This window comes from Capsicum annuum, chromosome 1 (genome assembly GCF_002878395.1).
Source record: "Capsicum annuum cultivar UCD-10X-F1 chromosome 1, UCD10Xv1.1, whole genome shotgun sequence".
Taxonomy (NCBI): Eukaryota; Viridiplantae; Streptophyta; class Magnoliopsida; order Solanales; family Solanaceae; genus Capsicum; species Capsicum annuum.
Genome location: NC_061111.1, coordinates 201,227,089 through 201,299,177, shown reverse-complemented (window position 1 = coordinate 201,299,177; position 72,089 = coordinate 201,227,089). Strand labels below are relative to the sequence as shown.

General features: G+C 34.3%; 3 protein-coding genes across 7 annotated transcripts in view; 1 reads left to right on the top strand and 2 right to left on the bottom strand.

Annotated features, from left to right (window-relative positions):
- LOC107844247 (membrane-bound O-acyltransferase gup1) overlaps positions 1 to 13,631 on the bottom strand; it is an 18,060-nt gene extending 4,429 nt beyond the window's left edge. The window contains exons 1-9 of one of the 2 annotated variants that reach the window (XM_047400248.1): positions 13,474 to 13,631; positions 13,329 to 13,383; positions 11,028 to 11,362; positions 10,874 to 10,929; positions 9,878 to 10,056; positions 9,751 to 9,799; positions 6,941 to 7,041; positions 6,766 to 6,830; positions 3,717 to 3,787 (exon numbers count right to left, since the gene is read on the bottom strand). In XM_047400248.1, the coding sequence (XP_047256204.1) occupies positions 3,717 to 3,787; positions 6,766 to 6,830; positions 6,941 to 7,041; positions 9,751 to 9,799; positions 9,878 to 10,056; positions 10,874 to 10,929; positions 11,028 to 11,118 (612 nt within the window). In that variant the 5' untranslated portion in view covers positions 11,119 to 11,362; positions 13,329 to 13,383; positions 13,474 to 13,631. Of the gene's footprint in view, positions 1 to 3,716; positions 3,788 to 6,765; positions 6,831 to 6,940; positions 7,042 to 9,750; positions 9,800 to 9,877; positions 10,057 to 10,873; positions 10,930 to 11,027; positions 11,366 to 13,328; positions 13,384 to 13,473 lie in introns of those variants that run through there. The other variant, XM_016688708.2, reaches the window with a different exon arrangement.
- Positions 13,632 to 36,834: 23,203 nt separating this feature from the next.
- LOC107844226 (UMP-CMP kinase 3) lies at positions 36,835 to 41,908 on the top strand. 4 transcript variants are annotated; one of them, XM_016688694.2, is made up of 10 exons: positions 36,835 to 37,016; positions 37,998 to 38,059; positions 38,710 to 38,761; positions 39,547 to 39,664; positions 39,968 to 40,124; positions 40,228 to 40,308; positions 40,458 to 40,565; positions 40,665 to 40,736; positions 41,528 to 41,578; positions 41,682 to 41,908. In XM_016688694.2, exons 2-9 carry the CDS (start codon positions 38,030 to 38,032, stop codon positions 41,537 to 41,539), a joined length of 630 nt encoding a protein of 209 aa, XP_016544180.1. In that variant the 5' UTR covers positions 36,835 to 37,016; positions 37,998 to 38,029; the 3' UTR covers positions 41,540 to 41,578; positions 41,682 to 41,908. The 4 variants fall into 4 exon arrangements, with proteins under 4 accessions (XP_016544180.1, XP_047256193.1, XP_016544185.1 ...); XM_047400237.1 differs by lacking the exon at positions 36,835 to 37,016 and adding an exon at positions 37,039 to 37,180; XM_016688699.2 differs by lacking the exon at positions 36,835 to 37,016 and adding an exon at positions 37,083 to 37,280.
- A 416-nt stretch (positions 41,909 to 42,324) lies between these two features.
- LOC107844240 (50S ribosomal protein L18) lies at positions 42,325 to 45,813 on the bottom strand. Its single transcript, XM_016688703.2, has 2 exons — positions 45,380 to 45,813; positions 42,325 to 42,912 (listed from the first exon to the last, which is right to left on the bottom strand). Exons 1-2 carry the CDS (start codon positions 45,542 to 45,544, stop codon positions 42,517 to 42,519), a joined length of 561 nt encoding a protein of 186 aa, XP_016544189.1. The 5' UTR covers positions 45,545 to 45,813; the 3' UTR covers positions 42,325 to 42,516.
- Between the last annotated feature and the right edge of the window lie 26,276 nt (positions 45,814 to 72,089).

The window sequence follows — 72,089 nt, the reverse complement described above, 5'->3', positions numbered from 1 at the left end:
GAGAAGGATCACATGATGGTTCCATAAAGCACATTTCACCAAAGAAAATGACTTCCTTTCCTGTATAGTGTCCAAGAAAAGTACCAAAAAGAAGTCTAGATTCCCAAATGCATCTAGAAAGATCAATTGAAAGATGTTCCGAGAACAAATTACAACCAGCTACGCTAACAAGGTACTATACTACATTTTGTACATTTGAAGTAGTCAGAGATTGAATTCCATCTAAATGATTAACAAGATCCAACTATATGTCTACCATTTCAAGGTATTAAAGGATTTGTCAATGGTCTAAATCTCACATGATAATGGCAAGAACAGCTTTTCGTTTATGAGAATCAACAGATGTTGGCCCATGGAAGAATGACTTTGATAAGAGAAGTATCAACAACAACAACATACCCAGTATATTCCCACCAGGTGGGGTCTGGGGAGGGTAAGTGTACGCAGTCCATACCAATACATCCGAAGAAGTAGAGAGGTTGTTTCCGATAGACCCCCAGCTCAAGACAAAGGACCGTAGACAAACGTCGCAAGCATACCACATGATAAAAATAACAGAGATACAACAACCACAAAAATAAAGTACATTAACCAACAAAGGACATCCCCTCCCCCCAATCCTAGCATTACCAACCAAGCTACACCAAACTCTCCTAACTACAGCCTATGACTAGACCACACACCTTAGCCCTCTATCCTAATATTCTTCCTCCAAACCTTCCTATTGAGGGTCATGTCTTCAGTGAGCCGTAACTACTCCATGTCACGTCTAATCACTTCTCTCCATTATTTTTTTGGTCTACCCATACCCCGCTTGAAACCATCTAAGGCCAACCTCTTACACCTACGAACTGGCATCCATGCCCCTTCTCATCACATGACCAAACCATCTCAACCACACTTCCCGTATCTTATCATCCACCGACGCCACCGCCACCTTCTCCAGAATAATCTCATTCCTAGCCCTGTCAGCCCTCGTGAATCCACACATCCAACGCAACATCCTCATTTTCGCCACCTTCAACTTCTGGATGTGAGAATTCTTAACAGGCCAACACTCCGCTCCATACAACATAGCCGTACGGACTGCAATTTTGTAGAATTTGCCTTTAAGCTTGGGAGGCACCTTCTTATCGCATAAAATTCCCGAGGCGAGCCGCCATTTCAACCAACCTGCCCCAATACAGTGAGAGACATCCTCACCAATCTCTTCATTCCCTTGAATCATAGACCCAAGGTACTTAAAACTATCCCTCTTACAAACTACCTGAGACTCCACTTCACTACCACCTCGTCCTCTTGCCTCGAGTCACTGAACTTGCACTCCAGGTACTTCGTGTTGGTCCTACTCAACCTGAAACCTTTAGCTTCCAGGATTTGTCTCCAAACCTCCAACTTATCATTAACACGTAGACGTGACTCATCAATCAAAACTACATCATCCGCAAAAAGCATACACCAAGGCACCTCACCTTGAATACTCCGTGTCAACACATCCATCACTAAAGCGAATAAAAACGGACTAAGAGTCGATCCCTGGTGCAACCCTATCAAGACCGGAAAATGCTCGGAATCCCCTCCCATAGTCCTTTCCCGAGTCTTTGCCCCCTCGTACATGTCCCTAATCGAATGAATGTACGCCACTGGGACCCCCATCGCCTCCACGCATCTCCAAAGAACCTCCCTAGGGACTTTGTCATACGCCTTTTCCAAGTCAATAAACACCATGTGCAGATCTCTCTTCCTCTCTCTATACTGCTCAACCAGTTTCCGTACTAGGTGAATTGCCTCAGTTGTCGAGCAGCCAGATATAAATCCAAATTGATTCTCCGAAATAGACACTATCTTCCTCAACCTCCGCTCCACCACCCTCTCCCAAATCTTCATCGTGTGACTCAACAACTTAATACCACGGTAGTTGTTGCAACTCTGAATGTCACCCTTGTTCTTATATAAAGAAATCATGGTGCTCCATCTCCATGCCTCGAGCATCTTAGCGGACTTGAAAATGTTGTTGAACAAATCAGTCAGCCACCTTAACCCTGCCCCACTAGCAAACTTCCAAAAATCCACCAGAATCTCCTCGGGCCCCGTCGCCCTGCCTCTTCACATCTTGCGAATAGCCTCACAAACCTCCTCCACCTTAAAACGCCGACAATAGCCGAAATCGCGACATTCTTCGGTGTGCTCCAACTCCCCTAACATAATGCCTCTGTCCCCCTCATCATTCAAGAGCCTATGAAAATACGACTGCCACCTTTTCTTAATAAGAACGTCTTCCACCAAAACTTTGTCATCCTCTCCCTTAATGCACTTAACTTGGTCAAAATCCCGACCCTTACGCTCCCTAGCTTTGACAAGCTTATACAACCTCTTTTCCCCGCCTTTCTCCTCTAATCCCACATACAATCTCTCAAACGTTGCTGACTTAGCAGCTGTGACTGCTAACTTAGCCTCATTCCTAGCTAACTTGTACTCCTCCCTAGTCACCCGCCTCTCCTCTTCATCCTTACTCTCAACCAACTTAACGTAAGTCGCCTTCTTCGACTCCACCTTCTTCTTAACTTCTTCATTCCATCACCAATCCCCCCGATGCTGGCCAGACCAACCCCTCGAGACACCCAAAACCACTTTAGCAGTCTCCTTGATGCAACCCGCAGTCGTATCCCACATACTATCCTACACTCCCAAACCCCCATCCCCTCCAACTTCGCCCCTATCTCTAAAGTACTAACCGAGGTCAGGCCACCCCACCTAACTCTAGGGCGACCCTCCCTACCCCTTCTCTTTTTTCCCTTCTTAATAACCAAGTCTATCACCAGAAGCCTATGTTGGATCGTAAGAGTCTCACTCGAAAAGACCTTACAATCTTTACACAAAGCTCTATCCCCCTTCCTAAGCAGCAAAAAGTCAATCTGAGTCTTGGCTAACCTACTACGGAAAGTAACCAGATGCTCCTCAAAAGTAAGATAGAGAGGCTGTTTCTGATAGACCCCCGACTCAAAATAAAGCAATCTAAGATAAGATAAGGAATAGTAATAAAACAAGATACAATAGACATGAACAAATTCAATAAAACCAAAAAGCAAGATATTCCAACTACCGCACCAAAGCTTACAACAGCCTAAACTCCTACTAACCTTCTCTCCTAATTCGCCTCCTCCACACCTTCCTATCCAGGGTCATGTCCTCGGTAAGCTGAAGCTGCTCCATGTCGTGTCTAATCACCACCCTCTAATACTTCTTCGGTCTACCTCTACAACGCTTGAAATCGTCCCTAGTCAACCTTTCACACCTCCGTACTAGGGCATCCATGTTTCTCCTAATCACATGCCCAAACCATCTCAGCTCGCTTCCCTCATCTTGGCTTCCACCGAAGCCACTCCCACCCTATGGCGAATAACCTCATTTCTAATCCTATCTTTTCTAGTACACCCACACATCCACCCAAGCATTCTCATCTCCGCCACATTCATCTTCTGGATGTGGGCCTTTTTAACCGACCAACACTCAGCCCCATACAGCAAAGCCGGTCTAACCACCACTCTGTAGAACTTGCCTTTAAGCTTGGGAGGTACCTTATTGAAAACAAGATAAGAGAAGTATCTTGGAATAAAAATGGTTGGTTTCAAGCACTAGTGAATTTAGCCAACACGGAGAAGATCTATATTGTTATTAAAAATCTGCCTCTAAAATAATTCACTAAGCAAACTTACCTCTTTGTCAAACCGATTTGAGTAATATGCCCAATGGTAGTCATATCCGAAGCTAATCATTCGCAGGATAACTGAAAAAGATAGATTTTGGTTAAAGAGCATAGGACATACACTTGCTTTTTCTCATGGTTGCAGTTGTAAACAACAGGCAAAAAGTACTATGTTTAGTAGAAGAAAACAAAAACTTGTTTCCTCTAAAATCAGATTTCAGTACAAACATACTATCAATTTTGTCTTCAACAGAGAGAGCATTCAAAGCACATTGGTTTCTAAAATAAAGCACACATAAGGTCCATCACTTGGTAATTAACTAGCCAAAAATCTTAAAATTCTGTCGAAGCAACAAATTTCCACTTTGGCAGGGCATGAGATGTAGAGCCACTAGCTCTAATGTGGGTCCGGGGCCCTATGGAAGGAGATGAATTGGAGAGGTTTAAGATGGTGCAAATTTTGTTCATATGAGGTATAGTTTCTAGTTTCTTTAACCACCCACAAGGTCCCACTTTGTATTGAAGATTAGGTGTACTTTGTAGAGAACCATATTTTACTGTAGGTTCTCTATCTTTTGGTACATAACTTGTATGTGATAATTTTTCATGTTATAAGTACTTTATCATTATATTTTTGTGACATAAAGTTGCAACCAAGAGAATTGTGTAGCACAGAAACTTCTAAAGGGTGTGTTTGGTATAAAGTAAAACATTTTCCAGAAAATGTTTTCTAATTTTCTCATGTTTGATTGGCTTAAAGGTTTTGGAAAATGTTTTCCAAATCGGCTTATTTTCCTCAATTCTAAGGAAAATGACTTCCCTTCAAAAAGTAAGGAAAACATTTTCCAAAACTCTCTTTCAACCTTATTCTTTAAGTTGAAATATTCATACAACTCTCAAAATCATCCATCCCTACTTCAACCCTCAATCCCCCACCGCCACCCCCACCCTGCCCCCTACCACCCTTATTAAAAAAATATTTTAAATTTTTTTTTTACCTCACCCCTACCCAAACCCCTTCCAAAAAAAAAAGAAAGATTTTTTAAAAAAATTGAAACTTTTTTCTTACCCCCCCCACCCCCCACCCACCCCCCCCCCTCCCCCCCCCCCCCCCCCCCAAATCAAAAAAATTGAATTTTTTAAAATTAATTTTTTGAAAAATTTTAATTTTTCCTTACCCCACCCTCACTCCCCTACCCCGACCCTTTAATACTCCCCATTAAAAAAAATATTTTAAATTTTTTTTTACCCCATTCTTTCTACCCTACCCTACCTCCACCCACTACTAGCCCCCCAACCCTCCAAAAACATTAATTTATTTTTAAAAAAATTAAAATTATTTTCTTACCTCACCCTTATTACCTATTTTGACAACCCCAACCCCCTCTCCAAAAAAAATTAATATTTTTAATATATTTTTTAAAATAAATTCAAATTTTTTTCTTATCCCACCCTTTTTATCCTATTTGTTATCATTATTTTTGTTAAATATATACAAATACTTTTAGAAAATATACACTTATCCAATTTGCATAACGATCACACGAATATAAGTAAGAAATAACTTATTTTTCTAGAAAATATTTTTCCTCCATATCGAACGCACCCTAAAAAATGTATTTTTTGAGATCAAAAATTATTTTTCTAAAATGTATTTTTACGCTTTAGCTAAACACTAGAATGTATGTTTTGAAAAATATTTTTTCATTCACCAATCAAACATTATAAAATATTTTCCATCCACCAACCAAACATAGAAAAACAAGTAAGAAATCAACTTGTTTTCCAAGAAAACATTTTCCATGGAAAAATTTTCCTTCATACCAAACACACCCAGTGTTGTTTATCCATGTAAAAGATGATGATGATTGATAATATGTTCAACAGACCTAACTAAGTTGTACTTTTTCATTATTTTACTGTCAAATTTGTCTCTTAGCATGATATGCATTAGTGACCTAGTATTTCCTTTTTTGGGCTATAGTTAGTAACCTAAATTGATCAGGCCCGTTATTAAGACGATCTGATTTTTTTGGCTATGTTGCTCGGACTCTCCGAAAATGGAACCGCACCCATGTTTGATCCTCCAAAATGCAATACTTTTGGAGAATCCAACATGCACCTGTTAATATTTTTGAAAAGTTTGAACATAGTTTTTTGGTGTACCCATGGTTCTTATGTGTATAGATGAATTGGCTTTTTTTTTGTAGAGAACCATAATATGGTGTCCATTACTCTACTTTATAGTATAAGACTTGCATACGAGGTTCTCCCCGTCACTAATAAAACTCTTTACTCCATCAAAATTAAGAAGATCCCGACTCTTTATAATGTTTAAACACGAGTGGGCCCAAATATTGATATATACTCACCTTTCACTGAATTTGTACTTCGATTTTTTTTCCAATGATCAAGAGATCCCCATGGTCCTATGGGGCATGGTTCATAACTTGGTGGATAATGGGCTCGCCCTCTACTCTTCTCCACTTAAATACTAAGTTTTTGTTTATGACAGGGTTCGAACCCATGACTTATGCACCCACGCATCAGACATTGCGCTCTTACCACTAGATCAATGCCTTGAGGGGCATGATTTTTACTCCTACTAAAACAAGATAGGGCTCCCTTAGCGGATTCATTCACAAAAGCTACTCCTTGTATATTTCTCTTAGTGCATGCCAATCAACACAAAGATTCCCCAAAATTCCATGAAAGAAAGATCTCTTTTATGAAAATGGATCTTATTTCTGTTATGCTATACAGCCTGTTTCATGTCTCATTACAACCTTGGTATACTATTCTCTATCTTGAGCCGAGGGTCTATCGGAAACAGCCTCTCTACTTCCTCGGAGGTAGTGGTATGGACTGCATACATTTTACCATCCCCAGACCTCACTTTGTGGGAATATACTGGGTCTGTTGTTGTTGTTGTTGTTGGACAGAATTTTTAGTCAACCCGTTGATAGTTTCTACTGGAAAAAGGAATGAAACTAGTGAGACTGAAATAAGAGTCAAGGACTCAACCAAATTGAATCCCCATTAAAAGACAGATTCTTTACCAAAATTGAAGCAGATGTGCCACCTAAAAGTGCCTCGGTAATTGTCCAAATATGCCCAACTTCGCCTACAACACAAACATAGAATCACAAAAACACTTGCTTGAGTAACAAACTCTATTAGAATTATAAAATTTCGTCACAATAGAATGCAACCTACAATGGAAATACAACTTACCCAAAAAGGGAAAATGGATACCCTTCATAAACACGGTTACATATGAGCAATGTAATATTAAAGATCCAAAGCAGAAAAACAAATTTTGTTCTCCCGCAAATCTGCAGATACAGAAGCATGTATATTAGAACAGAATCACAAAATTCTTTGGTCATGGAGGACCATTTAGATGCAATGTCAATAATGATGGCATGGACAATATAGAAAATACATCTGCAAGAATGACTTGTTACCCATTAAAGAGGGAAAGAGATAGGAGCACAGTATGAACTCTGGATACAGCACTCCAGATAACATAAACATGTTTGTCACTGTGAAAGCCTTAAGTTAGCTTTATATATTCAATATAAAAGTAGTGGCATAACCATTTTACAAGATAAGCTATGATAATTGGCTACCTCTTGTAAGAAGCTAAACCCAATCCAACCAAACAAAGGTACCAAATTCCTTATTTTAGATTAGTTTTCATAGTTTTATCTACAACAACAACAACATACCCAGTGTAATCCCACAAAGTGGGTCTGGAGAGGGTAAAGTGTTTGCAGTCCATCCCACTACCTCAGATGAAGTAGAGAGGTTGTTTCCGATAACCCCCGGCTAAGGACAAACACCAATATAACAAACAAAAAAACATAAAAATACACAACAAAATGATACCAAAAACAAGACACCCATAGATTAATATTATAAACTATCTATCCAAAATCACCAACAACACCAAAACGCCACAAACAAGAAACTACAAGACACATGCATAATACTATGACCACAGGCACAACTACACAAAGCACTCCTCCCTTTTAGTAAGGAGGCACTCCTACCCACTAACCCTCTGTCCAAATCTGCGTCCTCCACACTTTCCTATCAAGGGTCATATCTTCCGTAAGCTACAACAGCTTCATGTCATGCCTAATCACCTCCCTCCAATATTTCTTCGGCCTACCTCTACCCCGCATGAAGCCATCCATAGCCAACCTCTCACAGCTCCGTACTGGGGCATCCGGGTACCTCCTCATCACATGCCTGAACCATCTCAACCTCATTTCTCGCATCTTGTCTTCCACCGAAGTCACTTTCATCTTCTCTCGAATAATCTCATTTCTACCCATATCTCTCCTAATAAATCCAAACATCCATCACAACATCCTCATCTCCGCCACCTTCAACTTTTGGATGTGGGAGTTCTTAACCGAATAACACTCTTCTCGATACAACATAGCCGGCCGTACTGTCACCCAGGAGACTTACCTTTAATCTTAGGAGGCACTTTTTTTATCACACGAGACTCCTGAAGCGAGCCTCCAGTTCACCTCATCCACACTGCACCAATACGGTGTGAGAAATCCTCGTCAATCTCTCCATTTTTCTGAATCATAGACCCAAGATACTTGAAACTATCTCTCTTTCGAAGGGCTTGAGAATCCAGATTCACTACTACATCTGCCTCATGCGTCAGATTATGAACTTACATTCCAAGTACTCTGTCTTGGTTTTGCACAACCTAAACCCTTTAGACTTAAGAGTTTGTCTCCAAACCTCCAACTTATCATTAACTCCTCCCCGAGTCTCGTCCATTAGCACTACATCATCAACAAATAACATACACCAACGCACCTCCCCTTGAATGCGCCGCGTCAAAACATCCATTGCCAAGGCAAATAGAAACGGATTAAGAGTCAACCCCCGGTACAAGACTGTCAAAACAAGAAAGTGCTCTGAATCTCCTCTTACCGTCCTCACACGCATCTTATCTACCTTGCTAAAATGAAAACTCACCTTCCTAAAAATGCTTAGTTTCCCTGAAACTGAAGTTAGATAATCTATTGCATTTCTGAAGTCACATAAGGCCCACTGATAAGCTTTTGAGAGCTAAGGTATCGCCAAATTATTTTACAACAAACAAATGCAATCAACAATTTCTTTCATTTACCATTTAAGTATTCATCTGAATAACTGGCCAAACCAATGCATATTCATGGCTGGAGTAAGTTATGGTTTATACACATATATTCAGTGTAAATACAATGCCAAGTTCTATACATCATTCAAGATCATCATTTTACTTGACTCCTTTGTATATACATAAATTATACTGTCCCTACAAATATCTCCATCAAATTTATCAGTATATTGTTAAGCTGATCCGCTGTTGAGATCAGCTAACCTTGACTTAGTTAAGCTCTCAATTAAAAATACTGACATGGCATAACATTTTGGATTATTGAATACAACAGAACTTCAATGTTCATTTCGATAATTAAATCAAGTGACTGGAGCAATTGACAACAACAGCATGGACACCAGAAAAGTAAAAAAATACATAGAACCTTCATTATCCCTTAGCCGCCTGGATAGTCCTCTTGTAGTGCCAATTTTCTGAACTAAGAAATTGACCAAACAAGACATCCTCTGGCGCAGTCTAGCCCTCTTCATTTCTTTATCTTTCCTCCAGTTTTTTTTCATTTTTATCCCCTTAATTTATGAGGTGGCAAAGTAATTGGAGCAATTGGGTTTGGACAAACTACCTAGCATATATATATATTTCTACCAACGAAGGAAAACCACAGTTAAATTCCAAATATATTAGAGCAACTGTGTTTGAAACCAAACATGTCATTAATGATTTGTTCATTCTGGAAGACCTAGGTACAATAAAGCACCCCACTCATAATGTTGTGACCATGCCGATAATTAGAATAGAAAAGATAAGATTGCACACAAGCTACTGTATGATGTTTGAAATTTCATGGTATATTCTTACAAAAGGTGGAGAAAAAAGAGAATGCAACTAAAAATTTCTATTTACCAACCTTTACTAGGAGAAAATTAGCTGAAGCTATAAACAAGATGTATAAGATGCTGCAGCCAAAACGAAGAGTGAGTAAGGAACCCGAACCCCATAACTGAAAAGCAAATTACTTTCAAGTTTTGACATACCAAGCTCCATGGAGATATGACAAGTAAGCCAAAGAAAGCATCAGCCAAATGACCGACATTCCTTTTGCTTTTAGACCATATTTTCTACATGAGGTAGCCATTAGAGTGAAGATTCCAAACACTAATGTAAGAATCGACAAATTGCCCCGAAAATTTCTCCACTGAGCATCAGATACATCCTAATAACAAAACAAATGTCAGCAGATTAACAGAGACAGATGCAAATATTACCGTATTGACTGTACATGGAATGTCAAATTTAAACCTAAATGTTAATATATCAAACTAATTGTGAAAAGGAATTACTTAGATCATATTAAATAACTTGAATTCATGAAAATCGTTTGAATTGACAACAACATACACAGTGTAGACTACAAAGTGGGGTCTGGGGAGGGTAGAGTGTACACAGACGTTACTTCTACTTCAGAGGTAGAGGGATGTTGTTTTAGATAGACCCCCGGTTCAAGACAAAAACAGTAAAGACGTAATGGAAGTACCAGAGACACCAGATAGTAACAAAATCAACAGATAGTAGCAGAACAATACTACATTAAAACAATACTATTATCAAACTACAAGAAACAATAGATAGTAAACAGAACAAGAAACTACAAGAGTATTACTATGACTACTAGTAAGTACAGCATGACAATGCACTCCTACTCACTAACCTTCCACCCTAATTCGTCTCAGGGGCGGAGCTAGCTAATAGTGAGGGGGTTCCAAACTCCCCTTCAGCGGAAAATCATGTTATTTATACAATCTTAAAATTATTTTTCACGTATATATACATACGCTGAACCCCCTCGACTATTTCTTTTATTCACATTTTTTTATTTTGAACCCACTTAGTTAAGATGTTAGTTCCACCACTGTTCGCGTCCTCTCCACCTTCCTATCTATGGTCGTCCGAATTAAAATAAACAAAAATGGTGTCGAACCTAAAAAAGGAAAGAGTATGATATAAATTGAGATTGAGCAATTTAAGCATACATTGAGTCGATGAAAGATCCAACCAGGTCTAAGTCCATAAACTTTAGTGTAATGATCTGCAAATAAGTTACAAATTAACAAACAATGATTAAATTAGAAAGCCCTAATCCACAGACAAACACACACACACACACACACATAGAGAGAAGAATACCTTGGGAGATTTGAAGAGATCGATAAATAATGAAAATGTAAAATGAAACGGCATAAATAACCAGAAAAGCAAGCTCCGTCGAGCTTGTCATGACGACGATGAACTTGTGTTGCTGAAGTAGAAAATTTTCATTCAGACGTTCTGAACAGTTTGTTGCCCAGTGGTGGAGACCTCGACGCTGGTGGAGGTTTGGCTTGAGTTTAACAATGGATCATTTGGAAAAAAAACAATTCTTAGGAAAAAAGAGAACACAATTGTTTTATTTTTCTGCGAACGGGTAAACTGGTATAAAATACTCCTCTGTTTCGTATTAGTTGTCCGTTCACTTAGTACATCTATAAAAAAAAAAAAAAAAAAATATTAACAAAGGATTTATTTTATCAAATTTTTAAAAATATAAATTTGAGTAAATATATTTTATTTCGTCATTTAATGTTAAGTAAATTTGAGAAAAAAAGTCTTGTGAAAAAAGAAATGTTGTGAAGAAAAAAATGTATATGTATCTAGCAATATGCATGCTAACAGCCTCATAAAGAGCCTTGTCAAAAAGATTTAATGGAAAAAAAATCTTGATTAAGGAAAAAAAAGTAAAAATATTTCACAGTCCCTTTCAAGCTTCCTTACTCCAATTTGATATACTCTTCGTTTAAAAAAGAATTGACTTATTTTTCTTTTAAGTTCATTTTAAAAAGAATATCCCTTTCTATTTCCTTCATTCAACAGTGAGAATATTAACTAGTACTACTACGAAACAAACTTAAGTTGTTAAGTTAAAATCTTCCTAGGGAATACTCAAGTGGAACCAAAAAGACTTGAAGCTGATATTCTTTCTCAATATATCTATAGAAATTTTGTCGTATGCGAGTGATAAGCCCCCACACTTTCAATAATGACTGCAACTGCAGATTGAAGAAAGATCTATATTGAAATTTCCCATACATTATAGATTCTTAAACCCTTCATGCCTTCTCGAAAAAAGAACATGATAGGATCAATAATTTTGTGCAATTACATAAGCAAACAACCAAATATAGTTTTTAAAAAATAGTGTTTACTTTTTAAAACTTTGATCAAATATTAATTATTACTTCCTCCGTTTCAAAATAGATGTCAACTATAGACAGTGTACATGATGTATTTAGCAAAGTATCATTTCTCTCTTTTTCTTTTTTCCCTCCCATTCATAATGTAGTTAAATGTTAATGACATTGGATGATGAGTTGTGAGGTACCAGCCAACTTCTTACTACTAAACAAATATCACTTGTCCTGCTTCAGACGAAGCTGCAGAACAACACAAAGTTGAACAACTGAAATTACAAGAAAATTTTACAAGATTCATAGAATCAGACATAAGATGTAAGACGCAGCCATTGAAGGAGCAGCTCACAAGTACCATAAATCACCTTTACACCATATTTGAGCCTAACGTATTCATTGCAAGTTGTCGAGGCTACTGGGACAGGATGGGACAGGTTAGTGTTGGCTGACCTTATGGTTGATAGCTTAGTGTTCATTTTCGTGCGAAAATTATTACTAATTTCACTCTGCTGCAGCTTGTGCTAAGTTTCTTAGAGAGCAGGAAAGAGAACCGGTCTTGGTACAAGGGCTCACGAATTGCAGTCTCTGTAAGTAGCAACTTGTTGTTTTGGTACAAAGGGCATTCAATTACTATATGTTTCATCATTTAATGTACTTGGCATTTGCAGATCCTCGACAATACATTTGCCTCTCAGATGCAGCAGCTGTTAGGCAATTCGCCTCAAGAGAAAGACCTCGAGCCTCCTAGGGTCCATTCTTGAAGTGCGATCAATGCTTTGTCGAGATGCATCGAATAATAGAAATAACCGACAGACCCTTCTTATAGAAAAATGTGAACTTTTAAAACTCAAGAAAGTGACCATTCAAAAATCAAAGTGACCATTTAAAACTCAAAATACTGATATGATTCAGATAGACGAATTACACTTTCTAGAAAATGGTTGCCTACAACAGAGGGAAATAAATAAGCACTACAAAAGATACCGAAAACCACCTTTGCTTTCAGTAAAAACTTACAACCAACACAAAAACAAAAACTATGTAGATTCTACCAACAACTGTTCAACTTTATGCAATAAAGGAAATGTTTAGGTAAAGTAATAACTAGCACAATAAAGCTCAATCACATAAACCACCCTTCACAATACTTCGTTTTCAAGATGAGGGATAAACCACCACTCACAGTACTTCTTTGTTTTCAAGACGAGGGATAAACCATATTATAAACATCTAATATAAAAGTTTAAAGGAAATAGCATACTTGATCGGATCAGCAAAAATTCCTTTTTGATTGCAGCTTATTGGGCTTGGTCTCACTGCAATATTGCAAAAAGAAAAAACTCTGTTATTATCAATCTAGATTCTAGAGTGCTAGTGTGGCTTAGTCATCGTAGTTAACTTTATACCTCAAAAAGATACAAAATTCACTCACGAGCTATGAATTCATCTTACAGAAAAGTGTATACAATCCAGGAAATCGCCTCTTAGATTTTGCGGAAGTGACGACGGAAGAGATTTTGTAGAATTTGATCTCCAATTCTTAATTGACTACAAAGAGAACTTATAGAAACGTGTATACCGTCTGTAAGTCTGATGAATTTGACCTCCAATCTATCAAACGTTTGTAAGGTTAGTTTGATAAATGATACGAGACGTAAAACACGAAATTGGAAACAACACGAAAACAAGGACAACAAAGGAAAATGAAGCAATAACGTAAAGGATAGATAGAATCACACAAGAGAAGGAACGCAAGAAAACCACAATATACTAAATTGAGGGCCTCAAACGTAATTCGACTACAAGCACCAATTCTCCTGCGAAGAACGAGAAGGACGTTGAACCCTCACAAGCCGCGTTTCTAGACAATCCGTAAGCCTGCAACAAGCTTAACATAAATACTCGCAAGTTTATTTAAAGAAATATCCAAAATCATCTCCCTAAAAAATGAAAGAAAACTAGTTATTTATAGCTATGGGTTATTTATTACACAATGGGCCCAAAAGTGACCCAAAGCCCAAAACAATGGAATGGACGCCCATACTCTCTCGAAGCCTGAGCTATCATCCAAATGCGGTGTTGCCCATTCCTTTCTTGGAGAATATGATAGAGTTAAGATTTTATCATCGATCTCTCACAAGAAGAAAAAGAGGCACGAGTTATTTGAACAAAAACACATTGGGCCTTCATCACAAATTGGGCCTATTAAACCAGCTCACAACAACAATAGAAACTACAGCAGACTTTGGCCCAAATACACAGCTGTACATAATACATAGTAAAGAGATAAAAAGCTTGTTACAAGTTAGGCAATAGAATAGTTACAAGTGTACAAAGTTTATTGGTTTTGTTTTGATTCTCTAGGTATATTCTCTAGGTATCTTGTATATATGCATTGAGTAGATGATTTGAGAAATACACAGAAAATTTCCACAATTCCTTTCTCTTCAGGTCATATTATCATGGTATCAAAGCACGATTGAAATCTTTAGCTCTTCTTCCTTGTTTCTCCTCTTCCTTTCATCCTTCTCCATCATGTCGGATACCAGTACATCAGTAGCAACACCACTATTGAACACTGTTTATGGCAGTGATCCATCACACCCTTACTATCTTCATGCTTCTGACACACCTGGGATAGTTCTTGTTAACATTCCTTTCACTGGAAGAGGTTTTGCAGGATGGAGAAGATCCATCCTTATTTCACTCTCAGCCAAAAATAAGCTGGGGTTCATAGATGATGCTTGCCCAGCTCCATTTTCAACTGATGTTTCTTTCAGACTTTGGAATAGGTGCAATGACATGGTCATATCTTGGTTGCTCAATTCTCTTTCCAAGGATATTGCAGACAGTGTCCTTTATTCAAGAACAACAAAGTACCTTTGGATAGATCTTGAGCACAGATTTCGACAACCAAATGGGGCAAAACTATATCACCTGCAAAAGGAATTAACAGATCTGGTTCAGGAATCTAGTGACATAGCAGGTTATTTTACCAGAATCAAAAAATTATGGGATGAACTAGACACTTTAAATGTTGATGTTGTGTGCAATTGTGTTTGCACTTGTAATGGAAAGAAAAAGATTATGCAGGTTGAGGAAGATGAAAGATTAATACAATTTCTCATGGGGCTAAATGATGTCTATTCTCAAGCAAGAAGTAACATACTCATGATAAACCCTCTTCCTTGTGTGAATCATGCTTATTCCCTTTTGATGCAAGATGAAAATCAAAGGGAAGTGCATATTCCCAATTTAACAAGAGAGGGTTCTGCTTTCTTAGTTGCGAATAATAGTGGAAGAGGAAACCCATCATCTCAAAGATCTGGAAATGCCAATTTCAAAGTGAACAATGTGTACAAGGAAAAGAAGAATTTGTTCTGTACATATTGCAAACTTACCAATCACACTGTTGAGGATTGTCACAGACTTATTGGGTATCCTTCAGATTTTAAGTTCACCAAATCCAAAAGGTTTTCACAGCCTACAAAGAATAACTTTGGTCCTTCAGCTACTGGACATGACATGAAGGTTACTAACGTGCCTCAGAAGTTTCAGCAACCTATAAAGAGCAACTATGTTAGTTCAACTATTCCACAAGAGATAACATTCAATGCTATGCCACAGGGTAATAATAACTATAGCCCCATATATGATCTTTCTCATTTTGCTCCACAGATATCCATAGTACAAGTTACTGCTCTATATAATGTTATCTCTAAGAATCCTCATTTTGCTCAACAATTATCACCAGTTCAGTTCACCAAGCTAACACACCTTTTGGATCAAATGCAAACAATGTCTTCTGAGGTTGCTGCAAATTCAGCATCTGGTATATTCTTTGAGAACTCGGAATCTTGTTACTCATTAGCTAATTCTAATTCTAAGTCCTGGATAATTGACTCCGGAGCAAGCGAACACATGTGCTTTGATTCTAATTCTTTTATGTCTCTTTCTCCTTTACCTATACTTATTGTTGTTAAGTTGCCCAATTCTTCTAAGGTCAGAGTTACTCATGCAGGAAATATACTTCTTTCTCCAGGTCTAGTTTTGAAGAATGTTTTACATATTCCATGTTTCAAATACAACCTTTTTTCTGTGCATAAACTCTGCCTTACATACCATTGCATTGTCAGTTTCACTTCTAATGGGTGCATTTTGCAGGGCCCTCATTTGAAGAGTCCACAAGTTTTTGGTGAAGTTAAAGGAGGTCATTACACATTGGAGTCTTCTAGCACACAGCATAGGACTGATTCTTCCGACAACTTAGCTCCTTTATCCAAGTCTAATGTCTCTACTTCTGTTTCAGATTTTGTTTTTCTTGCTTTGTCTGCTAAAACTACATCTGATGTAATGCTATGGCATGTAAGACTTGGGCATTTGCCCTTTTATGCAATGAGACATATTACTTCTATTTCTTTTCCTGCCAATCATGGTTGTTCTTGTACTGTTTGTCCCCTAGCAAGGCAAACTAGACTACCCTTTCTTATAAGCTCTATCAAAACTAAAAGTATTTTTGAGCTTATTCACATTGATACTTGGGTCCATTCAAGGTACCTACCTATAATGGATACAAGTATTTTCTTACAATTGTTGATGATTTTAGTAGAGCTACTTGGACTTACTTATTATCTACTAAAGGAAATGTTTTTTCAATTCTACAAACTTTCTTGTCTATGGTTGAGAGAAAATTTAGTATCAAAGTTAAGATCATCAGATCAGATAATGCTTTAGAGTTGGGAAAAAGTTCTTCAGCCTCACTATTCCTACAGTCACAGGGTATATTACATCAAACTTCTTGTGTTGCAACACCCCAACAAAATGGAATAGTTGAAAGAAAACATAGGCATTTGTAAGAAATTGCTAGAGCCCTTATGTTTCAATCTAATTTTCCAATTTGTTATTGAGGGGAATGTATTTTAACGGCCACTTTTTTTATTAATCGGTTTCCATCTAAAGCTCTTAGTGGAAGAACCCCTTATGAAGTTCTTTTTCACCAAAAACCTTCCTACCATTTCTTAAGAAGTTTTGGTTGTCTATGCTATGCTTCTACACTTGCCCGACGTAGAGATAAATTTCAGCCTAGAGCACGACCTTGCATCTTTCTCGGTTATCCTAGTGGTACCAAAGGTTATAAGTTGCTTGATTTATCTTCTAAGAAAGTATTTATCTCTAGGGATGTCCAATTCTTTGAGCAGAGTTTTCCCTTTCTCCAAACACATTACACATCTCCTCACACTTCTCCTCCTACATTTCCTATTTTTCCATCTATATTCACCAACGGTGTTCCAGATTCACTACCCACAAGTCCAATAGCTACACCATCTCCTCCTACCACTCACTCTAATTTAGAGACACCACCACCTATTTCACATGATACCGAGCCCACCTCTACTTCCCAAATCCTTACTCATCCACCTACTGTTATGCCTACTGTTTTACCTACCAGGACATCTAGTAGAGCTAACAAAGGGACTTCCCCTCTCATTTACGTGATTTTATTTGCAACAATGTCTACCCTACTGATCTCACTTCATCTTGTCTAAATTCATCAATTTCTGACTCCCCTGTTCTAGCTTTCAATGCCTTATCCTCATCCAACCAGAATTTCATCAACTCAATTTCTAAAGTCCATGAACCCATCCGTTATTCTCAAGCTTATAGTCATCATGAATGGATAAAAGCCATGAATTCTGAATTAGATGCTTTAAAAGAAAATCAAACTTGGGATGTAGTACTTTTGCCTCCTGGCAAGAAGGCTCTACCCTGTAAATGGGTTTATAAGGTGAAACAAAATGCTGATGGTTTAATTGAAAGACTCAAGGCACGTTTAGTGGTTCGAGGAGATGTACAAAAGGAAGGTTTGGATTTTAATAAGATATTTTCTCCTGTTGTCAAAATGACAATGATAAGATGTCTCTTAACTGTTGCAGCTAAAAAGAATTGGCCCGTCTCTCAATTTGATGTCAGTAATGCTTTTTTACATGGTGATTTACAAGAAAAAGTTTGCATGAAGTTTCCTTCTATTGTTACTCCTCCCAGTCCTTCCCATGTTTGTAAACTCAGGAAATCACTATATGGTCTCAAACAAGCCTCAAGGCAATGGTATGCCAAGCTTGATGGAGCACTAAGTTTTAAAGGGTTTTCTTCCTCTCTAAATGATTACTCCCTATTTTTTAAAATATTCAAGGGATCAGGTCACTTTCATAGCAGTTTATGTTAACGACATTTTGATCACTGGGAACAATCAGCAGGCTATTTCAGATCTAAAGTGTTTTCTTCACTCAGAGTTTAAAATCAGAGATCTTGGGGAAATTCACTATTTTTTGGGGATGGAAATACTTAGAGAAAAAATAGGATTTATTGTGACGCAAAGGAAATTTACCTTGGATCTCCTTGAGGAATTTGTATACTATGATCTCCCTACTGTTTCCATGATCTCCCTACTGTTTCCACCTCTTTGGACCCCTAATCGAAGTTGACAGCAGACTATAGAACTCTTTTACAAGATGCTTCTATTTACCAGAGACTGATCGGCAAACTCAACTATTTAACACATACTCGTCCAGACCTTTCCTTCACGGTTCTCATCCTCAGTCAGTATATGCAGCGTCCTTGCACTAGCCATTTTTCTGTTGCTCTTCATGTGCTGTAATATCTTCAATCTAATACAAATCAATGTCTGCTACTCAATTCAAGATTAGATTTTTTGCTTCTTTCTTTTTGTAATGCCGATTGGGCATCTTGCAGAGAATCTCAACGATCCGTTAGTGGGTTTTTCATCAGTTTAGGAGGATCTCCTATCAGCTGGAAGTCAAAGAAACAAACCTCGATATCTCTATCATCAGCTGAAGCTGAATACCGTTCAATGCATCGTCTTGTGGAGGAGTTGACTTAGCTCACCCGTTTACTTACCGATCTTTCTATTTCTCCACTGATGCCTGTTCCAATCTTGTCTGACAGTCAAGCTGCCATACACATCGCTTGAAATCCAGTCTTTCACGAACAGATGAAGCATGTTGAACTCGATTGTCACTTCGTCCGTCAACAATTTTTATCTGGCATAATTTCTCTCACATTTACTCCATCCAAATCTCAACTTGCAGATCTTTTCACAAAAGCTTTGTCTGGACCTTCCCTTTCTTAGATCCTTGGTAAGTTGGGAGTTTTTTCGATCCTCTCCAACTTGAAGGGGGTGATAGAGTTACGATTTTATCATCGATCTCTCACAAGAAGAAGAAGAGGCACGAGTTATTTGAACAACAACACATTGGGCCTATTAAACCAGCTCACAACAACAATAGAAACTACAGCAGACTTTGGCCCAAATACACAGCTGTACATAATACATAGTAAAGATATAAAAAGCTTGTTACAAGTTAGGCAATAGAATAGTTACAAGTGTACAAAGTTTATTGGTTTTGTTTTGATTCTCCGGGTATATTCTCTAAGTATCTTGTATATATGCATTGAGTAGATGATTTGAGAAATACACAAAAAATTTTTGCAATTCCTTTCTCTTCAGGTCATATTATCAGAATATCACCAAATAACGCTTCTTTCCAAGCTATCCCCCATTCACGTATTTGACCTTCTAAAACGCCCAAGTCTTGGATCCGTAGATGTGATCCTTGAATCATCGATCCCAAAAGAGTGAAGCCCATTGATATTGTATCATCCTTCCTTTCTTGAAGAGGATTTATCCTCGAATCCAACTCTTTTATCAACTTTTCATTGCACCTTTCAAGTTTGGAATCCTTTGATAAGAATTTCGTTATGCTTTTAAGCTCATTTTCATATATCATTCTCCTTGCATCCTCCTTTGATATTATTTGTTCATGAACCTGCACAAATGAAGGAGTGATGCTAGGTAAAATATTAGCATCATGGTTAGAGAGTGACAAAGGTTCCATGTTGGAATTGGCCTTTTCAATTTGGATTTGGGTTGGTTGAACAATGTCTTTGGGAACTTGGTTTGTAGTGTTTGGGTTGAGGGAACATGTTCTTGTGCACCATATCCATAACCTCCTTCAACATTGTCACGCCTCAAATCCTATTGGGGCGGACTGGCACCCATAACCGAGGAGGCCCGGAAGAACCAGCTCATAACCTTATACTTCCCATGCATACCTCTATGACAACCCGAAATTCGAACAGCATCATGTCGCATATAAAAGGAAATAATCACCTGTATAAGCTCAAGCACACATATATATGTATATACAATACTTGGTCGTTGGAGCCATCACGTCTATTAACAAAACACCACCTTGACTGTACATTAGGTTTACAAAGCCTCTAGATATTACACAGAGTTTAACTAAGGTCGGGACACACCCCGCCATATAACTAACTTCTATACAATACCAAAAGTGAATGGATATGACATGGAAAGCCCCAAATCAAACTGGAGCTCACCAAAAGAAGTTGGATATCCTGGCTCCTACTTGTGCGGTGTATGAGCTGAGGTACCTGTGCCTGCAGCATGAAATACAGGTCCCCCGTGGGGGACGACAGTACGAAATATGTACTGAGTATGTAAAGCTGTAGATAATCACATATGATATAAGAGCTCAATAGAAATTAGAAACAAGTGAATAAATCGTAATAGAAGTGGACCACACTTACTAGAACTTGTGACAACCTGTACATTGTATTTATTCAATCACTTTACCTTCGTTCTTATCATTTTTGTAATCATTACTGTACTGTATTGTGACCATTAGGCTGCCTCCAATACATATCAACTGGGATCGACCCATGATAGGCTTATGCCCCTGGGATACCACCCATAAACACATAAATAGGGATCGACCCATGATAGGCTTATACCCCTGGGATAACACCCGATAAGAGAGAACTTCCATCACTCAGTTCAATTAATCTTTGAGATTGTTATTTTAGTCGCCACCGCATTTTTGATACTTTGAAACAATGATACATCAATAAGAGACATATAAATAGACCATCAATGCAATAACAATGAAGTAAGAACTCATTGGCACATCAATGAAGTGTTTTGGAGTCATCAATGCCATAATAATGAAGTAGAAACTTATTGGTATATCAATGAAACGTTTTGGAGTCATTAATAGCACATGGATCTTGTTTGAGTAACCGGATACCTTCTGACATTCATTAGTGCAATAAACATGTAAGATTTGGAAGACAAGTAAGTATTGGAATATCTTGATATCTTGTAGGGTGGAAACAAGTTCATTGGTAACGTAGGACATCATACAAAACCATTATGGATCACATGTTATTGAATAACTTTGGAAACTTTCTTAATAGAACAATTGTTCACTTTCATGCCAAAGATATGGTATAGAGTATGCTTTACATACCTGACTATCAACCTTCAATACTAGTCCCAAATGGACTTCCCGTCTTTTCGGATTACTTATCTACAATGAACATACATAGCAATCTAGTATTAGCAACCAAACGTCACAATTCAATTATTTGAATTCACCAAACTAGTGGTTGAGTAGTAAGCCTTAATTACACCATAAAAGGTGTCACTTTAACCTTCTTATACTCCGATTACATTCACATGCCATGCATATTCATACAACATCCTCCAATATCAAGTTTGGATTCATTTATCCTTCCAACCAATCCATTAAACCAAATTGAGCTATAGACATAAATAATCATCAATTCAATAGTATATCACCATATCCACCTTCTATAACTCAATTACCATATCCACCTTCCACAATTCAATACAACCAAACCATGTAAAATAGTCCATAAACCTATTTTCATCACCTTTCAATAACAACCAATACATATAATCCTCTATCACACATATACTTATGGAAAAGAACAAAGGCAAATAATATTCATACCTTAGAATTCACCTCTTGATTATGCAATCCTGTTTGCACAAATAATAAGTGCCGTTCAAAGCTCTCGAGATGACAAACGCAGTTATCGAATTACTTTGGAATTTCTACGGTTGAATCAAAAGTAATTTAAAGGTCAAATTTGGTTAGGGTTTGTTCTTTCTCAATGATTGATGATGAAAATGAGTTTTTGAACTCATATACATGTATATATACATATATTCCCATCCATAATATAATAGAAAATGACCAAAATGCCTTTAAAATTTAAATAATGCCAAATCTGTCCTTTGGTGGACTGTTTTGATAAGCTAAAGTAGATCGACCATAACTCTTTGCTCCGATATTGGATTTGGGTGAAATTGGTATCGTTGGAAAGATAATTCAAAGGGCTTTCATTTCATATAAATTAGGCCACCCATTTCGTCCTTTACAAGGAGTTATGATCGTTTGAAGTTGACCCTAAAAATCTGTTTTGAGAGGCTGAAGTAAAACGAGTATAACTCCTTACTCAGATGTTGGATTTGGATGAAACCAATTGCATTGGAAAGAAGACTCAAAGATATTTCTTTTAATAGGTTGCAGCTCTCCCAATTCATTATATTAAGGGAGTTGTGATCATTCGAAGTTGACCCAAAAAATTGGCTGGCCTCAGTAGTTTGTGTGTAGGAAATTTTCCTGCACATTTACTATTCCCAAATATCTTGGCCACCGTTTTATAGTTTCGAACGTGCTCGATTATATCCGAAACCTATCCGTTTTTGGAAATCTTTATATCGTTGGAAAGCTTATTCAATAACCTTCGCATAGAACCATCGACGAGCAAATTTCGGTATAAATAAAATAAAAAAATTAATTTCATATAAATAAGATCAATACACGTACTTGAATACGCCAATACATGTAATTGAATACGGGGTGTTACAAACATATCCTACAAACTCTTCTTGAACTCTAACGGCTTGATTTAGTGACATTTGGTTAAGTGGAGCTTGGTAGGGTGGATTCGGATTTGGTGGCCTTTGGTAGTGTGGTATTTGGATTTGAGCTACTTGATAGGGTGGATTGAGGCCTTGTGGGTTTAATCCTTGGGAATTTGGTAGTTTTGAACTAGAATTGGGGGTGTTTGATAGAGTGGAGTGAGCATTTGGGGAACTTGGGTGGTTTGGGGAATTTGGGGAACATGTTCTTGAAGCCTTAGAGCACAATTATGGTGAATGATCTCCGAGATGGTCATATTTGGTTACTTTGAGGTGTTTTGGGGAGTAAGACATGTCAAAGTTTCCTTCTTCCCTTTCAAGTGTGACTATTCCACCTTCTAATCATTCAAATCTTGTCGCAAACCCATGATGGCTTCCACTAAGGTATCAAAGGTTGCTCCACCCATAGCTTCTTAGCACAATTAAGAAAAGAGATGAAACAACTATTGATGACTCATTTGAAAGTTGAAAGACATGACTCAATGACATTTACGAAGAAAGAAACGACAAAACACACAAAGAGAGAATAAAAGATAAAACAAAGACTCGAAGAACTCAAATTCAAACGTTAAATTAAGAAAAAAATACAAATAAAAGAAAAGACATAAGAAATTAAGACACAAAAAGAGAATAAAACAAGAACTAATTGAACAACTAAGTAGGTTACGGTTTAGTTGTTAATGAGTATCAAGAATCAAAGACATGAAAGGATGGATTAAGGGATGGAATTGATGAGTTTGGAACCTGATTTGATGGAGTTTGGAAGTTGATAATGTGTCCAAAAGAGTTGGAGGTACATTGGAAGTGTGTCAAGGAAGCCTAGGTGCGTTAAAGGTGTGGCCGCACCTTGAGAGCACTTGGAGCGCAGGCTGGACGCAGGAGGACTTATGCTCACTGCCTTGGCATGCGTTGGGGTTGTGGCAGCATGTTGGGCACACCTTGGACGCAGGTTGGACGCATAAGAAGGCTTTCCACTGGTTTTGCATGCACATGATCTGCTACAGTAGATCAAAGGCAGTTCCAGCACAGCTCACCCGCCCAAGACAGCTTGCAAGTGTACTATGGACCTCAAATGGTCCCTCCCTCCTTTTGTCCTCACTTGGGAATATTCTTTAAGACCTTCAAAAAGGTACTTGTACAAACACTTTTGTACACATTTTCTTTACTTTTGAGGATCAAACAACCACCTTTTGAAGAAAATTCCCCCTGAAGATTTGAATTTCTCCAAGAACATCAAGAACACCAATAGCTTCAAAATGCTCCAACTCTTCAACCCTTGCTCGGAATGCGATGAAACTTTAAACTTAGTCTATTTTCAACCTTCTAAACATAATCCAAGCATCAATTTCCTCAGATTATCAATCAAAAAAATTATATTTTAACTCAACCTTCAAACTTGAGCTTCTCAACAATGGTAGATCCTCTGATTGAGCTCAAATTCAAGGTTTAGACTCTAATGATGTTAGAGAACAAGAATCTAACACCAAAACATAAGAAAAATAACAAAATCAAAGGCTCAAAATTTGACCTAAAGGCAAAAAAATTAGAAGAGTGAATTTTTTTTGGATTTTCGATTTTCCAACACAACGAGACCCAAGACTAGAATCGTCAGAATGATTCTAAGCTCGGTTCTGATACCAAATGATACAAGACAAAAATAAGAAAATAAAAATGATAAAAAAACAAAGGAAACACACTAAATATGAAATCACAAAAATAAGGAAACAGGGAAATGGAATGATAAAATAAAAGATAGATAGATTGACATAAGTTGATAACGAGAGGACAACTAAGGGTATACTAAACCCTAGACCTTCCTATCAATTACCGATGACACCAACCTCTTACGAGGACACAATGAAAATGGATCCCGAGCACCCATGTTTCTAGACAACCAAAGAAACTCCCAACAAGTTTCAATAAAAACACTCGCAAGAGTATCTCAATTCATCATCCATCAATTGTCTAAAAATAAAGAAGGTCTCAAAGGCCTTTATTACAACTTGGGTCCAAAACTGACCCTAAATGCAACTTGGGCTTAAAAGTGACCCAAAGCCCAAAACAATGGAATGGACATCCATACTCTCTCGAAGCCTAAGCTACCATCCAAATGAGGTGTCGCTCATTCCTTTCTTAGAGATATCACCAAATAATGCTTCTTTACAAGCTATCCTCCATTCACGTATTTGACCTCCTAAATCGACCAAGTCTTGGATCCGCAGATGTGATCCTTGAAGTATCGATCCCAAAGGAGTGGAGCCCATTGATCTTGTATCAAATTCTTTACTGACTACAAAGAGAAATTACAGAAACGTGTATACCGTCTGTAAGTCTGATGAATTTGACCTCTGATGAATTTGACCTCTAATTTATCAAACGTCTATAATGTTAGTTTGAAATTACAGAAATTTGACCTCTCAGATGAATATTTACTTCAATTCCCCAATTTCTCTAAATCAATTTGCGGATGAATATTTGCTTCAATTCTCCAATTTCTCTAATTCACCGATGAATAAACCCTAGGCAATATCAAAAGTGATAAAATAAATTGTAGGTAATTCCCCGATTTTTTTAATTCAAGGATGAGGATATACTCTGGGCAACATTTTACCTCAATGTTATTAGATTTTGTAATTATTCTTTTCTTTTTTTTGCGGAGGGGGAGGGGGGGTTAATTAGAAATGGCAGGGAATACTCAAGTTTTTTTTATATCATGTGCGGTTTAATATTTATTGTACTTGATGTAATTAGCATTTAGTTTTTCTCTAGTGACCAGAAATTTTATTTTATTTGTTCAAGAATTGTACATTATAAGAAAAGCATGTGATAAACTACTCCCCGTCCCATTTTATCCGTCTCAAATTTCCTAATCTGGTATCCCATTTTACTTGTCCTTTTTTACTCATCAAGACAAGATAATTTTTTTTTTTCATATTTTACCCTTTGCATTAATTACTTTTTCTTTAAATTAAAATGTAAACATCATTTAATAGGGGTACTATGTAAACTAGCCATGTTATTTATTATTTTTCTTAATAGCTGTATCATCCCAATTTGGGACGAGTAAAATGGGACGGAGGGAGTATTAAAATTAAGAATTTTTTTAACTGTTCAATGTCTGCAGGTCCTTTTCCAGCATTCCTCAATTGAGCAAGTCAAGTAAAAGTGGAGTGCTAGTATATTGCATATCAACAACAAAAATGATCTGGAAGGATTTTATATTAACCAATAGCCAATATATATATACTGGAGTTGGATTCTTAATTCCAAGAATATTCTAGCACTTAAGGGTGTGATCCAATAGTTAATGAAGTGAGAGGTTAATCATGAGATATCAAATTCAAACTCTCGTAGAGGAAAGTCTGCCTAAGCTCAATTGGACTGAGTAATGCGATATTTGTGCTAGTGAGAGAGAACAAGTATCGGATAAAATAGTCGAGGTGTATCGAGTTGGCCCGGACACGATTGTCATCACTAAAAAGAAAGAATATTCTATTTGTTATGGTAATATTCTTGTTCTTTCAAACGAAAGTTACATATTCTAACAGCGGATAGCCAAAGAATTTGGCAATCAATCCGGGTACGTATTATTTCAGAAATCTGTGATAAAGACCCTTTCGAATTTTTATTACTAGTATATGGAAAGAAATTTATTGTAGAAAAGAAAAGAGCAGATCTTTTATCACATGAAAGCATGTTAGCTAGCTTAAAATATCCAACTTTGATGGTTCTTCAAGCGTCCTATTGAACTTTTGAATTTGCTTGACTAGAAAGCTAGCATTGAACTTTTAAATTGGCGTCTTGACAAGTACTCTTTTTGACCACTTCTTCACAAAGTATAGTTTTATAAGTATCAAAAGTATTTCAATGTTGAAGTCGAGACCTTTTAACGACACTTTTTTTTGTGTGTGTGTGTGTGTTGGGGTGGGGTGGGGGTTTGATATGTGAACTTTGGGTGTATTTGGAATCAACAAGATATTTCTTAAAAAATATTTAGTTTCTTACTTATTTGGTGTTTGGTTAGTTAGGAGAAAATTAAGGGTGTACAGACCAAACTGTCAAGTCAAATGAACCGACAAACCAAACCAAATCGAGAAAAAAAAACGACTTATGGTTTGGTTTGATTGGTTTGGCGTTAGAAAAAAAACCCCGACCTTTCTTGGTTTGGTTTGGTGTTGACCAATAAAAAGTCAAACCGAACCCGAATCAAATCGACATAATATATATATAATATTCAAACTTTTTTATACATAAAATATTAATTATAATCTACTTTTTAAATACTTTTCCAACTAGTTTAGTAATTTTCAATAATTTGAAAGTAGATGTAGATATATATTTAGATTTTGGCCTTTAAGTTGTAATATTTGTCCATTAATTGCTAATTAAATGATCCAAAACCCAATATAAACTTAAAACTTAAATTTTTCACTTTTCATCTCACTTTTTAGTTTCAAGAGAGTTTTCCGCTCCTCATTTTTTCATAATTATGTTTTTTCATTAGCACATGAGTGAAAACATTTTGATCTAGTCTTCGATCACAATATAATTGTAAAAACTAAATATTATAAAAAAAACAAAAGAATTGAAAAAACCAAAAAACTCGAAAAAACCGACTAAAACCTAAATCGAAAAAACTAATTTTATGTTGGTTTGATTTGGTTTATAGTTTTAATAAACCGACATGATTGATTTGATTTTTTTTTTAATAAAAACCGAACCAACCCGACCTATGTACACCCCTAGAGAAAATAATGTTCAAGAGCATTTAGATATGTGTTTGGCAAACATTATGAAACTAGACTTGGACCACCATCCTGTAATAAATACCGGAACCCGTGTCTTGAACCCGTCGTCGAGACAGGACCTTGAGTCTTGACCCAAACTCGGGACTTGATTCCCGACACTCGATTCCAACTTAGAACTTAGTCCTCGATTTGACGTTGGCCCAATCCCACCTCGAGACCCAATAATCAACCCCAGCGACAAGTAAAGACCTGACCCCGACTCGGGCCCTGACCCTATCTTAATCCCTACATAAGATCGAAGGCTGACCTGACCCTGACTCAAGATCCAACCTTGACCTCAAACACAACCCTGACTTAGTAACAAGTTTTATGTTGGGGTTGAGGTTGCAGTCGAGGCCAAAGTTGGGTTTCTAGGTCAGGATCGAGGTCGGAGTTAGGTCCTAGTTAAGGGTCAGGGTCGACAGTCGGGCTTCGAGTTGGGGTTAAGGTAATTGGATCCTAGGTCGATTTTGGGTTTTGGGTCGGAGTCTAGTCTCCAACAGGGGTCGGGAGTTAGGCCCCCTTAGATGATGAGTTTGAAAGAAAGTTTTAGAAAATATTTTTTTTACTTTATGCAAAAATTAAATTGGAGAAAAATACATCTTTGAAAAATATTTTTTTGTTATAAATGTATTTACATTATAGTGAATGTCTATCAAGATCTACTTTGATATCTATTAGGATTTGAAGCATCCGTCTTTTACTCAGACTAGGAGTAAATTTCCCCTATAAATAGAGGGGTTTTGTTCATTGTATTTACAATCTAATGATCTCTCATCCTCAAGAGAAGAAATAAGAATTACTCTCTCAATTCTCTCTACTTTTCTTCTTTATTCTTTCTTATTTTATAATACGTTATCAGCACGAGACTCTGTCAAATAAGGTCAGATTATAAATCTAAAGGTCAAGATTAGTAATTCCTTATGTTATTTGTATTTTTCTATTAATGATATAACTATTGTTGGATTTGAGGAAAAATAATTGGTTTGGAACCATTTATATTTTAAGTTTATTCCTCAAGAACAATATTATCAAAAAGAATGATAATATGTTGGGTTCAAGTCCCATCGATTCATGCCTAAGACGCCTTTATATGGATCAAATATTGAGTATGAATCTCAATACACCATATTGATGATATTGAGATGGCTAAGGCAAAATAATGGGTGTTTGATGAAAAGTTTGAAATTCAACCCATTGAATATGCTCCATTCCATGAAGTGAATGTAGTAGCAATATATGATAAGTCTGAAATATGACAACTTACTTCATTCTTGAGGTGTATGTGGTAACAGTGCATAATATGTTTGAAAGAAGGCAAGTGATTGAATGCACATGAGGGGCACTATGATAATGATCATCAAAAGTGATGATATTTTCACATGCTTATATGATTATAAGACATGCTAGAGAAAAATTCTCTACATTATATGTATGCCTCGATTGGCTTCTGAAGTAGCAAAATCTTGAAAGAGGTTATAAGCTATCGTAATTTGATAGGCTTAAGGCACGATTATATTCCATTCCTGGGGAATGAGAAACTTATTAATGCAAACGTGCACTTGATTGTGATTGTTCACAACTCACCTCCGAAAGAGATTGAATAATTTTGAAATCTACTTCTAAAGTACTAAATCTGAAATTTATTCATGTAATAGTAAATCTGAAATTTACTAAAGAAAAAGTACATGTCATGGTAAACTTGGAGTTTACTAGAATAAAAGTTTATAAATTCATATGGACGATTGTGACATCTCGAAGATGTGCATGTATTGAAGAACTAGAAGATTCTTCAACAATTGTTTATGTGTTTGTTCTCATGACAAGTTGGTTGGACCAACTAATATTGGGATTGGATCCCTTCAAATCTGAAAATTATAAAAGGTGAATAAGGGCCCGTTCACCTATCATGTGATATGTTGAAAAGATGCATCAATAAGATGATCACATTTACATTCATGGTCAACCTACGTTTGACATTCATAAAGTTACTTGTCCAATATAAATTGATCATAATTTTCAGATTGTGTAATCAAGATAATTCATTTTGATGCTGATGGTTTAGCATTGAATGTCTTCGATAAATATCTAAACCATTGTTAATGAGAACAAAATTTAATGTATTGGTCTGAAATATGATATATTGCAATAGCATTTGTATGCATTAGACCAATAAATTATAATTATTTCTTTTCCTCAATTGGTTCATGGTCGGAAACCAACTATTCCATTTAATAATTTTGATGGGTGGTATACGATTAATGAATATACCATAATGCACAACGATAGATTTCTCAAAGAAGCAGAGGATGTATGTTAGTTTTCCTATCATAAGAGGGAGATTATAAGCGCTATGAAATATATTAGGAATTATCACCATATCCTCAACCAAAAGATAATTCAAGTCAAATGTTAAAAGCATCTCATATTAAGCGTAAGTGCTTTTATTTTGTGTTCCTAAAAGACAAAGTCTATGCATGCATAAAGCGTGGTAGACTGATCGGTTCCAAATGAAATAGTCCTTGAAAAATAAGGAGCAAATAATCACAATAAGAAGGCAATGAGCTCTTGAAGAGCCTACGACATACCACTTCATGAAACCTTATGAGAGGTTCATGTACCTGAAAATAATGAAGTAATGAGATCTCAAATGTTATGTCGCATTGTGAACCGATACAAAATGATATATCTTCAATATCTTTGACACAATATTGACGCAATATTGTGAAAGATTATGAGGATCTGAATTCTACGTTAATTTAAGCATGCTGACGTAGAAACATTTATCAAGTGACATGAAATGATGCATCTTGGTAAGTGAAAACTTATTTGATTTGCAATCCAGACACTTGAAGATGTCACAAATAAAATGTTGAATATTGTCACTTTGACAAAATTTGTATGAAAACTTCTTTAAGGATTCAAAATATAAAAGTTTCTGAGAAACTTATTGATAATCCTTATATTGTATAAGCTTATAGCTTGAAAATTATTGAAACTCTTAGAGAGTTTTCAAAAGCAATAAGATTATTTGCTGAAATGAGAAATGTACCAATTTGGATTGGTTATGAAGTACCATGTCTTAGTACAATTGGTGCACTCATGTATCTTGTAAAAAATTACAAGACCCAATATAGCCTTTCGCTCAATTTGTTAGCAAGGTATATTTCTACTCCTACTAGGAGACATCGAAATGAAATAAGATACATGAGTTTATTTTATTCTAAAGATTGCAGTCCCGATCTTACCGGTCATGCTGATGTTGGGTACTCATCCAACCCGCATAAATCTCGGTCTCAAACATACAATGTGTTCACATGTGGAGATACTGTCATATCTTGGAGATATACAAAGCAGTCTATCGTAGCCACTTCATCGAATCATGCTGAGATAATAGCTATTCATGAAGCAAGCCGAGAATGTGTATGGTTGAGGTCCATGATACATCTCATTCGAGAAAAATGTAGTGTGAAATATGACAATCTACCCATAATTTTATACAGAGATAATTCAACATACATAGCACATCTTAAGGAAGGATTAATAAATGGAGATAGAACGAAACACATTTTGCCAAAGCTTTTCTACATACATGAGCTACAAAAGAATGATGATATTAACGTGCAACAGATTCGTTCAACTGACAATGTGACTGATTTATTCACCAAGTCTTCTCCAATTACAACTTTTAAGAATATGGTGCACAAGATCAGGGTGCAAAGGTTCAAGGATGTTCTCATTAGGGGAGTTAATAGGCGTTGTACTCATTTTTCCTTACGAGGTTTTGTTCCACTAGGTTTTCCTTGTAAGATTTTTAATGAGCCAGCCGAAATGCGTATTATTCGAGATGTGTACTCTTTTTCCTTCACTAGATTTTTTTCCTACTGGGTTTTTTCTAGTAAGGTTTTAATGAGGCACATTATCTACCAATTAGACATTCAATGGGGAGTGTTATAAATGTATTCCAAGATCTAATTTGATATCTATTAGGATTTGAAGCATCCATCTTTTACTCAGACTAGGAGTAAATTTCCCCTATAAATAGAGACATTTTCTTCATTGTATTTACAATCTAATGATCTCTCATCCTCAAGAGAATAAATAAGAATTACTCTCCCTATTCTCTCTACTCTTCTTCTTTATTCTTTATTGTTTTATAACATTTTTAAAATATTTAAGCTAATTAAACATCAAAAAGTTGGAAAACATCACCCTTTGGAGAGTGCTAGTTTTCAGAAAGTACCAAAAATGGCCTTAATAATAATTATGACATCTTACAAATTGCAATAGACTTAATTAAAGGATTGTCAATTCAAATCAGAACCAAACATTTGTTTTCGTGTATTTTTCAAAAGACACCTAATAAATTTTGAAATCTGTGGTCTCTCACACACAGGACACGATGGTTGTTTTAATTCATTGTTCTTTCCCCTCTTTTCCAATGGATTGTAAGATGTAGAACATGGCAGCAAAGGCATGTGAAAAGCAGTGATAATTGGGTGGTAAAGGGGAGAGCCAGATGTGAATATGGTTGGCTAATGGCCCACCCTAAAAAATTGGTAATTCTGGTGAAAATAAGTCTTAGAGATGAAGAACCACAATCATAATCATTTATTATACAAACCTTCTAATTAAATTTTCCCTATTCACTTTTCTTCCTTTCTACGTTAGCAAGTTCTATTAATTTGTTTATCCTTAATGACTTTTCACTTTTAAAATTGTATTTAAATACATGTATGCAAATATCCTTCACGATAAATCCAACTCTATATATTTCAAATAAAATGAAAAAATATTTTGAATCTATGACCAAATGCATAGTTAAATGGTCATATTTCAATTATATTGAAGTCTTTTTAAAATCACTTAACAATTAAGATTCAAATTCTTATTAAGTGCAAACAAGATCTCCAACAAAGCACCACGTTTATAATCTTTATTTTGGAAGACCAAAGCCATGGAATTTAGCTAAAAGCCAAACCAGCTCTTTTCCAATATACCATTAAAAATATTATTATATCTTTAGTTTGCCAAAAACAAAGGTTAAAAAAAAAACAATTGTAAAAGTATCTATCAACGAGTCATGAACATAAACAAGTCACTGATTTATTTTCTTATTTCTAGCTCCTATTCTCGTACAAACAACTCTTTTAAAAAAAATCAACAAGCCTCTTCCAAAATAAATAAATAAACAATCCTATCTAAAATTGAATATGTCCCTGCTTTCTTTAGTTTATGACTTTATGTCAATAATGATATATACAATTAAAAGAAAGAGAAAAAGATATATTTTTCCTCTGAACTTTTCCTCCAAACTCACTTTATTTAACACTTAAACTTAACTTGTGTTTATTTTTTCCCTTAACATCTTTAAAGTGTATTTATTTCACCCTTCAAAACTGAATATCACTCTCACAACGGAAAGTGGGTTACACACGCGCCAAATCAGTGTCACATAAGTGTCAGGTTATTGCCACGTAAGAAATTAGGATTTAAAAAAAAAAATCCCACACACATACTCTTTTTATGTATTTTTATTTTAAAAAGCAAAAAATAAATATTTACTATTTATATATATATGTATATTTATATATAATATAATATATATATATATATGTACTATCTTGATATACATGTATATATATATATTAAATAAAAAATGCCCCACCCCCACCAAATAAAAAATATATGTGTACTATATATATATATATTAAATAAGAAATTCAACCCACCCCCGACCTCTTTCTCCATTCCAGCTCCCCCCGCGCGCTCTTCTTCTCTTCCAGCCCCCCGCAATTCTTTCTCCCCTTTCAGCCCCACCCCTACCCCACCCTTCCAGCCCCCCACCTCCGTTCTTTCATTGATGATAAATGATTCAAAAACAAAATCATCAATTTAATTTAATTTTTATCTAAATTTTGAGGGAGTTGGATTGAAGGTTGAGATATTGTTCAATGAAGAAAATTATTTAATAGTGTTTTCATGTTTGTTCTTGGGTGGTGTTAATGGAGGAAAGTGTAAAAAATTAAAGGGACGTGTTGTTCTTGGGCGATGTTGTTAATGGAGGAAAGTGAAAAAAATTAAAGTGTTGTTCTTGAATGGTGTTATTAATGGTGGAAAGTGAAAAAAATTTAAAGGAAAGTGTTGTTCTTGGGTGGTGGTGTTTATGGGGTTTTGAATGTTCTTGTTGATGATGATTTGAAGAAGAAAGAAGAAGAGAAAAAGTGTTCATTTTTTATTTTAATTTTAATTTTTTATTATATTTTAAATATAATATTATAGAAATTATTTATTTTAATAAATAAATGCGTTCCTTTTTTAAAAATATATCCCATCAGTTTTAGGGGCCAAATAAATATACTTTAAAAATATTAAGAAAGATAAATAAATAAAAATTAAGTGTAAGTGCTAAAGTAAGATCTAAGGATAAAAGATGTCTTTTGTCTCTAAAGAAAAGATAAAAGAATCAGTGCACTTTTGGGATCAAAAGCGGATCTTAGACATAAACTTGATAGGCAGATTTTATGTAGTAGTATTTTTTAGCATTGGATTTGGTGTATCTCAAAAAATATAATTTATTTAAATAAAGGAAAAAGAAAGAAATATATTTCTGAATTTTGTAATTTAGAACACATATTGATTGTGTAAAAAGTGGTGCATATATACATTTCTTATCTAACAAATTATGTATATTTATCATTTTTTTTGATAAATTTATATTTAATGAATTAAAATTAGGACTACTTATTGGTTGGATTAGTTGGATAATTATGCTTAGCGGTTCGGCATATTAGTTATCAATTTTTAAATATACTAAGTCGCAAGTCACCCAATAAGATAACGGTTGGTTCGGTATAGGATTACCAATTAACGGATGGTTATCGGATGGTGTAATGGATAAATTTAAGAAAGAATGAAATATCGAACGATTATTGGTAGTTCCTCCGTTTCTTCACCGACTAAGTTGTTTGTATACTATGATTGATCTATTTATCAATCTTTTAGACTTCTTGAGTTTTGATCGTGTAATTTTTTAATAGGTTAAAACATCAAATCAAATAAGAATTTTCTTCTAGATCTAAAATGTATGTAGAAATATTTTTAATTATTGGATTGATAAAAAAATAAATTAAACTTTAATATTATTTGAATTTTTATGTTTTATATCAAACTTTGTGAAGGATACATTTGGGTTGTTCCACTTTTATTGCGGTCCTTTGTGTGGTCAAGAATAATTTATGTTTTGGTTTAAGAATAATTTCAGATTTTCTTTACATTTTAGGGAGTTTGACTGCACTTTAGGGTTAGATGTCACAATATGTTATTTTCTAAACTAAGAAGTGAATAGAATAATAATTATATATCTAGGAGTAAAAATATAATTATAATAATTCTTAATGGACTAACGGTTTATCCGATAAAAAAATTGAGTAATTCATCCCCGCACTAATAAGCCATTAATTATAAATTTTTTATCCATTCCCAAACCATTAATCCGATAACCCATTACCAATTAGCGAATAAACTAATTTTGCGATTGGGTTAATGGTTACGGTTCGATTTTGAACAACCCTATTTAAAATAAAGGAAAAAGGATTCAAAATATACTCGAACTTTGATGAAATTTACTGTAACAAGCCTAAATTTTGCGGGGATCCTATGACTTTCCTGAACTATTTTTTAGTGTATTTTAGTGACGTTTATAAGCTAATACATAGATAAAATTTATTATGAAATAATTAAATAAATAAAAGAGTTTAGTGAAAATAAATAGCAGTTAAATATGCTAATAAATAGTCTAGAGGATCATGGAACCCTCGCAAAATTCATGCTAGTTACAATAAATTTTATCAAAGTTTGAATATATCTCAAATCATTTTTTCTAAAATAAATTCTAAAATTCATTTTTTAATTTAAAAATGCCAATTAATTTTTTTAAAAAATTAACTTATCCATTTTCTTTTACCCATCCAGACCAATCTAGACGCAACCAAACTTTAAAAATTTACTCTCTATTTTATTAATTTATCACCTCAATGACTTGGAAGTTACAAGCGTTTTTGAGGATTGTTTTTTTCGACCCGGTTGGATTTAGAAGGGGTAAAAGAAAAAGTGATTTAATTTTTTAAAACTATATGACATTTTTGAGCCTTAAAAAATAGTTTTAATATCTTGTTTTTAATTTAGTAAACAAAGGTCTTTTAATAAAAAAAGTAAAATATATACAAGTCATTTTTTAAGGGAAGATTATATCTATTATTGGTCACTAAATTAAGGGATCCTTTGGTAGAGTGTATAAGATCAATGTAAAATATAGTATATTAGTAATGCTTATATTACTTATGCTTGTATTAGTTATGCATGTATAATTTCTTATACATTGTTTGGTTTGATGTATAAGAAATAATACATCTTACATAATTTCTATAAAAGAAATATTTTTTTACAAAAATATCCTTCTTTGATTTTATACATTTTTTTGCAACAATTTTTTTTTGCCATCTCAAATATAATTAATATTGTTGAACTAGTATATAGAGGGTTCGAATTAATTCCAAGACCTTCGTCTTTGCGCATGAAATATTATGCCAACGGATTAACATAGTCGAAACAAAAATAAAATATAAGACGTAAAATTAAAAAATAGTCTCAATTTTTTTTAATCTTTTTAAAGACCCCCGAAGCAAAGAAAAAAATATGTTACGTACAATTATTTAAATCAATTATTCATTGTTTTAGATTAAAATGCTGGGAAAAATTTGTGAAATGTTTTGAAAAGATTCACTATTGCAAATTAAAATAACGGGAAAAGAAATGGTGAAATGTTTTGATAGGAAAATTGAGGGGAATTAAGGTCATTTAATAAGTTAATGCATGTATTAAAGACTTTGCATTACTAATACATAGAAAATGGATGGTATTAATAATACACAACAGAGTGTATTAGTTATACATTAACTAAAAACTGTATCAAATAAGATAATCATAATACATAATAATTAATACATGCATTATTTTTATCAATACACTCTACCGAACGATCTCTAAGAGAATATTATCTCCTTTTCGGTTGAATAAAATTATGGTGGCTAGCTAGTCAATTCACTAAAAAGTGAAAAGGAAAAAAAGAAAAGAAAAGTAACCATTCAAAGCAATGTGTGGAGTGGGAAAGGGCAAAAGGAACAGTTTACCGTTCAAAATGGTTCAAACTCTATGGTTATATTATATTAGGCCTATAAATATAATCTCAAACACGCTCGCTACCTCTTCACAATTCACAATTCACAATTCACAATTCATACATACATTCCCTCCCTTTTTCTGCCTTCTGGTAAGCTTCACATCGTCAGATCTACGCGTTTTGATTTGTTCTACTCAATTTCACATCTTGCATTTTTCCATTTACTGCATTCTTTTTAAAAAAATAAATAAAAACAAAGTGGTGTTCGGTCCAGCTCATGCACCCGACTGACTAATTACCCGAGATACCTATATGTAATGCATTTTTTGTTATTTATCTGCTTTTCGTTGGACCGATCTGTCCCGATTTGAGGACCGGACTGGTTGATTTCTCTAGCTCGGAATTCTTGATTTTGTAATCTTACGCTACTTTTATTTGATCTGATTACGAACTTGTTTTTGTTTTATTATGGTTGAGCAGATCTCTTGCGATTTCATCTCGTTTGCGTGTGCTCAATTTTTGCACCGATAGATTTATTTAGCTCAATGTTTATCGTTTAAAGATTTGTTTTTTGCTCTTTTTTGGAGTGATACTTTGTGGGTTTTCGGTTCAACTTGAGTTGATCTCTTTCAGTTTTCAATGGTGGATTTTTGCTGGCAAATTTCTGTGACTACTGTTTTAGGATAGGCCGTTAATGCTGTTTACTTTATTGATGCTTGGGAATGGTTTAGGGTGGTTAGTACTTGGTAATTTATGTGAGCAGGAATAAATTCATGCTAAAGTGGTGGGTGGGTTCTGGCTTTTTTGCTTTTGATTTATTATGTACATTTTCTGGAGACATTGTGGCTGCATCACTGCAAAAGATTCTGCTCTTTCTCTCTGTCAATGGGTCTTTTTTATTTCCACTAGCAGTTGTAGTATCTGAAGCCTAATTTTCCTATGTGATCTGACCCGGGAATATGAAGTGAAGATTCCAGCATCTGATCTCTATATTTTTCTCGTCATAGACAAATGGAAATGCAAGTCTTTTCCTTCAAGATGTCCCACCCCCCCTTTTCCTCTTTTAGTGTTAGTATAGAAGAAATGTGCATGTAACATTCCTGAGTAATTATTGAGTCTGTCTTTCTGCAGCTAATTTCATAAGATCAAGTTACTAGACATCCATGGGGACTGTTGTCGATTCTGCTAACCAGGTAGCTTTCTTTACAACTAAATGTGCTTCATATATCTAAAGAATATCCTTATTACCTTGATTATTGGTGGCCACTCCTATTGTGAATGAGTTCTCATTTTCATATGGTCTAAGCATCTGGAATCTAAAGAAAAGTGAAATGCTTTCTACACCAGATGGCTTTATTGGAAGGATGCTTGACCTTTAAGCTATCTCTATTGTCAATCTGAATTCAAAAAGAGTTCTACTATAATTTGAAAAGATTGCAGAAAAACTTATGAGATTTAAAGACTTCAAATAGTGGAGTTGTCTTACAGTAGATGGGGCTACAACAATTGCACTGTGAATTTAAATACCGATTTTCTCGATTTGCATCATGCATGTACCAACAGCAACACCAAGAAAGAGAGGAAATAAGGGTCCAACTCGCTTTCTCCTCCCTGAAGTTCTAAATTTGTAAAAAGTTCTCATGTAGTTCTATGAATTCTTCTTCCCAGACATTAATTCTGTTATCCTAAAAGCATTATTGTTAAATATAGAAAATCTTCCCTACATAAGTTACCACCTCAACTCTTGATAAATATTATAATTATCCATGATTTATGCTCCTGCACAGTAGCACGCAGATGCCACATGCTCCTTGTTTGATATTTTTTTAATGATGAATTGCAGGGAGCAGGAAGCCTGACAATCAACAAGAAGGTCACTGTTGTTTTTGTTCTAGGTGAGTTTTCAACATTAACATCACATGATCTTGTGGCATTCTAGATATGTCATCTCATAGGCAAAGTATTTTGGCCCTATATGTAGTTGTGAGGATTAGAGGTGGAACTTATTGGAGAATCATATGTTTGCCATCGTAGCTGTTATCCGATCTACATGTTTTGTTAGTACTACCACTAATACCAATTATAATGCACCATAAGTCTTGCTCCTTTGGTTCAAACTGCCATAACCCATTTATTGCATTAATAAACGGTTGACTGTATGACCATTAGGATCCTTTTGTCATTTACATCCAGTTTTGATCAAAATGAAACAGGAAGCTATATTGAAGGATGGTTGTAAAAGCCAGATCAGATTGTCTGGTTGGGACGTTTCTGACTCTAGTTTAGATTGTGGTGGTAGAATTGATTTTCTGAAGCAACGAGGCTGCATCTTTGTGATTATTTACATACAAGTTGGCAGAAGGTTTTTTTTAAGTAATTGACTTGTGAGGGTTGCAGTAGAAAATTTGGAGGCATATCTATTTCACCCTAAAACTTAATATACTCTTAAGCTAGTTGTGCTGCTTCTTTTCTATCTAACTCACACAAGAAAATTTTCTTGTGTTTGCGCTCTGTGAATAAAAAATTATTAGGAAATATCCTTAGGGAATGCGACCTGTACGGATTTGTGGATCAAGTGCACATTCTCATTGGACATAGCATATTTGTTAATGCAATCTGCACCGTTGGGATCAGATTTTTATCTTGTGCTGAGATTTGTTTTTTCTATTAACTTGGGCAGGTGGCCCAGGCAGTGGTAAGGGCACCCAGTGTGCTAATATTGTTGAGAATTTTGGGTACACCCATCTAAGCGCTGGTGATCTTCTCCGAGCAGAAATAAAATCTGGTTCCGAGAACGGGTAGGATATCTATGTTTTTATTGTGTTGCTTTATTCTCCATACTTTTTACACTTTTTCATTTCAATCAACACTCTGTGTAGTAGATCAACAGCTGTTTGTTAAGTTGCATCATCTCTTTGAGTTTTGTTCAATAGCTTCAAGCAATGTTTATTGCACACAAAGGATTCATCCTCAGTACTGTGCTTTTGAATGTGGTGCATAGAGTTTGAACTGTCATAGTTTTTTTGTATTTCATTTTATTACTCTAGAGTATTGCTTATTGCGCATCAGCATTGTGAACTGTTCATTTCTTGTATGTACAGGACGATGATTTCAAACATGATTAAAGAAGGGAAAATTGTACCATCAGAGGTAACAATTAAGCTTCTCCAACGAGCAATTCAGGAAAATGGCAATGACAAATTTCTTATTGATGGTTTCCCTCGCAATGAGGAGAACCGTGCTGCTTTTGAGTTAGTCGTGAGTTCCTCGGTTCACCACCCTCTTTTATCTGCAACTTGATAGTTCTCCTATGTAGTTGAGAGTTGTTAAAATTTGACTATCACACTTTAATGTCCCGCAGACTGGAATTGAGCCTGAGTTTGTGCTCTTCTTTGATTGTCCTGAAGAAGAGATGGAGAAACGCCTTTTAGGTCGGAACCAGGTTAGACATATAATACCTTGGTAGAAAACTTTTCCTCATGTTTACAGTTCTTCAAACCTTTATGGCATCCTTGTTTCTTTGTTGTTAATATTTTTTTCTAGTATGATATTTGCTTTTCTTCTCATATACTTTGAAAATTTGTTCTGTAGGGAAGAGAAGATGATAATATTGAAACAATAAGGAAGCGATTCAAGGTGTACATGGAATCTAGTCTCCCTGTTATTGAATACTACAACTCCAAGGGGAAGGTTCGAAAGGTACTGTCCTATCTTTCAGCCTCTTTACTATCCTCCGTCCTAGAGAGAGAGAGAGAGAGTCTGCATATTAAACAGAAGTTGACATCTTTTTTACCTCAGATTGATGCTGCAAAGCCTGTTGGAGAAGTATTTGAAGCCGTTAAAGCTGTTTTTGCCCCAGCTGATGAGAAGGTAAAGTACTAATGTGTTGGTTTAGTATTTGTACAACTTACAAGGATATTAAGACCTAGTAACTTGCATGGAAAAGGATATCTGGCCTATTTAATGTAGTAGAGTGGTAAATGTCCTGTGTTGCAAATGTTAGGCCTTATGCGAGTTAGATCTCTTCTACATTATGAGATCAGTAAATTGACACTTAAATGTGAGAATCCTGTGTTCTTGTTTAAAGTGATGCTGGGGATATCTGCCAACTTTTTATGATTCTTGCCTTGCAAGAGTTTAAACAATTTTTGCTTATATGTCGAGTCCATGGTTTGTGTGGTTAGATTTGCTGCTAACTTTGCCTTATCCAGGAGAATTGTCTCCATATGATTCACTGTGGTTGGCTGCTGATTTTAGCTCATGTAATGAGCAGGTCTTGAGTTTATTTGTATAAACAACAATTAGGCCTCAGTCCTAACTAAGTTGGGGTCGGCTATATGAATCCTCATTAATCATATTTATCCAATTTAAATTCATCTCAGACTAGTATTAAACCAAAATTTTAAGAGTTCTAGAAGTTCTCTAACTTTGTGCTGTCATGAAAATCTCCTACTAGAGCTAAGAGACTCCTAGAAAGCATAGGCCCTAAAATAAACGTTTTTACATGGCTAAAACATATTCCCAATTGATTGCTATGGGCATATATTCTGTCCTTCCATTATGCCCATCTTCATTTGTTTGTCAAAATAATTAAATTTTGTTTCTGCATATCCTTTACTTCTTTCTTGGAAATTTATACAGATTTTTCTTGTATGTTACAGGTTGCTGCCTGATCATTCATTTGTAGAGAGGCAGCACGATTAAGTGTTACGGTAATGGAGAATTCTAAACTTAGGGCTTGCTTTGACGCGTGATATGTTTATTCTGCTCTTAATTGACTTCACATCTTTTCTTTTGTCATTCCTTTCTCTCCAGGTATACCAGTATTGTTTGCATGTGGTGCTTGCTATGTGTCTTCAGCAAAACGCTGTATTTTTATAGATTCTACTTTTATAGTTTATGCAGAATTTTTCATTTTCTTTCTCTGTCAATTTTTTGTTCTTTTGAAGGAACATGCTGTAGTATTGGCTTATTGCCTCTGTATTTTTTATCATTGTCAAGACTGAATTTTGATAAATAAGATTACAAGAGTTTCTCTCTCACACATGCGCACACAAACATACTTGGGTCTTTTGTGAACTAGTTACAAATCGGGGCTTGACGTGTGGTAAGTATTGACAGAACACTCGCTCACACTGAAATGCGTGCACACCAGCAAAAGTAAGGCATGTTTCCTTGACATGGGAGAACAAATAGATGCATTTGGTTTAGATATGTTTTCTTGAGAACAATTGCGTTTGGATTTGATTTTGAAGGGATTGTTTTGACGTTGGAAGAAGCAAAAGTTTGGTATCGGGAGTAAAAAACAATTGCTGTTCTTTTAGCTTTCTACACAAACAAATCCTCAAACTCAGTAATAATGCCGGCGCACCATTCTCATAGAAATTTAACAATAATGTCTTATTTTGATCTTGTCAGAGCCTTAGATTTTCCCCAAGGAGGACTGCAAACTTTAATATGGTACTGAAATAACATCACTACCACTGTAATAGAACAATCTTTTGGCAAAATATAACACTATCATATGCTACAAAGTCGAGCTCCAATATAGAAGAAGAAGACGTATGGGTTCTAATAATTGGGAATAACTGATCCTGAAAATATCTATAGTAGCTGGTTGCAAGTCAAGAAGAGTACACAAGGTGAAATTTCAAACAAATATGATACCATTTTTTTGAATAGTGTCAAGAATAATCCCAAGTCTGCCTTCTATTCGCTCATTCTTCCCGGGTTCATATGCAATGGCGTAGACATCAGCTTCTTTTGATCGCTCTGCAATCAACTGGCCTATTACCCTAGCAGCATTGTTATCAGTAAGGGATGGCAATGTGTTCCTTAAGTCTCTCGCGTTTGTGGTAGCAACGGAGATCACCTTGCTGGTTCCTCGATGCATGACTTTTGCATGGATAAATCGTTTTGAAAAGAAAACATTTAGTAAAAAGGGTCTCATATACATATCTGTCCGTTGTTTCCATGACTTCCTGTTGGGCTTTTTTGCAGCTTCACTCCGGGATCTTCTTGTCCATGCAGCCTCGACGACAAATTTCTACAGAACATGAACAAGTACATTCTCAAAAATCCACATCAAACAAGCTATCCATGCTGCAGTTTCTAAGTCCTATCGTTTCTATCTGTTATCCATGCTAAGCTAGGATGTAAACATGTCAGAATACGCCATGCTATACATAATACATTGAGTACATCATATTTTGATCCGAACACTTATTTCTTCTTAGAGCAAGCACCTTATCCAACCAAAATGATGATCCTTGGTCTAAAAGTTACCCAACTTGAAAGAATCTTGCCTCCTAACCTCTTTATAATATTGAGCAAAATAATTGTCTTCTAAACATGACTTGGTCTAAAAGATATGTACTTGCTGAAAAAAGTTAGCTGAGGCAGCTATGCCATTACGCAGGCAATGAAGAAACAGAATGGATACGATTTTGAAGTCAACTACAATAAGCCAGATAAAGATATTCAAATTTCACTCAATTCTAGAAGTTACTTTCCATAAATCAGCACATCTGTTTAATAATTAAGTAAGAAAAAGAACATATAAACAAGCCAAGCAATACTCAAAAGAAACCTCCGCATGTGAATATTGCTTTCCAGAGTATAATTGCTGGTAAAGATGACAGAAACATGACGCCTCAAATATATCGTGTGGTAACAAAAATGTATTGTTTTGTGGTATATCTTCGGTTCATATTTCGTCAATCAATCCTTCTTAATTCACATCTTTGTTGACAGAATTTCTAATACCAGGTCAAGGTGAGATAGCGAATGAAACTACAACTCGGTTCCAAAAAAGAAAGCCAAAGGGCCAATCTTTGAATAGGAAAAAGAATGGATCTTCAGGGTCCCAAATGAATTGGCTTATACCAAAAAGACCTTGTTCTTTGGAAGATCTATCTTGTGCTTGGTATGTACTAACTCTATCCTAAAACAATTTAAAGAAAAATTGTTTGCCAATTCTGAAGCTCAAAATATTACATAAACAGCTGCAGTACTAGTGGATCAAGCTAACCTTATGTCAGGATACACTAAAGCTGCAGCAAGCATTAAGTTATTTAAAAAGGTCTTAGTAGATTTAGGCAGATACATTCCAGTTCTGGTCTAACAATATTTACACGGGTCAGGAACTTCATCAAGCACTCTCTACTTTACTACGCTCACGTGAAGACATTCAGACTCTCGTGACTGCAAATATCAATGTTGAAAAGAAGGAACATATTAGCAACTGTTTGGACAATCCCTTTGCCCATCTTTACGTCCTCATTTCGACCACCTTCTTTTTTCCCTTCCCCGGAGGAGGTGTCTGTTCAATCAGAAACTAAGAAACTACAAGGGTCTCTGAAATGGAAGTTGGGGAGTAATGGGGTTTTTTATGTCAAGACCTTCTATGATAAGCTTTTGGTGAGGGAGGTGGAGGCCTTCCCCGTAAAGTCGATTTGGATTCCTAAGGTGCTAAGAAATGTGTTTTTTCTCATGGTTAGCTGCTAGAGGAGTGATTTTGACGGTGGAAAACCTTAGGAAAAGCAAGTTCATATGCATTAAGCTGGTGCTTCTTATGCAAGGAGACGGGTGAGGATGTTGATCATCTGCTACCACATAGCAACCTGACTTCGAAACTGTGCTGGGATATGTTTAACTGGTTTGGTATGTCTTGGGTGATGCCTAGCCTCCGGCCCCTTATTTATTTTTGGTGCACCTATATGTAGTGCCGGTTTGTGTAGAGGATTGGGTGTCTCGTAATTGTAGGTTCTTTACTTTTTGGCATACGGTCGATTCTGGCCTTGTGATTAATGAATCTATTTACCTGATCCAAAAAAAAAAAAGAAATCTCTGTATTGCCTGAGAATGAACACTTGTGTCATATGGGCTTTTGCTTCCGAATTTCTCAAACGTCTAAATTCCATAAAAATCCAATCTTTAAAAAGGAACATTGTCATTTCAGCTGAATTTTAGAAATTGGATGGTTCTCTTCTGTCCAGCTCCTATGTTTTCCACATCAATCAGAAGAAAAGACTTAAAAAAAAAAATCTCCTTGAATTAACTGATATCATTGCGATTGTATCCCTACTCCGTAGCAACACAACGACAACAACATACCCAGCGTAATCACACAAGTGGTGTCTCGATAGTGTGTACGCAGACCTTACCTCTTCCTCAGCAACACAAAAGACCAAAAATAAAAGAGGGATTGGGGAGGAGCAATCAGATAAGGTGGAAACATATAGTTACAGTTAAGCAGAAACACAACGAAATAATCAAACTATTGTGCCCTCCTTCACATTTTGTTCGACTTAGTTACTATCTACCATCACTAATATTCCAACTTTGTTCAAAAATTTGTTTGCCCATTCACTCTTTATATTAAAAAAAAATGCAGACTGATTCTAATTAGAGCAAGAAAGTGACAGAATAAACCAGAAATTACAGGGCAAAAAATACCCTCAGAAAATAAATAAAATAGTAGAAATAGATGAAGAAAGACAGAAAGAAGATACCTGGTGGAGAGAGAGATTTGAAGGGAAGGGTGTTGAAGAAGAAGACGAAGAAATATTGAGTTGGGGTAAAGAAGAAGACCATGAAAGGGAATTGGGTTTTTGTGATTGAAGGAATTCAGATGAGAGGGAGAAACATAGAGTAGGTGCAAATGATGAAGAAGCCATTCTTCCTCACTCTTCTTCACTAAGCTATTCCTATCCCTGTCAACACAAAACAACACGCACCATATATGGCCTACTACTCCCCCCTCCCTTAGCTTTTTAGATGGAGTAGCCAGGAGTAACAAAAATTAGTGTCCAATCAAAATTAAGCCACAATTTCAATTAGTTTAGTACTATAAATGAAAAGTAATCACTTTGTAATACTCTCTTTTAACCCCATATTAATTGATTATCTTATCAAAAATAAATGTCTCATATAAAATTGTTACCTTGTTAGATCAAATTAGAAATTGTATATATACATACAAATTCACTTTAGAGATTACATATGGGCTTGAAATTTATTTTGTATACAAATACAAGTCTTTAGAGAGATTTGTATTTGAGCCTCAAAGTTCGTCCTCAAACATATATGAATCCCAAAAGTCGAAATATACTATTTAATCTAAATGTTAGCTGTAAATCATAATTATTTTAAATATTAGCTATTTTAGATAATTATCAGTTGATGTTTTCAATTGCACATATTTTTTCCTATTGTATTGGATGCGTAACTTTTTTGTTCGACCAAGATGAATAACTACTTAACTAGGTGTACCATCTTACAATCTTATCCTAATGGGCCTCTATGCATCCCTCATACTGGCCACTAAGCCCAAATAAACTTGCATAGGCCCATTTAAGAGGGCAGCTCCTAAGTTCTATTGGGCTCTTTCCTGCTGGACCTTCGTGCTAAGTCTACCAAGGTGCTTTGTACTAGTCTAAGTGTGCATCGGTCGGTTCGATTTGATTTTATACGTTATTGGTTCGATTTATCAGTTTTTCATTTTTGAATATGCAAAATCAATAATCAACAAATAAGATATTTTTTATCGATTTTTTGTCCTTAATGGTTCGATTTTCAATTTAACCAATAAAAAAATACTCATAAAATAAAAATAGTAACAACTAACATAAAAAAATAGAATCTTAGTTGTCGCCAAACTCCTACACAATATATATATAAGTAGTATAGTTATTTATATATATATATATATATATATATATATAACATAAATTGGGGTAAAACAATAATTTAGTATATCCTTATTGAGTTATCAGTTAACCGATAACCCAATAAGCTAAAATCGATCCATTAATCCAATAATTTTTTTTATAAGATCAATAAAAAAATTGTCAACCCAATAACCCAATAACAATTTTTATCGATTCAATTTATCGGTTGATTCGGTTTTTGCACACCCCTACAAGTCTACAAGCCGAGGTATATAGCTGAATTACATCATATCTTCTTTCTTTTTTGCAAAATTACTAAAAACCTCTGAATAATTCATACGAGTACATAATTCTTTCAAATAAATCTCTTAATTTTATACAGATATATCATATTCTTTCAAATACATCTCTCAATTTTACACAAATACATTATATTCCACATAAATACATCACCTAACTATACACGAATACATCACATACTTCAATGATATATCCAAACTTTTAAATAAAATTAAGAATTTATATAATTATTCAAAAAGGTTGGATTTTAAGTAATTATGATAAAATAAATTGTGACATGATGTAATTTTTCCTTAAAAAAAAACAACAACAATAGCAGCAAGTAGGTTAATGTTACATCATTACTATGCTAAATTAATTCAATACAATTAGCTATTTTAAAATTTAATTTTGATCTTTCATAACATGATAAATCAATAATTATCATTTATTTGACTTCAACTTATATATACTCACATAATAATATTTATTGATGAAATTAGGACGAAAATTAAACCGCCTATGATAATTCACAATTTATTACCTTGATGCACTTTAGAAAATCATGACATCGACTTTCCAAAAAACAATTCAGATACTAAGTCGTTCCTCCTCTCCATGTTCTTTCACATGGTTTCCACTTTTTAGTCCTTTCTCTTTCTTTATTTATATTTAAAATTTAAAAAACAACTCTTAAAGTACAAGTATTCCTGTAAGATTAGAGAATATTAGTACAATTATTATCTTAAAGTAATAGATGACTACTTTTGATTCGTCCTGTGTGAGACCATCCCAAGACTTGGTTAGTAAATTCATATATTTATATTTTGATCGGCATAAAATTACATAAATTTGTCAGATACGACAGATTTTAATAACTCGTTCATTTTTATTTATATGTATAAGGATAAATTATTTTTTTATGTATTAATTATAGATGTTAAATTTTTTAATTTATTCGTGTATTTATTCAAATAGTGATGGAGTCACCTTTCATTCAAGAATTTATCTAAATCTTCTTCGACAAAAAATTATATTACTTTTATACTAATTTTGTATAAATTAAAATATTTTTTATGTGTATATTGATCCTGAGCCGAGGGTCTACCGAAAATAACCTCTCTACTTCATCTGAGTTAGTAGGATGGACTGCGTATACTTTACCCTCCTCAGACTCCATTTGATGGGAATACACTGAATATGTTATTATTGTATATTAAATGTTGAATCCCCTTTAACTAATTCGTATATTTATTTTCAAATATCTCAATAAAATTTTTTAACTCCGCCTCTTTACTTAGGTGTATTTTAAATCTTCTAAATAAAAGTTTTAATTTTGTGACTAATTAGAAAATGACGCCGACAACTTAAAAAGTTGTGGATTGCAGTGGTCGAATCTATGATCCCCTTCTAATTTGCCATGTCTCAATAGTTGTAAATTACAATATATAGTACTGTGCGAAAAGAAGACTGATCTAATTAATATACGAATTGAAATGATTGGAAAAATAAGGAATTGCATCAAAATTCAAATATAGTCTTTATCATTTAGGATAAGAATGCCCTATCCTACTCTTCATTTCAATTTATTTTCAAAATAATTGTTTCAGATTATTTATTAATTTAAAATTTTAAAATAAAATTAATTACGTTACTCATTCTATTTTAGTAATAATTGTTCTTGAAACCTGGAGATACTTTCTAAATGATAGTATTTCTTAAAAAACTTATAAAGGATAATTTGGCCCAAATTTGATCATAATAATAAAAAAATTATATTGTCCTTTTCTTTTAAATATATAAAGTTATTTGATTTTTAAAGTAAGAGGGTAAAAATATTCAAAAATTAACTAGTTTATGGTATAAACATAATTTTTTCTAGCCAAATTGTGGAAAAAAATTGTGAACAAAAGGACTTTTTCAATTCTATATATTGGGAATGTCAAAATGGGGGACAAACTTAAACAAATGACATTATTTTATTGCTTTCAACTTTGTTCAATTAAGTGCTCTAATCATTATTGGCTGCACATGATTAGTAGAGACAAATCCAACTTTGTCCAAGTGATGAAAAACAAGCTAACATGTGCTATCCAATACGAGGCGTACGTAAACGTAATTGCATTTCACACTCTTATCAACTAAGCCTGTCAAACGGGTCGGGCTGACCTGATTCATCCCGACCCAATTATAAAAATTAGCCCGATTTGATTCGGTCCGATCAATCTATGAGTTGTGGTGATGAGGTTGTTGGTGGTGATAGTGGTGCTGCTGTTGGTGCTAATAATGCCCCTCTTACAAAATTTAAAGTAAATCATTATGAGTATAATCATACTGGTTATACAGATTTTGTCTCTTCCAGTGAATGTTCTGCATGCAAATGTCAAGACTGCAGGGCGAAACATGATGTAGTGATTAATGCTATTAAAGCATTAACTGCTTCTGTAAAGGAATTGACATCTAAGAGGGGTCTCATTCCATCCGCTCCATTAGAGATTAAGGCTAAGAGGAGAAAAAGAGTGATTTCCAGGGCATTATCAAGCACCCAAAAAAGCAAAATTGCAACTCCTCTGTCTGTGTGTTGCACTGAGCAACATACAATGTCCAAAGGAGAGCAGCACGAGCTGAAGAAGGTGAATATATTGTATGTCTTCCAACTGACAAAACAAACAGACACATATCTGTTTCAACAGATGACACATCTGCTAAAAATTATCAAACAGATATATACATCTATTGCAATAGTTGACTAACCTGTTGCACCAGATACTTTATCTGGTGCAACATATGTCTCATCTGTTTTAGCAAATCAAACAGCTCTTCGTACCACTTTTATTTGTACCAACAGATGACCTATCTGCTGCAATAGATGATTCATATGTTGCAACGGATGGTTCATCCGTTGAAAATTATCACACAAGGTCTTCCTCATGTAGAAATTTATCCCAACAGTTGATTCATTGTTCCAACAGAAATATAATCTGTTTGGGACAATTTAAAACGAGAGGAAGACCTGTTTGATTTGCTAGAAGAGATGAGTCATCTTTTTCCATTTTTTTGAATCTCCGTGATTATTATTGACCAATTCTGGCTTTCCAGGTGAATGTAGAAGAAGCTACTGCTGAACAACATTGACAATATGCTACTCTTTTTATGAAAATACGAAGAATAGAAAGTGCAGAAACCGTACGTAAGCGATAATAAGGATCCACGATGAGCAAACTCGAATTCCATAGCACCAGATGAAGAACAACTTGTCCATACTGAGTAGATCTTTATAGCTTGAGCCTGTCAAAGCAATCCTTGGCAGTATACTTAAATTGTTGTTGATGTATTTGTTGAGATCTGTACCCATTATAATTTTTTTACATTTCATTTATTCGTTGACTTATTTCAGCTGAGTTATGAAGGTTTCGATTTATTTTATTTTGTCTACGAATTTTATTTATTCCTTAGATTTGAACTTATTAATTGAAAAGGAATACTAGATTTAAATATTGCAACAGATAATGTATCTGTTGCAACAGACGACACATCTATTGGAAAAATCAAACAGATCTAGACATATGTTACAACAGGTAGGTGATCTGTTGGAATTTATCAAACAGGTCTTTCCACTATTGAAACAGATAGAATTTAGATAAAAACATCGAAATAATGCAACAGATGACCAACTTATTGCAACAGATAAACTATATGTCAGAACGGGTAGAATAACTGTTACAATGGATGGAGAATCTGTTGCATTATAAAAATTCAAATTTCGTTGGATATAAAAAATTACCACTACGTGTAAAAAGGTTAAAGTGAATTGAATTGAGATAAAAAAGGCGCAACCCATCGACGGTGTTTAGTTCAAACACCTAAAATAAAATAGGCATCAAGTAGACAGTGTTCATTTTAAACATGTAAAATAAAATAGACATCAAAATATGTTAGTGTTAGTCTGGCACATTTCACTGACTTGCAGTCATTTGGCCGCCAACGGTCATCCCCCTATTGTCTTATATATGCATCTTCCTCCTAAAATTTAACCCTAAATTCCTAAATCTTCTTTATCGTTATCTTCTTTTATCTATCCAAATGCTTCAAATTATTTCTTTCATTTTTTTCAACTGAGCTTGACAATGTCGAGCGAATCTTCCACTATTTTTTGTGATAAAGATTTTCGATATTGTAAGTGCAGTCATGAAGCTCTGTTAAGGACTTCTTGGACTCAACAAAATATGGGTCGTAGGTTTTTTACTTGTAATATTTCAAAGGTAATATTTTTTTATTTAATTAGTTGATTAATTATTGACCTGTATTTATTTTGTAATTGTGTTCTCTTTTTTTATAGAAATTGAGTGGATGCGATTACTTTGATTGATATAAAGAATGATACCTTTCACAAGCAAATCGTGTAATCTGGAGTTTGTTGAACAAAGTCAAGGCTTCTGAAGAGAAACAAAATCGAGCAAGAAGATACTACATTATTGCCGTTATTGCTACTGATTTGGTGTTTTTGGGCACATGGATATTCAAGCCTAATTGCTGAAATTTTCATGGTGGTGCGTGTATTTGCTACTGGTTTGGTGTTGTCGAGCACATAGATATTCAAGCGTAACTGTTGAAAATATCAAAAAGATTTAGGCATATGTTATAAAATTTAGGTTATCTGTTGGAAATTATCAAACAGGTCTTCCCATTGTTGCAACAGATTAGACTTATATTATTAGATTATTCATAGAAATAATATCGGCGTAATGCAACAGATGACCAACCTATTACAACAGATAAACTATCTGCCAGAAGGGAATAAATATATTTTACAATAGATTGACAATCTAATCTATTGTATTATAAAAAAACTCAACTTTCATCAGAAAAAAATTATTTCCACTACACGTACATGTAATAAAGTGAAGGGTGACTTGAAATTAAAATTTTTTATTTTACAGGTTCTTCTATATACACAGGCTTCAAGCGTCCAGTTAGTACTCCAAAATCCAGACCTCTTGCAGGTTTTCCACAATGTTGTCGCACAGAAAAGTCGTTGGCTCGGCCATTTCTGTGCCGATCAGCAAACATTTGATGTGTGCAAGAGTGTGCGAACCGCTCTCTTTAGCGACATCATCTTTTGGAAGGATCATTCCCATATTTTGACCTTCAAAATCCTATGATTTCTTCATCAACACTTCCTTTGGAAAATGATTCATCAGTTTACCCTCTCTCAACAAGATGGTCGACAGCACCATCTGTGGCTCCACGAGGAGAAAAAGATCAAAATCATCAACTAGAGGTACGTTGGAGTCACAAACATTGATCTTTCCCTCTTCAAGTAGTATCTCAACAGCCCGATAATGCATGCCGTTCACGCTAATGACTGCACAAATCCTTTTTGACTTGGTCCAGCTCTTGCCGTGTGGATTTAGCCTGTCCCCTCTAACATATTTCATCATTTCTTCTTCATCCAAGACCAACGTAGGAACTAGGAAATCAAGTCCCACGCCAAGGGCTAACGCCTCTCCATTGAGTTGATCGTACCTATCCTTGAGCTTCTTACAGAATTCGAGGTCCATTATCCAATCGGCAGTGTTATAAAATTTCCGATACGTTAATTGCCTTTTCTCATGAGGCAGAGAATTATGTCAACATGCTATGAGATAAGAAGTCAATTTTTAAATTGGTTAGTAATTGTAAAGATGCAACGGGTAGTCCATATGTTGCATAGGGTTCTCTGAATCAATAATCCAACGCTATTTATGCAACAGATGGATAATAAGTTGTAACAGAACCACTACCAGTTGAACCAGTATACCCAACTGTTGCAGCAAATGTGAAATCTGTTGCGTAGCTTCTTCTTCATGGTGTAGATTAGAAGGGCTAGGTTAGGAAAAGTAAACTTGCCTTGTCCTTTTACAGCGTACGCATATCAGTCATAGTCTAGAAGTCTTGGGGGAAAAAGGGAGGCCTGGGGTAATTTGGTGCGCCTGGCTTGACATTCTTGGCATGTCGCAGATCCCTCTTCTCTTCGGCGCCAAGTTCCGCGTATGTGTCCACCTTCTTGACTAGCCCTTGAACTTCAACAACTTTTGGAGACGGAAGAATTATAATTTCTTTTGATTTTTGAGCGGAGAGTACGTCTCTAATTGCTCTTTTTTTTCTCCTAACCAACACTGTAGGAGTGTGTGGCTCCCTTACCTTCTTAGATGGTATGACACACTTTTTGGATTTGAATTCCTCGATAGCTTTAGAGATAGCCTCTACTTTTTCAAAGAGTTTATCCTATCTGTCCTTATACTTATCGCATTCGCAATGAGAACACGAGGGTGAAGAGGGGTGAGAGGGACATGTGTAAGGGTGAAAAGGGGTATTTTTAAATATATTTATTCTTTCTTGAGCATTAACATACTCATCATCATGAGCAGCATCAGCATGCCTGCTACCAACACTGACAACTCCACTAAACGAAGCACCCGGATCTGCCTTAGTAAAAGGTTGGTCATGAAGAGCCTCAACATTAGGCTGACCTTACCTAACTGCTCTTCTTATGGCTGTTGCTCTAGCTAATTCCTTCTTTATTAACTCCACCGTTGGGTCTGCTATAGTATCAACATGACCTCGAGTAATATAAGAAGTCATCATCGACTCCTCCTCAGTAAGCACGATCTATGGCTACACAACCTATAAAAAAGAAAAAAAAGACAGATGCATTTAAATCATATAATATAATAATTTTCACAGTTGGGCTATATTTAAAAAAAAGACCCATATGTTGCATAGTTTGCAGTATATGGTTAAAATCCATTTGAGTCTGGTTCAGAGGAACAGAGCAACACATGATAATCTGATGCAAAATATCAATCATTTGTTACAACAGTTGCACAAGACGGGTAATGTGTTATGCAACAGATGTGCTATACGTCGCAACAGATGAACAATATGTTATCAGATTAAATATTTATTGCATAATTTGTAGTAGATGGTTAATCTTTTAGGAGCTGGGTTTAGAGAACCAAAGCAACAGATGGGTAATCTGATGCAAGATATACCCTGTCGCAATAGATGTCCCATCTGGTGCATCAGATATAATATCTATTGCACCAGATATAACATCTATTCAATATCTTTCTTATCTTTGAGTAGAATTATTTTACTTGAAGAAGACGTACTGCATCACCCGGAGGGTTAAAGAGATCAATCTCCTTAATATTGGTGTTGCTCTTTGCAGCCAACCACCTAAACATCCTTGGATGAGAAACCTCATCCAGGAAATCCATTAACTGCTTTTGAAGGGGAGGAATAGCTTCAAATGCCTAAGCCTAAAAAATGTAAACAGAAAGCAAGCCAAAAAAAAATCATAACAACTATATTCAATATAAATTAATGGATGAGTAAAATTTGTGATTAATTTTACCATGAAAGCCCAAGGAAAGCCGTATAATATGATCGTCCCTGAGTATAGCTTTGTCAGTAAATATTGGACAGTCAAGTAGAAGTTGTCATATCCCCAGGGATAATTCTTGAATTTATCAAAATCCTCAGCATGCGCCAACAAATCATCTTCTATGACCTTGTTGACGTCTCTTGCCAATATAACCGAATAGGCAAACCAAACTAAGCATAATTGCTCCCTGTACTTCTCTGGTATGGTTTTATCCTCAAGATCTGTTAAAAAATTCGATGCTTTGTAGCCACATCAAGCAATGTCAAACAACCCATCTATTTTTTCCTTGCATTTTCTTGCCTTGGATCTTTTGCAGGTTGGTGGTCCTTCTGGATGATGGCATCTTAAGCCCGTCACTATTGCAAACTCTTGCAAGCCAAAACAAACAGGAATGCCACAGTAGTTGATCCAGATTTCATCCATCTTATTTTTACCCCCCTCCTCTGGATCTTTATCATCCCCCGTGTACTTGATCCTGCGCTTGAGAAGACCATATACTATCGTCATAGGGAAACAGATACGGGCAGAGGGGTCCTCAAGCGTCCAAAGCATCTCTTCTTAAAAAGTCCGCCTATGTTTTCGTTCTTCATAATTTTCATAAAATGTTTAAAAATTTTTCCCATCTTACATTTAAGTACAGTTTGACCAGTTAGTTGTTTTCCTTCTAGGTCATTTATTGGCATCACAACTTGAAACCTGTCAATACTAAAAGTTTTGACAGGATCATGTTGGGATGTCGGTATTAACTTATGCCCCATCGGTGATCCATTATCATCATGTTGATGATCATTCTCTTTCTCTTTCTTACACTCCAATTCCTCCCATTTCTCACTTTTATTTTCTTCATCACCATCTACGTACCCTTGTTCACCTCCCTCAATGTTGTTTTCATATCTCTCCTCAGCTTCACTTTTCCCTCACTGAGATTGTTCAGGAAGCTCCTCCGAATCCCTCTGTCCTATAGCCTTTTTTGAGTGGTCAGACGTTGATCCACTTTCACTTTCTTTTATTTTAGGAGACATGTTTTACCTACAGACAAAGAAAAACAAAAATTACATTATAATTAATGTATGCATAGATTTTAAAAAATACATTACAAACACCACGAATACCGATATACCAACAGCCACCATCACAAACACCACCAACCAATGCCAATAAATAAACAAACACCATGAATATCGATACCACCGACAACCACCGCAAATACTACTAACCAATGCTACCACTAGTGCCACCACGATGACCATAAACACCACCACCACCACCAATACCACCACCATCCAACAATACCACGACAGTCAACGGAACACTACGACGGACACTAGGGATTTCTCGAGTTCTTCCTATGATTTTACCATCAAAACTCAAAAATGTAAACCCATTCTCAAAGATAATACAAATAAAAGTTTTATTTTTCATCATTAACTTAAATCCCTTATTTTTTAGAAAAAAATACCAAATATAGAGCTCTTGTCGAACTCTGTTGCCTACAAAGACAAAGAAAACGACTGATACAAGCAAGAATGAAGTTGAAAATACCACTTATGTGGTCAAAAAGAAAAAGAAAAATGACCTGTTGTGGAGGGTTGAGCAAATTATTGAGTAGTTGTTGTCTGTACTGTATTATTGAGTGAGAATGAGAGAGAAAGAGCGAGACCTCATAGGTTGATTTGTATTTTGGAAAATAATGACAAGTAGTTTTGAAAATGTTAATTTGATCCAAATTGATCTTAATTATTTTTAAAATCATTAAATATATGCATAATTTTTAAACCTCTCATCATGTAATTGCCAAAAAGGTAATTCAATTGAAATTGTATAAAAATAATTGAAGTTGTAGTTGACCGAGTACTCTAGGAGGTGACCCTATGAAAACTCACCCCTGGTCCTAGATTAATCAATTTAGGTACTATTGGTCTAACATATGAACTCAATTAAAATTGTGAAAAACAAATGTTCAACATGTTGCGTCAGATTTCTCATCTGTTGTAAATTATCAATTAGATTAGGTAACAACAGATTACGAGTCTGATGTAGATTATCAAACAGATTAAGTCATCTGTTGTGACAGATTACCCATCTGTTGTAAATTATCAAATGGATTGTCATATGTCGCAATAGATTACCCATATGTTGTAAATTATTAAATAGGCACTACCATCTGTTGTGACTGGCCCTATGAGAACTCACCCCCAGTCCTAGATTAATCGATAGTTTATTCTATGAGAACTCACCCCTAGTCCCAGATTATTCAATCAAGGTATTAGTACCCTAGTTCTAGATTAATCAATTAAGGTATTAGTCTAATATATGAGGTAGTAAGAATCAGTTCGGCTCAAAGTTATCGATTGACGACTCTGGTCGGAAGGAATGCAGTACCGTCTCATCATGTAATTGCCAAAAGACTCAATTGAAGTTGTAGTTGACCCTATGAGAACTCACATTCGATGAAGGTATTAGTCAAACATATGAACTCAATTGAATTATATGTATAAGCAAATGTTTAACCTGTTGCAACAGATGTATTTTCTGTTCGATCAAATCAGACAGATTATGTTATCTGTTGCAACATATTATGCATCTGTTGTAAACTATCAAATAGATTACGTCATTTATTACGTCATATCATGAATCTATTGTAAACTATTGAACAAATTAAGTCATCTGTTGCGATAGATTACCCATCTGTTGTAAATTATCAAATGGATTAAGTCATATATTGCAATAGATTACCCATCTATTGTAAATTATCAAATAGGCGCTGTCATCTATTATAGTTGACAATATGAGAACTCATATCTAGTCCTAGATTAATCAATTAAACTATTAGTTGAACATATGAAGTAGTAAGAATCGGTTTGACTCAGAGTGATTGATCGACGACTCTTGTCGGGTGGAATGCAGTACCGTCTCATCATACAATTAACAAAAGAATCAATTGAAGTTGTAGTTGACTCTATGAGAACTTACCCCTAGTCCTAAATTATTTAATTAGGGTATTAGTACCCTAGTCCTAGATTAATCAATGAAGGTATTAGTGTAACATATGAGGTAGTAAGAATTGGTTCGACTCAGAGTTATCGATCGATGACTCTAGTCGGAAGGAACGTAGTACCATCTCATCATGAAATTTCCAAAATACTCAATTGAAGTTGTAGTTGACCCTATTAGAACTCACCCCTAGTCCCAAATTATTCAATTAAGGTATTAGTACCCTAGTCCTAGATTAATCAACTAAGGTATTAGTCTAACATATGAGGTAGTAAGAATCGGCTCGACTCAGAGTGATCGATCGACGACTCTGGTCGGGAGGAACGCAGTACCGTCTTATCATGCAATTGCCAAAAGACTCAATTAAAGTTGTACTTGACCCTATGAGAACTCACATTCAATTAAGGTATTAGTCTAACATATGAACTCAATTGAAATTATATATAAACAAATTTTCAACCTGTTGCAACAGATGTCTTTTCTATTGGATTAAATCAAACAGATTAGGTAATCTGTTGCAACATATTATGCATCTCTTGTAAACTATCAAATAGATTACGTTATTTGTTGTGACAAATCACGAATCTATTGTAATCTATCAAACAAATTAAGTTATCTGTTGCACTTAAATATTTTTAGATCCTTTTTTTATAAAGCAATTTAGGTATTTCCTGTCCGAGATAAAATAGTTAAAATACTAAGGCGGTAAAAAATATTACTCGGTACTACTTGGATAACTCAAAAATCTCTTGAGTGAATAGTCTTATCTGGTCTTTTCAATGTCACCATCTCCTCGTGCACCTCAAAAGTTATTAATGAATATTTAGAAAACCCCATATCTAGAACTCTCTCCCCTTTAGCCATAAAGTAGTCTAGACTCAACTCATCACTCTTCTTTATTCTTTATTCTTAATTATCTTTGTTGTTTCCTTTTATCCTCTCTTTTCTCTATTCTTTTGGATGAGGATCCTTTAGGATCTCAACCAATCAATATCTTTTCTCGACTGAACTGGATGTTCTGATCAATTTACTTTTTTGACATTACAGGTATGGTTCACTGTTGCTATTAATGATTTACCCATTACCAGTTTCCTATTTATTGATAAAATTGAAGGAAATGTGACTTTTAAGTCTTGAATGAACGAACCATTGTTTTTATTAAAATATGCGAAAAAATTCATATGTTGGGAGAACTTAAAAAGCCTTGTTATCAGTATAGTTTTTTTATATCTATTATTTGGTACTTTGGTAGTGCTGTTGTTGGGGGTGGTGGTTGTGTTGAAACATGTGATGTTTGTGTTGTGGATGGTGTTGGAACATATGGTGTTATTTTATTTATTTCTTTGTTGTTGATGTTGTTGGTGGTGGTATTACAACAGTTTCCTCAACTGTTGCAATTGATGAATCAGCTGTTGGAACAGACGAAGCAACTGTTTGAAGAAATCAAACTAGTAGCGAGGATGGTTTGATTTAGTCCAACAGATGACCCATCTATTGTAACATGTCATCCATCATTTGCAAATGATGCCTCATCAGTTGAACAGATGGGTAATCTATTGCATCATATTGGTCATCTGTTGATTCACTCAATTTTGTGTTACCCTTTTATAATGTTCTTTTTGCTTTTCTCTTGTTTGACATCAAATGTATATCTTTTGTTTACAGACAAAAGGAAGTGAAATTGGATCCACTTTTGCCTGGCCAGCATTAAAGGCTAGAGTAAAGATGGGATCGAAGGAATAAGCTTCTTGCAGATGGAACCACTTCATATATGGGAGGTATGTATTACTGATCAACCTATCATGAAAACACACATTCAGTACAATAATTTTGTGAATGTTTGTTCTTTACCTATTAGGCATTAATCCTTCAAACAAGAAATAATATTTTACAGTTAAGATTGTTAAGTTTGAACTGGTTTGGCTGAGGGACTAAGACGGTGGTGTCGATACCACGTTACAATTTAATGACGGTTGATGCTCATATTTTTTTGTCAAGTTTGGGGAAGAGTTCAAGTTTTTGACAACAGTGTAAATATCCAATAGTGATTGGACCAGTTTTAATGGAGCAATGAACTTGTTGAAAGGCCTTCGAAGCCTCGCACTGCAACAAACAATGATTGATCTAATAGAAATTTCCCTGGTCCAAATTTATATGGATGGGTTATTGGAGGAGACTATTATACAGCAAAAGATGTTTGGGAGAAAACCTATGCGGGAAGAGGGAGGTTGAGAAGGCCATATATCATCTCAGTCTTTGTTTAAGAGGATACACGGGGTCGGAAGAAAAGTATAGCGAAATTAACTTATGAAATTGACATGAAAAATGAAAAACTGGATGAGATGCGAATGTGAAAGTGTATCCAAAAATGAAAATCCATCAGTCGTTGAAGAAAAAGAAAAATGGTCAAGAGGAATGGAGCTGGTCATTGAGGCCACGCTCGTTAGTTGCATTCTCGAGCAAAGTGTCCAGCTCCAGTCCTGTTGACAATTCTTTTTTTTTTCATCGACTGACGGATTTTTATATTTTGATACACTTCCACATTTGAAGCTTATCCAGTTTTTTTGTTTCTCATGTGAATTTCATTGGCCAATTTCGCTACATTTTCCTTCCTACCCTATGTTTCCTCTTAAACAAGGTCTGAAATGATATATGACCTTCTCTACCTCCCCCTTCGTGCATAGGTATTCTCCTAAGTACCTTCTGCTGTAAAAAAGTCTCTTCCACCAATCCATCCATATAAATTTAGACCAGGGGAATTTCTATTGTTTCTATCATTGTTTGATGCATTACGAGGTTTTGGAGCCTTTTTAGAAGTCCATTGTGCCATTAAAACTGGTCCAATCACTATTGAATATTTACAGTACCGCCAAAAATTTGATCCCTTCCCCAAACTTGACACAAAAACATGTGCATGAATCGTCATTAAATTGTAACGAGGTATCGACACCACCGTCTTGGAACCCTTCGACCTTATCAGTTTGCACCTATCAAACTAAACTGTACAATACAGGATCTTGTCTGAAGGATCAGTGTCTAATCGATAAAAAACTACATTCACAAAATCATTGCACTTTATGTGTGTCTTCACGGTAGCCTGATCAATAATATATATAACTCGCACGCATGAAAATGGGATCCATTACACGCATCTTATTCTTCCTACCCCATTAGGACATGTCAGACAGTGTTGTTTATCCATATGCACGAATGTGATGACTACTATTCACAAAATCATTGCACTTTATGTGTGTTTCCATGGTAGCCTGATCAATAATATACATAAATCGCACGTATGAAAATGGGATCCATTGCACGCATCTTATTCTTCCTACCCCATCAGGACATGTCAGAGAGTGTTGTTTATTCATCTGCATGAATGTGATGACTACTTTTAAAATGGAGGTGTGAAGAGTCATGACTTTTTATTTTAATACATTCAAAACAACTGATGAATCGAAATCTCCATCTGTTGCAACTGACGAATCAGTTGTTGGAAGAAATCTAAACATCTCCTCCAACATATGGTCTATCTGTCACAACAGATAATCTATATGTTACAACAGATGGTAAATTTGCTGCGATAGACCAAACTTTTTTTCTTTTTATTCATCTGCACGCATGTGATTACTTCTTGCTAAAAATGTTTGTTTCAATTTAGTTTTCCTATTTATAAAATCAAGAGAATTTTATTATATTCTTTCAAGATTACCCCTATTATTGAATGACTACATAAAGTATATTATTCACATTTATACTTTCAAATCATAATTAATAATGCCAATTTGGTAAAATAATCATCTAATTTATATTTTTATTAATTGGTGCGCCAAGCCCATAGGCCCAACTAATAAGTAACGGAGGGCCTATTAAAAAGAGGTGAAGACCTTTTATCTAACAGATTCAAAATAGCGAATGAAGCGAATACTCCATCTGTTGAAACTGAAACTGATGAATCAACTGTTAGAAGATATCATAACATCTCCTCCAACTTATACTGTCCATCTATAACAACAAATAAACATAAGCTGCATTAAATGTCTTATCTGTTGCATATACAAACCATCTATTGCAACAGATGGTAAATCTGTTTTCACAGCAGTCTGTTGCACAGTCAATCAATCTGTTGCAACAGATGCTAAATCTGCTAAAAATGCTGGATGATCTATTGCAACAGCTCAATAATAATGGCTTTTATCGAGTCTCAAACCACTATGAAAAGGTGAGAAGTAATTAGTGTAAAAGAAAAAGTCGCAACTTTTCATAGAAAATAAAATGCCATCAGTTTGAATGTAATTAATACAATGGAGCTGAACAGTCCTGTCTTTTGGCCTAACACGTCCAGATTATAGTTCCCTCCTTAATCTTCATTCAACTCTATTTATTTCTTGCATTTTTTCCTTTCGTGTGACATCTTCAACCACTTCTCTTCAAAAAGCATATTCCTTTCTTGTTGAGGTAAGGTTTTTTTTGGTGTAAATTTACCAGTTGGTCGTATACGTTGTATTATATTTTGAACTTTTTTCTTTACATTTGCCAATTCATGCGTGTTCTACATATGGCTGATCGTTTTCTGGATATTGCTATTCTAAGCGACATAGTACGGGAACTTTAAAGGCAGGTTAATGACCTGCAGAGCGAGTTGATCGTTGTGAGAGCGACGATGTTAAGAGAGATATAGAGACTGATGAGAGGCATGCTTCTGCGAGTTGATTGGCCGAATGTCATTAATGATGATGATGATAATAATAATAATTAGAATGTATTTTTTATTTTAGCGTATGTATTTTAATTCTGCTATATCGAATCTATACCTAATGTATTTTATTTTTCATTTAATGAAAAATTTATTTTTAGTCAGACTTCGGCGTTCTTATTCAATTTTTATTCTGTCTATTTCTTCTAATCTAATACATGTTAACATGTCGACGGTTGGAGGCAATGTTGAATCCAGTAGCACTAGTAATTTTGGCTTTTGAGTTCTTTCAACAGATGGACCATGTGTTGGAATCGATTGGTCATCTGTTGGGTTTCAACAGATTATCCATCTGTTTCGACAGATTTATCATCTGTTGGAGGAAAGCATTCTAGTTGTTTGTGCAACTGTTGAGAATAATTATGGTCTGCTGTATTATTTAGTTCATGTTTTGCCTCTTTTTATTGATGCACAAGTTATTTAAAAAAAAGATATTTTATATATAATAAATGATAACATTAGGTCCACAACAATGAGTTAAATATATAAAAGTCCACAACAAACAAACAAACAACAACATAAGTTTCTGCAATTACAACGATCATGGTGGATTATGATTCAGGCATGTAGTTCTTTTGTGGCCAGCGCACTTACATATAGAGCATTTGTTTATTCTTGATGAAAATGATTCTCCAACTCCACGCCTCCTTTTATATGGCTTTCTTCCCAATTTGATAGTGCTCGGATCAATATATGGAGGAGGAATTAATCTCCCCATAAGCTCTACTGGAACAACCCAAGATTCTTCGAGAGGCACCGGAGTAATATGCCCACTATATGTCATTTCATACTTTTCCACCGAATAATATTGAGAGGAGTGCTCGTAAACTTCAGGTCCATATTTATAGCCGTATTGAGCTCAAAGGGCTGCCATAGCATGTGAATAAGGTATTCTATACAAGTCAAAAACTCGACACGTACAAGATCTTGTTTGAAGATCATCGTGGCAGCATCACCATGACTGGTGATACGAAATTTGTAATCTGCTATTTTATGAGAGAATAACCTATTCCCCAAACTGACGTTCGTTGATATTTTATTTTCAATTTCGAGAACAAATTGGGTTTTTTTTTCTGGGCACTTGAACTGCACACGCCTTTCATTAAAAAAATCGCTATACTTCTCGTTTATTTTTTCAAACGTAGCCTTGATGGAAAATTCTCTTTCATCGCCAAATAATGAATTCATCGATTCAGCTATGTTTGATGTCATAATATTGTACCTATAGAAAAGAATCACTTAGTAAGACATCAAACTAAACTTGTAAATCAAACAAGTTATTAAATTCATAAGAATGTACCTATTTGCTGGACAAAATGCTCGGTTCCATCTCTCGAAACAGACATGTACGAGAAATTCTGCTACCTTGGGATTCACATCCGCTAGTTGATTGAAATGGTCTAAAAAATCCTCTCTACTATATGCTTTAGCTGCTCTGTAAAAAAAGGGTGACGACCCTTTCATTGTGATAGTTGTTTTGAATGTTCTCTCCAAAATGCCTGATGCAACAACCAAAGTAAGCTGAAGCAAAGAAAAGTAAACCCATCTTTGAAATACTTGGATGCCTATCCGATACAAAACACAACTCTTCGATATCTTCAATGCAGCGTCGCAGTTGTTCAAAAAAATTCATAAGAGGCATCACATTCCTAGTCCGCTACATAAAAAGCGACAGGAAAGATGTGATTCTAAGCATCCTGCACACCTGCCGCTAGCAAAACTCTATTATACCTGCTCTTCAAGAAGGTACCGTCGACGGCGATGCCTTTTCTCAAATGTCGAAAACCTTGAATCCAAGCACCATAGGATAAAAAAAGTATTTGAACCTTCCATTTTCATCCAGATGCAATGTCTTCTTACTTCTGGGATTTGTGGACTCAACTATGTAATGGTAAGCATCCAAGACTTCATACCCATGCTCGAGTGTCCCCCTAACCAGGTCCTTGGCAATCCCTATGGCCATATATACCTTCCAATAACTGACCAGGATACCTAAATCCGTAAGGAGTTGATTGGCCATAAGCCTTGTTGAAGGGCCTTTGCCATCGGGGAAACTACTCCTGAAATATTCACCGAGGACCTTTGTCGTGGCATGAGGATTTTGGCCCGAGATATGCTCCGAACCATATGTGTGATGCTTTTTATGTTTATGAATGACGAATATGTCAGAACTTGCATACTTCACCGCTCTCAACCATCACTTGCAGTTCGAATTAGCACATTTGAAGCAAAAGACACTGCTCAAATTAATCACCTTCTTTATTCTGAAATCTTTTTTCTAGCAAGAAATAAATAAAGTGTTAGATAGTTCATTCTTGTCCTTGAATTACAGTCCAATAAAAAAGTCGGTCCCATCGTCTTGAAGATTTCCAGATTGTGTCGATTGAGAAGAACTACAATCGTATTGTTCGCATCAACGGGCGTAGGTGTTTGATCATCATCTGGAATATTCATGTCTAGATCATCCAACCTATCATCAAAGAATTCTTTTTCTTCTTCTTCTACGTTTTGGTTCTCATTCTCTCTCATTTTTTTAACCATGTACACCCTTAACACCGGCCTGGTTGAATCACTTAAATAAGCACGCAACCGAACCTGATCGGTTATCTTAAAAGGCAACACCCTCTGATTTTCAAAGGAGCTGTGCATATAGCTGATGGTGAATTCTTTCGGTTGACAATTTAGTCCACAAAAACTGATGATTAAGTTCACAAAATCATCATACGAAACATCACTTTGGACTGTCATAGCTATCCTCTCTAACATTTCACCCTCCTTCCAGTGCCATACATATTGAGTGCTCTTATCGACCCATTGACCATGACAATCCACCCCTATTATTATTAATCCCTCTATTAATGGTACCTAAATAAAGTAATTTGTTAAAAAAAGTTGATAGTGATTTCATAATACCGTGAATGAATCCCAATAGATGTGTTATCTATTGTAACAGGTAAGTGATGAGTTGCAACAGATTCTTACCTGTTGGGATTCATGTTACAATCCTGAATATCTATTGCAATAGATAAAGCGCCTGTTGGAATTGACGTTACAACTAAATTACCTTCGTAGCCGATTCCAATAGATTAGTGACAGTTGCAACAGATAATTAACCTATTGCGATAGATTACTTACTATTGCAACAGGTTATTAATCTGTTGTAACCTATGTTGGAATTATGTTCAGGTTCTGTTGCAACAGGTAAATAATTTGTTGCAACAGATATGTCAAATGTTGCAACAGATGACCCATCTGTTTAAACATGAATCCAACATATCAGTCTTTCGTTGAAACAAAAATGTCTTATCTGTCGCAATAGATGATTTATCTGTTTAAACAGGTGGATCTTATGTTGGATTCATAATTGGGTTCTATCCATTATTGAAAAACAACAACACAATATCAGTTACTCATATAACAAATTCAACTAAAAATCATAATTTGACTTACCAACGTCTCCTATGAAGTAATGCCAAAGTGGAAAGTGATTTTAGAAACAAAATTTGACCTAAGAAATTGGTCAAATAGCAACAGTAGCGGTAACAACAAAAACAACAAATGCTCAACAAGAACAAGATGAAGATGATAATGAAGTAGAAGATGATGATAATGAAGCAGAAGATGATGAATGAAGCAGCAACAACAATGAACAACAAAAATCACTAAGATAGAAAAGAACAATGGGTGAGAAGAGAGAGAAAGGCGCCTTTTTTCCCTCCATTTTTCGTTATATAGGCTAACATTTGGATCAAAGTGTATATTTAAAAATTTGTGGGTTATTTTCAAACTTTCCCAACTTTCTTAATCCGTAATAAAATAATTGTCACTTTCACCTAATAATTAAGACTTGTGTCACCTACACCTCATTTTAAAACTCTTTTGTCACCTGTGGCCCAAACCAAACATTCTATTATATATGTGATAATTACTATGTGAAAAGTAATATAAATCATAATAATTAACAACTGTAAATAATTTTTAAAAAATATAAAAAAATTTGATTGTCTCTCGAAATTATATGGGTGTCATATTAACAACTTAAAATATTCTTAAACAAATTTTATTAATTTAAATATAATAATATATGTCTAACTTAGGTTGTTCGTCTTATCAATTATTTAAGTTAAGTTGCACACGCCTTAGGAAAAGAAATGCTTTAATTTGAAGGTAATTCAACTGAATTATCATTAATTATTACAAATCTTTATTTAAGAAAAAAAGGGTTAGATTATCCCTCTACTTTAAAAAATGATTAAATATGTCTTTTATCATACTTGGGATCAAATTTATCTTTTTTGTCGTATTTTGGGTCCAAATTTATTCCTTTACTTTAAAAAATTGGCTAAATATATCCTTCATTTTGGAGTTAAATTTTTCCTCAATGTCGTAATTTGCGGTCAAATTTATCCTCGTTGTTAAGAAATTTTTCACATGTACTATTTATTTTAATAGAAAAGCATAAATCAACGTTAAATATCTCATTTAAAAAAAAAACTAACTTTAATTCAATTTACCCAACTCGAGCAACAAAAAACTACACAAATCAATATACTCTCTCAATTTTGTTGAACAAATTTTTCAAACGAGTTTAAGCCATTGAATATCTATCAGTGTTTAGTTCATGAAAAATAGACCTGCATTAATACAAACACAAAAAAATTTACCCCTCTCTAAGTTACTAGATCTGCATCAATGCAGAAGTCATGAAAAATGACACTTAGCGGCTAAATGCAACAGATTAATCTCACTAAATATTTCTCTGGATGATTAAGATGTTACAGTATGTGCCAATCGAGACATCTCTTCATTCATTTTTCTTTATATTCAATTTGGATATACACAAATCTTTCATGATGTCATTTGCACAAAAAACTTATTCACTGATTGTAGAATCTAGATAAACGTAGAATTGCATATCAAATTTTGAAATTTGAACATAACAAAAACAGGAGCAGAGTTTATAGTAAATATTTTTTCTAGTTTCATGCTTTTGCGTTATCTCATTTCATTTTACTTTTTATTCATTTATAAACAACCTACCGATGTTGCACGTTAAAAAAGAAGTATATTTGTTTATAGAAAAAACTCAACCAACAGAATTGAGGAATAGTTATTTTAATAGTTATTTTTACTTGTGTATTTTTTGTGGGTCGAATCAAACGAGTTAGATTAGGATGTGTTTTATTTTTAAAAAGAGAGGAGAATTAATCTCCCCCTGAAGTTGTCACGTTTTATTCAGTGTACACCTAAACTATCATTTGTCTTAAATACCCTCCCCCCTCTCCCTCAAACTTGTTAATTTAATAAGTCGCGTACCCCTTTTGTGGTCCAAAGACCACAATGTGTAAACACGCGCGTACACATGAAAAAAATTGTTTATATGTCTGTCCATGTAGATAAATACCATCCACTTTCCTCATATTTATCCTATATAAAAAAATAACCCACTTTCACTCTTAGATTTTTTATTTCTCTCTAAAAAAATTGTGCTTTTGAATTTTCCTCTGCTCCAAAATAGAGAAAGATTGAATTTTCGTCGATCAAGTAAGCTATTATCTAAAATATTATGTTTTTTATTTATTTTTTGTGTTAAAAATAAGGAATTATCTTTTTCAATTAGTGTTTCATAATAGTTTTCGATTACTGTTTCGATTAGAATTTTGAGGAGACTCACACGCACAAACATGTTTTCTATTAGAATTAATGGAATAAGAAATCACAATTTAAGCTAGAGGTTTACAAAAATCAAACCGATAAAAATGTTATTGATTTATTATTATTGGGTTATTGGTTTAACAGTTTTTTAATAATTTTATAAAAAAAAATTATTGGGCTATTGATTCGGTTTCAGCTTTTTTTATTGGGACATCGGTAAACCAATATCCCAATAAGAATAACTAAATTATTATTTTACACCTACACACACGCGCGCGCACACACACACATTGGTTGCAACTAAGATTAGATTTTTTTTCATTTTAGTTACTATTTTTTTATTTTGTGAGTATTTTTTTATCGGTAAAATAAAAAATGAATTGTTAAGGATTAAAAATAGATAAAAAAAAATATTTTATTGATTTGATTATTGGTTTAGCATATTTAAAAATTAAAAATCGATAAACTGAACCGGTGATATAAAAAATCGAACCAAATCGATCGATGCATACCTCTAATTTAAGTTGGTAAATAGAAACAATTGAAAGAAAATTATTTTTAGAATTTTTTAAAGTGATGGAGAAGAAGGGAGAATAAATAAGAAGAGAAGAGAGAGGGGTCCTTTGAAATTTTTAAAAAAATTTAAAGAAAATATTTTTTTTCATTTTTAACCCTTGAAAAATACTAATGTGGTGATATTTTTACTCCATCGCGCGTCTGATGGATTTTGAACTCACTTTTGGTGCCACATGGACAAAAAAGGCATGCAACTTACTAAATTAACAAGTTTGGAGGGTATTTAAGACAAATGATAGTTTAGGTGTACATTGACGTGGCAACTTTAGAGGGTAATTAATACTTTTTTTTAAATGTGTGATTTAACGCTGGTTTGAATTTTTTTATTAAAAGAAGGGTACATATGAAAAGTTTCTTAACTTTAAGGATAAATTTGACCCAAATATGACATCAAGGGTAAATTTTGTTGGATTTTTAAGAGGTGTGAATGAAAAATGAATGTGTGTTTTTTCCGAAAAGACACCAAAAGAAAAGATGCAATTTGAATAGACACTTTTTCGAATTAGATGGTTATGACCTTTCAAAGGGTTGCGACATTTTCGAAGAGTTGCACCTTTATGAAGGGGTGATCTTTCTGTACCGTTGCTTTTCTTCATGAAGCAACACCTTGATGACTATAAATATTTGAATTTTTTCTCAGGTATAGACACAAATTTTTGAAGAAAAATACTTCTCTTTCTTGAAAAAACTCTAGTGTGCTTTATTGTTGTTGAGCGCGTTCGTAGTTCAATAGAATTTGAGGTACCGATATTTCATCAAAGTGATTCATTTTATCTTGGGAGGATATATTCCATTACCCCGGGTATTTAAGGGGAATAATTTCCTTAAGGATATACTGTGAATTCGATGCACTTGAATCATTTTGTTTCATCTTTTTTTCCTAAAGTTGATTTTACTATTTTTCCAAAAAATAATTTGAACTTCATATTGATAGTTCCTCAACTGCTTGAACTTGTGTTTTGAAATTCTTGAAACTTCATTTAGATAGTTCATAAGTTGGTTGAACTTGTGTTTGAGTTCTTAACATTTGGTTTTACTATTTTCTAGAAAATAGTTTGAACTTCATTTTTGTTGATGTTCATATGTTGGGTTGAACTTATTCTTAAAAGGTCAAAGTTATAAATACAGAATTTAAATTTTATTTAATTGTTCATAATAATTTTTGAACATGTATTTGAAGTTTTTGTTGAAAAATAAAGATTTTACTAAACCAGAGAAAAAACAACAATGACCTCAAAGTATGATATAAAGGTAAATTTGATCCCAAAATATGACATCGAGGGATATATTTAGCCACATTTTTAAAGTAGAATAAATTTATTCCAAAACATGATAGCAAGAAAAAATTTAACCCTAAAATATGATAAAAAAAATATATTTAATCAATTTTCTAAAATAAAAACATAAATTTAATCTTTTTCTCCTTTATTTAATGCTTCTTTTTGTTGCAGTATATTAATAATTCTCCATATTTATTATTAAGGATAAAATTAAAAGTAAATAATTAGTTATACCTTAATTTTGTATCCTAATAAATATTAAGAATATTTATTTTTGTAAAAATAACAGATATTAAGTATTTATTTTTCTATTATATAGAAGAGGAGGTTTCGACCACCTCTCATGCAATTATCAAAAAATTTCTCCACTCCCACTTAATTACATATCATGCCTCAGTATATAATAATTCAATTGTTTCATCATAATGGTTTAAATATTTAATATATTTTATTAATTTATATTAATTAACTATAACTACATATTGGAAGTAATTTTTATTTATTTATTTAATTGGCTATCATGTTCAAAACTAATTTGTTACCACGAATCGCATTAATTAATAACATAAAATATTAAAAGACATATAGAAATTTTATTGACTCTCATTATTTTAGCAATGCCACATAAATTGAGATAAAAGAAAAAGTACTACAAATCATAATAATTAACAACTTAAAATATTTAAAAGATATATAAAAATTTTAGTTGATTCTCAAAATTGCATCGAAGCCACATAAATTGGGACACAAGAAGTAAATATATTATTTGATAATTACATAAAAAATATTATAAATCACAATAATTAACAAGTTAAAATATCTTTTAAAAAATAGATAAAAGTTCTATACAACTCTCAAAATTTTATCGGTGCACCATAAACCATGATAAAATAAAAAATTATCTTAACTAATTGCAACTAAATCTTTAAAGTAAATCAATTTTATTATTTTAATTGACTTTTATATAGAAAAATAATCTTTTTATTTATTTTAGTAAATTTAAATTTTATAATTATTTTTTTCTTATATAGAAATACATATATTTAAACTTAACTTTAAAATTTTTAAGTACAAAATTAATAAATTTAATTTAATAAAATAAATTTATAATGAATATTTTCTTAGAATTTGTGTTGGGTCAATATGTATCGAGTTAAAAAAATAAAGAAAAATATATAGTAAAATTTTATTATTGTGAAAAATAAATATAATGCACTATCCAATAATATTTAATAATATCATATTTCGCATATGCAAATATAGCATCCCGTATTTAATTAATATACTATTTTGGTGAATTATCGATGATTACTATTGGATATGATAAAATTATATTAATTTTTATAGTAATAACATTATTAATCGCTCTTAATTAATTATTATGAGTCATCTAGGTATTAAGAAAATAAATAATATTTAATGAAAAATAAAATAGACATAAAATGCGAAATTAACTCTTATATTTAAATTAAATTTTTGTCTTTCAAACGATGATTTTAATATATCACTCCTTATTATAGTCATTTATGTATTAGAAAAATAAGAATAACAAAATGATATGTCAACATAAAATATTTGATTGACTATCAAAATTATATCAGTGCCACATAAATTGAAACGGGATAGAAGAAGATATAAAACAACATATATTATTTGAAAATGAAATAAGAAGTACTGCAAATAACAATAATTAACAAAAAATTATTAAAAATTGACTGATTTATGTTGCTTCAATCGTGATTTTAATGTATCACCCATAATTAATTATTATAAGTCACTTATGTATTAAAAAATTAATAATATTGAATCCAGGATTTTACTATATATATATATACACTATGAATAAAAATTTTAATGATATTTAAAAAAATAAAATTACTACATATATACTCAAAGGGTAAAAGAATAAAAACTCATAAGAGAAATCAAGAAGCACCAAATAGATTAACATTTGTAACATTCAACACATTTTTAAATGCTTTCAAATTTTTCTTGAATCAACACATACACATAATAAAAAATAATAAATAATAATAATTACATTTTACTATATCACTCCTAATTAATTATTATGGTCATATAAGTATTGTGCCACATAAGTTGAAATAGAAAAAATATTATAAATCACAATGATAAAAAATTTAAACTATTTTAAAAAATATAATTGGTTATTGTTGACACAAAACTCAGAATAAGGAGAGTAGCATATATTATTCAAAAATTACATAAAAAGCATTATAAATTATAATAGTTAACAATTTAAAATATCTAAAAATAATTTAATATGTTATATATTTCAAAAAAAATTATATGAAAAATACTAGAAATCACTATAATTAACAACTTAAAAATTTTTAAAAAGATAAAATATTTGGTCGACTCTTAAAATTATATTAGTGTCACTAAAATTGGAATAGAAGAAAAGTATTAGAAATCACAATAATTAAAAACTTAAATTATTTTTAAAATATAATTGACTATCAATGCCACAAAAATTTGGACAAGAAAAGTAACGTTTATCAATTTAAAAATTACATTAAAAATATTATAAATTATAATGGTTAACAACTTAAATTATCTAAA

Excerpts from the sequence above, each read along its gene's own strand:
- LOC107844226 (XM_047400228.1), top strand. The coding sequence starts at position 38,358 with ATGGGGCTACAACAATTGCACTGTGAATTTAAATACCGATTTTCTCGA. Across the intron at positions 40,125-40,227 it reads GTGCTGCTTTTGAGTTAGTC|ACTGGAATTGAGCCTGAGTT; the intron begins GTGAGTTCCTCG and ends AATGTCCCGCAG. Across the intron at positions 40,309-40,457 it reads GCCTTTTAGGTCGGAACCAG|GGAAGAGAAGATGATAATAT; the intron begins GTTAGACATATA and ends TTTGTTCTGTAG.
- LOC107844240 (XM_016688703.2), bottom strand. The coding sequence starts at position 45,544 with ATGGCTTCTTCATCATTTGCACCTACTCTATGTTTCTCCCTCTCATCT. Across the intron at positions 42,913-45,379 it reads CAAATCTCTCTCTCCACCAG|AAATTTGTCGTCGAGGCTGC; the intron begins GTATCTTCTTTC and ends CATGTTCTGTAG.